This window comes from Carya illinoinensis, chromosome 9 (assembly GCF_018687715.1).
Source record: "Carya illinoinensis cultivar Pawnee chromosome 9, C.illinoinensisPawnee_v1, whole genome shotgun sequence".
In the NCBI taxonomy this organism is placed as follows: domain Eukaryota; kingdom Viridiplantae; phylum Streptophyta; class Magnoliopsida; order Fagales; family Juglandaceae; genus Carya; species Carya illinoinensis.
This window is the reverse complement of record NC_056760.1, coordinates 25,834,350-25,906,438: the sequence shown is the minus strand read 5'-3', so window position 1 is coordinate 25,906,438 and position 72,089 is coordinate 25,834,350. Positions and strand designations below refer to the sequence as shown.

At 35.1% G+C, this 72,089-nt stretch overlaps 3 protein-coding genes across 7 annotated transcripts in view; all 3 read left to right on the top strand.

Annotated features, from left to right (window-relative positions):
* Window positions 1–14,727: 14,727 nt before the first annotated feature.
* On the top strand, window positions 14,728–22,658 carry LOC122276963. The gene is made up of 7 exons (XM_043086848.1): window positions 14,728–14,808; window positions 15,961–16,121; window positions 16,544–16,702; window positions 16,804–16,870; window positions 17,041–17,121; window positions 21,300–21,371; window positions 22,596–22,658. Exons 1-6 carry the CDS (start codon window positions 14,728–14,730, stop codon window positions 21,357–21,359), a joined length of 609 nt encoding a protein of 202 aa, XP_042942782.1. The 3' UTR covers window positions 21,360–21,371; window positions 22,596–22,658.
* A 22,418-nt stretch (window positions 22,659–45,076) lies between these two features.
* Window positions 45,077–52,426, top strand: LOC122277245 (L-2-hydroxyglutarate dehydrogenase, mitochondrial). The gene is made up of 5 exons (XM_043087182.1): window positions 45,077–45,450; window positions 46,708–46,989; window positions 47,164–47,600; window positions 49,894–50,053; window positions 52,027–52,426. Exons 1-5 carry the CDS (start codon window positions 45,133–45,135, stop codon window positions 52,138–52,140), a joined length of 1,311 nt encoding a protein of 436 aa, XP_042943116.1. The 5' UTR covers window positions 45,077–45,132; the 3' UTR covers window positions 52,141–52,426.
* An 18,358-nt stretch (window positions 52,427–70,784) lies between these two features.
* The window catches only part of LOC122276592 (myb family transcription factor PHL7-like), a 6,222-nt gene continuing 4,917 nt past the window's right edge, over window positions 70,785–72,089 (top strand). For 4 of the 5 annotated variants that reach the window (XM_043086432.1, XM_043086431.1, XM_043086430.1 and 1 more), the window contains exons 1-2: window positions 70,786–71,325; window positions 71,470–71,727. In XM_043086432.1, coding sequence (XP_042942366.1) covers window positions 71,484–71,727 — 244 coding nt within the window. In that variant the 5' untranslated portion in view covers window positions 70,786–71,325; window positions 71,470–71,483. Of the gene's footprint in view, window positions 71,326–71,464; window positions 71,728–72,089 lie in introns of all 5 variants that reach the window. The other variant, XM_043086429.1, reaches the window with a different exon arrangement.

Here is a 72,089-nt window from a genome sequence, read left to right as displayed (position 1 = left end):
GACACCAAAGCATTTTCCATGTTCAAAACAGAAGGGCTTCCCCTCTGGCCTAGTTTGGATATACAAACGGTTTCAACTCAACTCATCTTATTTTATCTCATCATTATAAACTTTTCAAATTTTCATACAAAATATAATATATAATTCAACTTTTTCAAATTTCAAAATAATAATAATATTAAAAAATAATATTCTAACAATATTTTATTCAATTTTTAATTTTCATTTTAAATCATTTTATCTCATCTCATCTCATTATCTAAACCACACCTAATGCCCTTGGGTTTTTGGTATAGGTACCAAGGTTGTTTGAACTTTTCGCAGGAGTATGTCGTGGGTTACTTCAACTAAGCAGCTTCTTGACTCATTCGTCGAACAATGTTTATTGTAAATATTGTGCTCTTGATTCAAAATATTCATTTTTAGTATAATATATTTTAAAGATAAATATTTTATCCTCAAATAAATTATAGAAAAGTAAATTTATATAGTGACGTGATTTGATGTACGTGATGCATTATATTATATAGTTTCTTTTATCATAAAATAAGTCTAACGGATTATATAAAATCACGTCAATTTATAAATTTATTTTTATATAATATCTTTTATAAAAATCAAAGTGAGAAACCATTTGAAAATAGGTCATAATCACCAACAACGATCAATCGTAAATCAGTTGCTAAGCATAGACTCATGAAACTTTCATCAGCATAATTTCATAGATGAAGTGGGTGAAGCAGCAAAGGAAGAAGAGGGAGAAGACCTATGAAATAATTTTTTGTATTACTTCATCTTGATAGATTATTAAATACTATCTTTTATTTTGTATATATTTTATTAACACTAAATGAATAAAGATTTCTACTTCATTAATGTAATCTCAAGTTCTAATAGATCGTAATATCTCCTATATATTTACTAAGCCTTTTTTTTTTTAAGTATTTACTAAGTTTTTTTTCTACACAGTTACAGCCTTGTGTCCTTGTCCTTGAGTATTTAATCTATGTTTAATTTATCTTCTACCCTAGTTTCTCTTTTCTCTCTACCTTCTCCTGAAAAAGGTTTCTAAACCTTAGTGTTGCCGATCTAGGGGGGAGGAGCTTTGGCTCCTCCCTTCTATTTCCTTTCCCTCTTCCCCTCTATTCCTCTTCATCCTTTTCTCTTTGTTTTCTGGAGTTTTTTCTTCCGTTTTCTTTTCGTTTTGATTCTGGCATTTTTTGGTGGAGATGTTTCGATCTGTTGGCCTCCGGTGTTCGACAGCTTCCACGCACACCACAGCGGACTTTCAAATGTGCCGATCTCTCGGAAGGAAGAGGAAGTTCACCGAACGCAACAGCAAGTGGATAGCACGCGCGGTCCGTAGCGGGGTGATTGAAGTTCAAACGCCACTGCCTAGGATACTTTTCTGTCGCCACGCACGGTTTATCTAGGAAAGGGGCATTTGTTTTCTCCGGAGCTGACTGTCGTCTCGTGCTCCGATGGTGGCGCGTGGATCGCACGCTCCTATTACAGCCCCTGCCGGTGCTTTTGTTCCCATTTTTTGGTTTTGTTTATTTTAATCTCTGTTTGGTTAATATTTTTTAGTATAATAAAATTACGAGTCTCTTAGACATTAGGTCTGAAGAGTTGTTTTCCTTGGACTATTAGTCTGTAGGGTGTTTGTTCTACTTGGATTGTTGGACAGGTAGAGGTTGCTTACACTCTGTCCAAAATAGAGTGTTGTTCGTCTCACAAACAATAGTATTGTTTGGTGAGGATGCAGCAAGGGTTAAGCCATGTCAGTTACATGTGTAGTGGGGATCTTTCAGAGGTTTAAGTTGGCTTGTAATGAGAATTATAAACATTACAGTATATTTATTTCTAGACCTCATAACCCATATAAAGACTTAAAAAGAGTAAGAACAGTTAGGAGGGAAATCATGGTAGAGTTATTTTTGGTCGGTTTATTAGAATATATAATTATATTATGATTTTCCTCTCTGTATCGTAAGTCCAATTAAAAATCTCAACTTTTTGTTTGTTTGTTGTTTGGCTAGTAGTTAGTAGAGTTATATTTTAGTGAGAAAGAGCCAAATCTGATTAATGTGAGGAAACTCTTTCACTTTTGTTAGAACAATCTGGTTTAACATTCTCCTACGAATTTAGAACTCAATTACAGCGCGTTGTTTTTGTCCTTAAGCGTCAAATCATTATAAATTTTTTAAATTTTTACACAAAATATAATATATAATTCAACTTTTTTAAATTTCTAAATAATAATAATATTAAAAAATAATACTCTAAACAATATTTTATTTAATTTTTAATTTTCATTTAAAATCGTCTCATCTCATTTCATCTCATTATCTAAACCACACCTAGTGCCCTTGGGTTTTTGGTATAGGTACCAAGGTCGTTCAAACTTTTCCCTAGAGTATGTCGTGGGTTACTTCAACTGAGCAGCTTCTTGACTCATTCATCGAACAATGTTTGTCGTAAATATTGCGATCTTGATTCAAAATATTCATTTTTAAAATAATATTTTATAAAAATAAATATTTTATCTACAAAGAAATTATATAAAAATAAATTTATAAAATGACGTGATTTGATGTATGTGATGCATTATATTGTATAGTTTCTTTTATCATAAAATAAGTCTAACGGATCATATAACATTACGTCAATTTATAAATTTACTTTTGTATAATATCTTTTATAAAAATCAAAGTGAGAAACCGTTTGAAAATAGCTCATAATCACCTACAGCGATCGATAGTAAATCACTTGCTAAGCATAGACTAATGAAAACTTTCCTCAGCATAATCTCATACATGAAGTGGGCGAAGCAGCAAATGTGACACCCCCAAATCCCACATATGCATACGGGGAAATCGAGATATCGGAATAATGACAACACAGGTCACCACCCTATCACCAAGTGCCAAGTGTGTGTACAGGCAATAAGTGTACAAAAGAAATCACGCAGCGGATAAATAAAGCCATATAACTAAGTACCAGAATTTTTTCTTAGTTTAATACAAAGCCGTTCAAAACATACATAATAAATATTACAAACTACAAATATTGTTTCAAAACCAGCTATAAGACATAAACTCCAACTCAATACTCCGGCGAAGCCGCCTCCTCAGGCTCAGCCTCCTCCTCCTCAATCTTTGCATCAAAATCTACGATACCAAAAATAGTGCCGCAGGTAAGTAAGATCCAAACACCACTAGATAAAAGCATATTAAAACTCAAACAATATGCATAAAAGAATACAAATGCACATGACCCGTAAACCACATTTTTCCACGCACGCCAAAAATCTCATTTGGCCCAAAAAACGTATTACTTTCCAACTCACGCCAAAAGTCTCATTTGGCCCAAAACATATCCTTTAAACAGAACCTCGCCATTATCCCTGATAATGGCCTAAAAACCAAACCATCAGAGCACTGTAGGCGGGACTCTACCACCATCCATGCTCACCACCGTCCTTATGCGTGCACCGTAGGCAGGAATCACAAGCGAGATTCTACCACCATCCCTGCTTACCACCATTCCTATGCGCGCACCGTAGGCGCGAATCACAGGCAGGATTCTACCACCGTCCCTGTTTACCACCATCCCTACACGTGCCTCTGACTCAAACCAGTCAATCCAACTGTTCACATATACGATAAATCATTTCCCGCTTACAAGCCCAATTTTCATTTTACAAACACATGTACATGCATGCAACTACACGAAAACCCAGTTTTTCCTTTTTAAACATGAACATGCGTGCACTATACAATGCAAACATCAATGCATAAATATCTCAAACAAATATTAACATCAACCAAACAACTCCGTCCTCAATCTATCCGACTCCCGAACTCCTCGGACTCAGTCCGAAATCAACCAACCAGTCCAATAATTTATTGTAAGAGTAAAAAATATATTTAAATCTAAAATAGAGTTTGGAAAATACTTACAGTGCTATAAAGTATTTTTTGAAAGCTCACGACGTTGCAAACGGCGGAGAAAAAGTAACGTAACAGTGTATTTTACACTGTGGCCGTGGGTTATAAATTACCCACTTTCGAACGGGGACAAACCAAGACACGAAATTGATAGGGAAAGGTCTAGAGATGTTTATGAAGCTAATGGAAGTGAGCTTTGGCTGTGGGTGGCGGTGGAAATGGCGGTGGAAGTGCAAAAAGGGGCAGATCGGAGTTGAGCTCATGGGAGCTGCTCCGGCAACGGATCAGGGCCGGAAATGGGTGGTTTAGGACGACAAGGGGTAGATGATGAAGTGGTAAAGAGATGGTGGCCGGAGGTGGAACGACGGAGGCGGAAAAGCACAAAAATCGTGTAGCTTGGAGGAGCTCGTGGCGGCTAACGGTGACTCGGATGGAGATGAAACTTGGTGGGGATGTTCACCGGTCGAAGGGGAAGAAAACTGGGTGGGTGGTGTCGGCCACGTCGCCGGCGAGCAGTGGTTCTAGGCTGAGGAAGCAACTGACGACAGAGAGAGAAGGGAGAGCTGGTGCCGTGACTTTCAGCCGTGCGTGGCGGCTAACGGCTGCACGGGTTGGCCTGAAAATTGAGGAAGGTGATCACCGGCCGGAGGGAAGTCGACCGGTGGGGGCGGTGGAAGAAATGGCCGGAAAAAGGGGGGCTGGGTCGCGCGCACGGGGGTAAGAAGAGGAAAAAGAAGAAGAAAGAAAAGAAAGAAAAAAGAAAAGAAGAAAAAGAGAAAGAAAAAAGGAAAAGGGAAAAAGAAAAAGAGAAAAGAAAAGCTGGAGAAAAGAAAATGAGGTCCAGTCCTCACCTTCGGAATCCGAAAGCTATTCCGAAGAAAACGATTTTAAAACCATAAAACGACTAAAATAAATTAAACACCACATCAAATAAAATAAAACCAATTTAAAATACAATAATTTAAAATAAACGAACCAATATATTACTTAAATTAAAAAACTCCTTCAGTGAAAATACACGTAAAAACGGGGTATCACATCCTCCCCCCTTAAAAACAAATTTCGTCCTCGAAATTTGTGAGGTCAAACATCAGCGCCAAAAGATACAGGATACAACTCTGAACATAATTGAGAGATACATATTATCGACAACTCCCAACAAATCCAATGGTTATTATCTTCACACCATAAATTGCTAATATCAACGACGCCTCTACTTTACCTTCCGAATTTTTATCCTATTCTAACTTTGGTAACCTAATAGCCACTTCCAAAGTTAATCATCAATAAACGAAATTTGCATGACCAAAAAATTAATCTCCCATTAAAATTTCGGATCGCTACTAATTCCTCAAAATCAAATTTGAATTTCTAAATATATCCAAAAATCATGTTTTTGCAAGCACTTGTGGGTTATGGGCCCACCACGCTTCCACTACGCACTCTGATAACTCACCGAAATACATAAAAGTTATATCCTCAAATATTAACATCATGAAGTACCAGCTCAATCCACACCTAATCACAAGAAAACCTTTATCACATTTTCATAGAAAACAATATACCTCCAAAACCACAATTCTCCACTCATTCCTCAGTTGGCCATCGCTGCCCTAATAAAAAAAAAATCAACATTCTGCAAAAATACATCCATTGATTGATGACAGATATCATTGCTAACCAACCTTCAGGCCCCAAATTGAAAACACTAACATCATCCCAAAATACACCTGTCTCTCCTAAAGATAAAGAACATCTCTAAAAGGCCCAAGTCCTTCCCGACCAACCAATGAAAGCGCCTATAACCTCTATCCAATATCCCACACTTCAAGTTCATTACCTATATTTTGAATAACATCTAATCTTGCAATAACTTACTCACTATAAACTACCATTGACTTCAAGTCGCAATTAATTCTCAAGATCAACACAACAGTTGTTACAAACCATCATCCCAATGGGTAACCCGCTTCGACTACACATTTCGTTCAACTTACCAAACAACTCAAAGCCAAAATCTCTTGAATTTAATATTATCACACAGATTCCTCTTCAACTCCTACCAAGCCAAAAATAAATGAGACTAGGACCAGCACTCCCCGAAATCCATACACACTTACTATTACTACTCATCGATCTCATATACTCTTAGCCAACACCATAAATCATTCAAACGTACAAGTGATCCATTACCACATTTCTATCACCTGGACTTATATCCTCAACTCAACAAGATTCATTCCTAAATCTACTCAACTTATATCATTAAATCAGCAACTAGCCATTGCTTAAAGTTTGGTACCGAATATGACCTTAAACCTGCTAAGAATCCATTCCCAAAAGTCTACAGATCACATAGCCTCAAATTCAATCGTATTCAATACCAACACAAAATCTACTATTTCCAACACCCTGAAGGACCTATATCTTTTGAATTGATAAAAATTATTTCCTAAAATCTGCTACTACAATCTTGAGTTAACAACAATTATTTTCTAAACTAACTCGATTTCTTCAATCCTCAAAGAAATACGCGAACTAGATCATTACCTCCAATCCTCAAAGAAAAATTTTCATATCAATAACTCACTGTAATCAACCCTATTTTAATGGTTACAACTAATCAATCACTAGAGTAGATCAAGCTACAGCACTAAGTCTGTAAAACTAAGAACTCAATTCTTATTATAAATCAATCCTTCAACTCTGCAATTCTAAAACCTTAAATCAAATAAGAATCATCTTCCGGAACTTCTAAGATCAATGAACTTACATCCCATAATAGAAAAATCGATTCCCAAATCTTTCAAATTCTGAAACATTAATAGATAATAAATTATTTTCTGAAATTCTCAAGATTGGTGGCTTTAATCCAAAACATTCACCTTAAAAGTTTGTAAAATCTAAAGCCCCAATTGCCACCAAATTACTCTTCCGAATCACGAATTCTAAACCTCGAAATTTAATTATTTCTCCCCAAAGCTTGTCGAACCTAACACCTTAATTACCATAAATTTATATTCCTAAAATTTATAAGGCCCCAAACTTTAAAACTTTGCTGAAACTTCTTAAAATCTATCCTTGAAATTTGTTGAACTTACAACCTACTACGTTATAGACTATTTCATAAACTCCACGGGACCAAAGAACTCAATTATTCTACATCCCTAAAAGATCACCCAGATCATGCCATTCTCTCCAAGCCTCGATAATATATAAAAAAAAAAAACAAACCACACAAGGCATTCATCACGAAGGGTTAGATTAGACCCATACCTGCCATGACTCCAGCATTCTGAGTCTCTGTAACCTCGCCTCCAACGGTACCAAGAGTCACTGCGTACATTTGAGCCCGAGCTAATTGCCTCTGGTTAGTTCTACCACTGCGACGAGCTCTACGACTTTCTTGAACTCGACTAGGGCACTCACGAGCAAAATGTCCCGTCTGATCGCATTCAAAACATTGGTTACTATACAGACGACACTCGCCTCCGTGAGCTCTATTACATCTTCCACAAACTGGCACTCGTCCTCTCATACGCACTCCCGAGGCTGCTTGTGGTCGAGTCTTGGTCCACTGAATAAACTTTTGAGGCGAACCCGAACTACTTCATTCACCAATAAAACTCTGCCTCTTTTGTCCTGGATGGGAGCCCATACTCAAATTAACCTCTCGCTCTGCAAGAGTGGCTAAGTCAACCAATTCCTGAAAAGTGGCAATCTGGTGGTAGACTACCATTCTGCGTATATCAGGACGCAGACCCTCCTGGAAACGCTTGGCCTGCATCTCCTCCGTGGCGATGAGGTGGGGAGCAAATCGCCCAAGCTCTATAAATCTCCGGGCGTACTGTTCCACGGTCATACTCCCTTAGACCAAGCTTGAGAACTCTCTTGCTTTTTGCCGCCTCACTGAAGCGGAAAAAAATCGATCATTAAATTCTTTCTTAAAGCGCTGCCAGGACACAGCGGCGAAAGACCTCAATTCCAACTCCAGCATTACTCTTTTCGTATCCCACCACTCAAAAGCAGTGCCTTACAACAGATAGCTGGCATAAAGTACTTGTTGCGCCTCAGTGCAACCACATACTTCAAACGTTCTTTCTAAATCTTTGACCCATTTTCCAGCCCGAAGTGGATCATCTTCTCCCGTGAATGGTGAAGTTCTATGCGCTAGAAAGCGCTCATAGGTGCATCCAGCTTGCACCACTCCACATGGCCCTCCTTGTGGCAAAGGCCCTCCTTGTTGTGGCCTAAAATTCTGCTGCATGAACTCAATCATTTGCCTTAGTGCTTGGGCTATGGCATCATCTCTCGACATATCGTCTCGAGGCCCTTGAGTAGACTTTCTTGGGCTCACCATTTTCCTACCACAACACAACTTTTGACCCCCTTTAAGAAAAACAAATAAAACCAACAACATAAAACCAAAACCAAAACCACATAACAAGAAAATAAAAAGAAACCAGTATGCAATAACATAACTAAATAAATAAATACAAGCAAACTAGATCAAATAAATTCAAACATATAAAACATGTCAAAAAGCAACTTAAAATAAATTTCAAAACACAACTTTTAAAACTTTTTAGTACTACACCTACAGGACTTGTGGTTTTACCCAAAGCCAAACCGCTCTGATACCACCTGTGATGCCCCCAAATCCCACGTATGCACACGGGAAAATCGAGACGTCAGGATCATGATAACACAGGTCACCACCCTATCGCCAAGTGCCAAGTGTGTGTATAGGCAACAAGTGTACAAAAGAAATCACGCAGCGGATAAACAAAGCCATATAACTAAGTACTAGAATTTTTTTTAATTTAATACAAAGCCGTTCAAAACATACATAATAAATATCACAAGATACAAATATTGTTTCAAAACCAGCTATAAGACATAAACTCCAACTCAATACTCCGGTGGAGCCGCCTCCTCGGGCTCAGCCTCCTCCTCCTCTTCGATCTTTGCATCAAAATCTACGGTACTAAAAATGGTGCCGCAGGTAAGTAAGATCCAAATGCCACTAGATAAAAGCATATTAAAACTCAAACAATATGCATAAAAGAATACAAATGCACATGACCCGTAAACCATATTTTCCACGCACGCCAAAAATCCTATTTGGCCCCAAAAATGTATTACTTTCCAACTCATGCCAAAAGTCTCATTTGGCCCAAAACATATCCTTTAAACACAACCTCGCCATTATTCCAGATAATGGCCCAAAAATCAAACCATCAGAGCACTGTAGGCGGGAATCGCAGGCGGGACTCTACCACCATCCCTGCTCACCACTGTCCTTACGCGTGCACCATAGGCAGAAATCACAGGCTGGATTCTACCACCGTCCCTACTTACCACCATCCTTACGCGCGCACCGTAGGCTGGAATCACAGGTGGGATTCTACCACCGTCTCTATTTACCACCGTCTCTACACGTGCCTCTGATTCAAACCAGTCAATCCAACCGTTCACATATACCGTAAATCATTTCCCCCTTACAAGCCCAGTTTTCATTTTACAAACACATGTGCATGCATGCAACTACACGAAAATCCAGTTTTCCCTTTTTAAACATGAACATGCGTGCACTATACAATGCAAACATCAAGGCACAAATATCTCAAACAAATATCAATATCAACCAAACAACTCCATCCTCAATCCATCCGACCCCCGAACTCCTCGGACTCAGTCCGGAATCAACCAACCAGTCCAATAATTTATTGTAAGAGCAAAAATATATTTAAATCTAAAATAAAGTTTGGAAAATACTTACAGTGCTATAAGGTATTTTTTGAAATCTCACGACATTGCAAACAGTGGAGAAAAAGCAACGTAAGAGTGTATTTTACACTGTGGCCGTGGGTTATAAATTACCCACTTTCGAACGGGGACAAACCAAGACACGAAATTGATAAGGAAAGGTCTAGAGATATTTATGAAACTAATGGAATTGAGCTTTGGCCGTGCGTAGCGGTGGAAATGGCGGTGTAAGTGCAAAAAGGGGCAGATCAGAGTTAAGCTCGTGGGAGCTGCTCCGGCAACGGATCGGGGCCGGAAATGGGTGGTTTAGGACGGCAAGAGGTAGGTGATGAAGTGATAAAAAGATGGTGGCCGGAGGTGGAACAACGGCGGCTGAAAAGCACAAAAACCGTGCGGCTTGGAGGAGCTCGTGGCGGCTAACGGTGGCTCGGATGGAGGTGAAACTTGGTGGGATGTTCAACGGTCGGAGGGGAAGAAAACTGGGTGGGTGGTGTCGGCCATGTCGCCAGCGAGCGGCGGTTCTAGGTTGAGGAAGGAACCGGCGACAGAGAGAGAAGGGAGAGCTGGTGCCGTGACTTCCAGCCGTACGTGGCGGCTAATGGCTGCACGGGTTGGCCTGAAAATTGAGGGAGGTGATCACCGGCCGGAGTGGAGTCGACCGGTGGGGGTGGTGCACTGTACGGCGGCGGGACGGTGGCGAACTGGGCGGTGGAAGAAACGGATGGAAAAAGGGGGGCTGGGTCGCGCACACAGGGGGAAGAAGAGGAAAAAGAAGAAGAAAGAGAAGAAAGAAAAAAGAAAAGAAGAAAAAGAGAAAGAAAAAATGAAAAGGGAAAAAGAAAAAGAGAAAAGAAAAGGTGGAGAAAAGAAAATGAGGTCAAGTCCTCACTTCCAGAATCCAAAAGCTGATCCGACGAAAACGATTTTAAAACTATAAAACGACTAAAATAAATTAAACACCACATCAAATAAAATAAAACCAATTTAAAATACAATTATATAAAATAAACGAACCAATATATTAATTAAATTAAAAAACTACTTCAGTAAAAATACACGTAAAAACGGAGTATCACAGCAAAGGAAGAAGAGGGAGAAGACCTATGAAATAATTTTTTGTAGTATTTTATCTTGATAGATTATTAAATACTATCTTTTATTTTGTGTATATTTTATTAACACTAAATGAATAAAGATTTCTACTTCATTAATGTAATCTCAAGTTCTAATATATTTTTTATATTCATGCTTTGATATATGACATCAAAAGAATCAGAAAATTTCTGATCTGTTTTGCTAACCCAATTAAAATTTCAGTTCTCATTTTGTTTGGTTGCCCTTGTTTATTTGTTTCTTTGCATGAGTTTTGGGCAGATCGTAATATCTCCTATATATTCACTAAGACTTAAAAAAAAAAAAAAAGTATTTACCAAGTTCTTTTCTACACAATTACACCCTTATGTCCTTGTCCTTGAGTATTTAATCTATGTTTAATTTGCATGTGGCTGCGATGATGCTTCGTTGCTTTGTTAGCCTCATATTTAAATTTCTTACCAAACCACGTTTGAATTTAGAGTTCTATTTCCAAAAAGAGCATATGTCTAAATACATTGTACGGATTTTATTCTAGTCGTTATCTCAATGCTTAACCCAAGTCATTCCAATTGCTGGCTATCTAAAGCGCTAAAAAGAATCTCGCATCTAGCTAAACATAAACTACATAAAATGTGGACTATCCATGCACAGTCTTAACAAATAACAAAGATCTCATTTTAGCCTAGCTAAGGTAACATATATATTTATGTCAACCTTCTCCATATGTAGTAAGCATCAAGAGACACAATGTCTTATCTCCACTCGCTAATTAAGTGCCAATTTCGATCACTCGTGTGAGTGAGTCGATTTAAACTTGTCGACATACCTTTTTCACTATAACCTCAAAAAATTCATGATAAATATGTGTGCTCACTAAATGCTTCTAGCCATGCCACATGATCATAGAATACATCATTATCATGTCCATGATAAGCAATATCATGAGGGAGAGAAATTCTGTGGCCAACTACAAATGATTAAACCACAAGTCTCAAATGGTATTTAATAACCATTTCTCTTCATGCATAATCTCATGTTTAGTATCTTTATAAAAGCTTGCGCCTATCAAGAGACTCTACTTTTATAGATAAAAAACTTTTGCACAACCACAAAGTCAACGACTCATCATGAATCTCATTTAGGATCAAACTTACAATATAAACCTTAAATTTTAGTTAGCAAGTCCTACTGCAACTTTTAAGTATTTACAAGGTGACCATAAATATCATTCAGTAAATTTAATTTGCGATTTCAAGGTTTCAAAGTGAATCTCTTGTGTTTCAACAACATGTGAGGTAACCAACCTTTATTTCTATTAAGTGTAACACATGTTCTTGTGGTGGGACTTTAGGAAATAGTTTTAGAAAAAAAAAAGATGGGAAATAGTGAACTTTAACTTTTTCCTTTATGTTCCAAGATATAAAAGATTCTATTATTAAAAATTAAAAGAGAGAGTTTGCAATGGTATTCATTAAAAAAAAAAAAAATACAAAGTCCTTTTAGAGAATATTCTTTCATACATTACATAAAAATGTGTGTAGGCTTCTATCACATTTTCCTTGGGCGATGTCTATCCTGATGCTTCATCCTTATTTTATTCCTAAGAGAGGGAGGGGTATACATAAAAATAAAATGAGTCGACTATTCAACAAGCATCATTTCATACTAGAAAACATACTAACATAGATTTTCATTCATGCATTTATAATTCATCTACATACTTTACATAAATCATTTATTTCCTTTGAAGACATTACAAGATAAAGTTTTTCTTTAAAAAGGTTTTCATTTCTCATAAAACATGATCTCTCACACCTTATAAATTCCTTCATAAAGAGCTAAACTATTTCACAACATTCAATTTAACTATTATCACTTCCCATTGGCCAATACACACAATTACATTACGTGTGTTGGGGTTAGTAGTCTTTTAGACTCGAATTCCACCCGTGGTCATAGGTTGAGAATCCCTTTCAATTAAGAGGCAGCACTAGGTGCACTACTAATACTAATTACCTGGCATTGCAATTTGCCCAATCCATTGGTACCGTCATTTATTCACTCATGGATGTTACATAGTTTCATACATTAAAAAATTCATTTCCTTTCAATTTTTTTTTTTCTTTTCATTCACCAATCTATTTGATTTCATAAACATCATTTAGCATGAGCATAAAATTCACCGATAAATATCATTTCATAGTCTCGATCATAAATTTCATCATTCATTCAGTGGCGGAACCAACAATTGTGTCAATGGGGGACCAATTTATGTAAAGAGTAATACCAGATACTGTCTTAGGGTGTAAAACCTCTATATATTTCCTTTTCTACTGTATGATATATTTATGTAAAGAATAATACTACATATAGTCTTAGGAGGTGTACAAGTTTTATGCACTCCATTTGAAAGAAAAAAAAGTGGGACCCTCACCATTACAAAATGATTTTTTTTTTCGCGTGGGTCCTGAACTTACCTACTTTTTTCAAAGGGAGTAGGTCTTCTGTTAATAGGTCTCGGTGGTGCAAGGAAATGGCACTCCATTAACAGAAAACCCACCATTAACATATAACATCCATTTCACATTCATACAACTATTTTTGAGATGCATAAAAAGGGGCTGTCAAAGAAGACAATTACATACATATACTTTAAAACATTAATACTTTAATATACTTTCATAAACCATCATTTTATTTCTAAGAAAACATTTCATTTTCCATCATTCAATAAAAAGAAACATTTTTTTCATAAAAAGAAAAGTATTTTATTTTTATTTTCATATCATTTAGAAAACTCTAGAAGTGTAAGAATATAATATATACTTATTTGGACTCCATGTTTTCATTTCATATAGTCCAGTCATGTGCGTTTCCAATGGCAACTTACATGCACTCATAATTTAATGTCATTTCATTTTCAAGTGCATATACAATTTAAACTTAGAAAATGTATAAAACTACCATTGACTTGGACTTTCTTCACTTAAACATAAATGGAGGTTTAAACCCAATATATAACAACCAATATGAACACATTGTTTCACAAGCTTTCAAACCCATACAATCATCACGCTTCACAATTTTCCAACCTCCACAATCCCAACACTTCACAAACTATACAATCATCCCATCACTTCATACAGTACAACCACATCTTAAACTTCACATTCACAATTCACAACACAGAGCATATTTCACAACATTCCATTTCCAACTCAATCACATGCTTACAAACACTACACACTTACTTCTTAATCCAAAACACATGTATGTGAATAATAAATATGACTTAGCCCATAAGCCACTAATAACCTAAATTGGAGAGAGTTATACTGTTAAATCAAGGGGTGGTGCCGCTGGGTGGCTCATGGTTGTACAACCACATAGGCTTGTTGTTGTTATTGGTGGTTCTTCACGGTAGGTCTTCTATTAATGGCTCTTGGTGGTGCAAGGAAGAGAGGTAGTGGCTGGCTTGGGATTGAGGGAGGTGGAGCTTGGACATGGGCTTTTGATGGGTGGAGGAAAATATGTGGTTTGCATGGTGGGTGGAGAGAGAGAGAGAGAGAGAGAGAGAGAGAGAGAGAGAGAGAGAGAGAGAGAGAGAGAGAGAGAGAGAGAGAGAGAGAGAGAGAGAGAGAGAGTGTGTGTGTGTGTGTGTGTGTGTATTTTGCTATTGTTTTAGATTACACAAGACAGGGCTTTGGTGGCTTTCGGTGGTGGTTTGAGGATGGAGGAGATGGTTGGGCTGCACGATTGGCATGACAAATGGCAGCAATAGAGAGAGAAATGGAGAAATGAAGATGGGGAAGAGAAGCCAAGCTAGGGGAAAGAGAGTTTTTGCTAATGGACGAGCAATATTGGTGGAGGTGATGGAAAGGGGCTGAGCTTTGGTGGAAAGAGAAGCAGAGAGATGGGAGAGAGACTGACCGAGAGAGCATTGGGAGGGAAAAGGAGAAATCCTAAGAGATTGGGGGCTAAGAGAGAGGAGCAGGTAGTTGGCCGGCAATGGCGTCCTTGTAGTGGCTAGGGTGACTGTTCACAGTGGCGCCTGCCGGCTTGGCATAGGAAAGGGAGAGAGAGAAATGATGTTGGAGGAGAAAGTGAAAGAAAAGAAAAGAGGAGAGAGAGAGTGGAAGGGAACCAGGATTTTGGGCAATATATACTAGCCCAACATTTGGGATTCTTAACTTTAATCCAGGTGTAAAGATTAAACATAGAGAAAATGAAAATAAACTAAACAAAAGAAGTTGAGAAATGAAAATGACATGGAATGAGACTATACTTAAAATTCAACTTTGATATATTGATCCAAAAATAATACTTTTCATCATAAAATAAAATGACGAGTTTTAATAAATATTTCTTAGAAAAATAAAATCATCTAAATAAATGGATTTTTCTAACATGAATTAAAATGATGAATCATGATAAATATTTCTAAGGAAATAAAGTCATATAAATAAATGAACTACCAAAAATATATTTTATTTTCGAGGTTCCAAAATTTAAGAGGCTTACTTTAAAAATTAGGTTTGTTTCAATCACTAAAAATACCCCATACAAAATAAAATACTTGGCTTGATTTAAAAATCATCTCCTAGATTTAACAACAAAGATTAGAAATTAAAGACTTTTAGGCGAGGCTCATTACCAAACCAAGAGAAAAATGAGTGGTTGTTGACATTATAAGGGTAAAGTGATTAGGGTCTTTACCTCAAAGAATAATCACAATAGTCTAGCCATTATTTTTAATAATTTTTCCAAATTGCATCACAAACTCACTTATTCAAATAAACCATATTCAACCCTTTAATGAAATCTGAACATGTAACTAGCTCCGCCATGAGCATTGAGCAAACCATAGTGGAAACTCTAATACCCTAAAAGCAAGTTAGATCAAAATTTTTTCTTTAATAATTGGATGTATTGATCTAACATAAACAAATAGGATAAATCTATGGATTAAACTAGTTAGGATTTCGGTTTAAAGGCAAAGTCAATTTATGTTCCTTAAAGAGAACATGTAACTTCTTGGATTTTTTTGAGATACTTAGGATCACTATTAGATAAAAATAATTGCACCGTTGGTTTCATTAGAATTTTTATAAATTTATGATGTAATAAAAATTTTTGTGATTTCCAGATAACCAGTGGACCAATAGGAGAGTGCCACGTGTCACCCATTTTAGCCACACCGTCAGCCGGTTGCACCAAGTTTTTAAACGTCCCAAAGATAGCTGGAAAGATTTCAGCAAATCACTTGTGGTCCCATATCCACCCTTCACTTGATCTTCACTTACACATGTCAGTAAAGTACAACCTTGTAAGATGTGTGAGACAAGGAAACTCCATGCCAAGACCCACAAGCCCCCACACTACAAGAAAAAGGATCTTTTGCAGCGATTTTAAGATTGTTGGAAATAAAATCGCCGCAACAGGTTATCAATTGCAGTGATTTTAATGTTGCCGCTGCATTTTAGCATCAAGTTTTGAAACTAGTTTTTTGCAGCGACTTTTTTTATTTTTTGTAATGAAAAAATTTGCCACATTATCTAGGCTAGACTTTTGCATCAATTTTAAACTTTTTACAACGTAAAAAATGGCTGCAAGTGGTATATATTTAATTACAGCAAAACTTAAATCGTTGGGAATATCTTTTAAAAGCGGCAGGTGCCAATTTTAATTTCTCTCCACCTCTCCCCTTCGATTTTCCCTCGTACACTCAGATATCCCGATTCCCCTTTCTTCATTTTCGTTCTTACTGCAACTGACCATTTTGATTTTTCCTCCGATTTTCATTCTTACATTTTTTTTTCTTATTTCTCATTGTCGTGCGATAAACCCTCAGGTGGACGTGGACTCTCGCCGTCGACCACCTCCTCTCGGTGAGCCATTCTCTCTTTCACTCTCTCTTCCTCTCTCTACTGTTTTTGTGATCAAATTGAACCCTATTTCTGATTTTGTGATTGTGCGATTTGAACCCTAGAACCATTTTGTTCATCTTGGTTGATCGAATCTCTGTAGTGTCGTCTCCAGTAGTTCTCTTCACACTGGTAAGCTTTTTCTCAACCTTCTCACTCTCTGATCTCACCCTCCCTGTTCTGGTTTACTCAAGCGCACACAGACTCTACCCTCTCTGTTTTTACCGTTCCGCACACATCTTTTAATCACCTTTTAATCTGTTGTTGGTGTTGAATGCTAAATAATTCTATTTTATTTTCAGCAAGATATGTTCGAGCTTGTAGGGGGTCTTGTTGAAAATTTTTTGGCTGGATTCAATAGTTTTGTATTTGTCTATGGACAGGTATTTTTCAGTTTTAGTTGTTTCTTTTCTGATTTTATTAATATTTTTCAAGTATAATGATCCTATTAATGTTCTCCTGTATCTGAAAATTTGCTTATTTCTACATGTTCTGAATGAACTTGTTCTGCATTGTATCGTGTTTGGATGCATTTTATCTTATGGCCTCCTTCTAATAGCCCCATGTTATACCCAAAGCCAATAATAGCTAATTATCTTGGTATTTGATTCCATTTGAATGGTATTTACCTATACTTTATGCTTTTTTTTTTTTTTTGGCTTGCTTGTGCATGCAAAAATCTGTTCTCAAAGTTAACATCCATTGTGGTGGATGTAAGCAGAAAGTCATGAAGAAAATCTTGCAAAAAATTGATGGTACAAAATTCTGAATATAGTGGTACCAAAATTGGCAGGAATTTAATAGAACTTATTGCCTTTTTCTGATTTTTATTTATTTAATAGCCCCAAGATTAATGAATCTGTGTTGATAATAACAGATTCAAAACAGAGTCAGTTTTGAGAGAAACTTCAATCTACAACATGAAGATTGATTCTAAGTGTTCTGGCTCTTCATTTCTCAATAATCTGATATATATACTTACATTGAGACTCACAACATCTTTAAATCAGAAAGACAACTTCCAGGATTAGCTAATAATAGTAAAGACTAAATATAGTAAACTTAGACATAATATGAATTGATTTCTGAAAAATAACATCACATTAAACTAACTTCAATAATATTCAAATACTTCTATTTATTTAGTTTCTCTCTGTTGGGTGGGTGCAGTGACCATGAAAGTAGCAAACCTGGGATGTCACTTTTGTGCAAATGAAAAAACTGTTTGGGGCAAATATGTTGGTGGGATACCAGATATAGAAGTCAATTCAACAATTTTTTTTTTTTATATAAAACTGATATAATGGCTAAGGAAGATGATGTTGTCTTTGAATTTAAATTGTTGTGATTTCAAATGTCTCCTTTTCCACTACCCTAATTTTCAAAGAGCAATTAACTCATTAATTCATGTAATCACAGGTTTGAAACATTCTATTTATATGTCTTTTCTGTTGATGTCTGTTAGGAGGGAGCAATTTTTAATGTTTTTAGTCAAACCTTGTGCTACATACATGATCTAGCTAGCTAGCATTCGATCCTATAAATAATTTTGTTGTAGAAATATTTATATGTTCCTTGGAGTACTTGGATTATAAAATTAATGTTAAAACCAATGACCTTCTTTTTGGTTATATATGTTGAGCACATGATAAAGATGAAGACAAGAAACCTTTTCATCAAATCTTCCCATACAAGGTACCGAACAAACAAGAAAGGAATTATAATTAAAAAAGATGTCACATCCCAATTAGTTGTTTATTGCTTAAGATGGATCATCTTATTATAGTATCTTTTTAAAACATAAAATTGATGCCTTACAAGTTATATACATACAAAGTACCTTCAATAACTTCAGGATCACCAGGAATTTGTTTATTCATGCCCATTGAAATGCTTATTTGTTAATTCATGCCCATTGAAATGCTTAACCAAATGACACAAAGATTTATTTCAATAGTGTAGTGTTGAAATCTCAGAAATATCTGTTATAATCCAGGTTTTGCTGTTTCCTCTTATGGCATGCCACGTTTTCAAATATTAAAGTAATTAATTACATCTATTTCAGCTGTTGTGTGTGTAAGTGATGTTGGGTGACTTTATTTTCTTACTTGAGGTAAAATCTGAATGAATTTCAAAAGTTTGAGATGGAGAGCAAGGTATTTTTGAGATGCTTGTGTTGGGTTAGCATGTTTAGCTTAAGTGGGGTCATTGTATTGGCAAGTGGAGTATAAAATAAGACTAAGCCAACTTCTATAATATATTTGCTCAAATATGTTCATGTACTTATTTAGTTCCTGATGTGTGTTCCAGATTTTTTTTGTTTTTTGGGTGTACTTGTAATGCCTGACTAAATTTATTTGTTGATCATATATGGTTCTATAAATCCCAACAAAATCTCCTCATAGCTTCCAAAGTTCCAATTTTGACCCATATTATTCTCCAAATACAAGCAAGCAAATTAGCGCAAGAAACACCAACAGCCCTTGTTGTCTATAGTTAACAAATTATGAAAAGAGCAAAAGATTCACACCCCAAACCCCCCCCCCCCCCCCCCAAAAAGAAGAAGAAGAAGAAGAAGAAGAAGAAGAAGATAGAATCACACCTTAAATAAATGGAAACCAAGTTCAATATGAAACTCAAGGCTTGTTAATCTGATGTTATATGATTTAAAGAACAAAAGAGAGTTGTTTGTAAGTTTTGAGCTTCTTGTTGACCTTGAATCTTTGGTTGCTGCTTTATCTTGTTTGTGTGTATTTAAGACATTTTCTCTCATGCACCTTACAACACTAAATTTTTACATGTGCATCACATAATTAATTTATTCTTTTTAAACAAAGATAACATTCATCCATAACTCTGTAAAATCTGCCATGTTAACTCCCACTTCTGCAGCTTACTACTTGCAATTGCCCAAATATTGATGTGATCTATACATGTCCATAGTACATGTATTACTGTCTCTTCTTCTCAACTAGAGATTGGACAGTAGGGGTTTTTACTAACATTTTTCTTCAAATGTTACTTTAGTTGATCCTGGAAGATTATTTGCCCTCCATAGGAAATGTTTTATGACATTTGGGTTACTTTAATCTCCTTATCTTCCCCCACCTCTCTTCATTCTTTCCTTTGATTTTCTAGCATTTTTCCTTTGCTTCCTTTTCCTCTCTTTAGCCAATTAATAAGCACTCCCAATTCAGATCTATATGAACTATAATTTCAAAAACTTTTGCTCTCATTATCTTTAATGGCTCCTTTTATGATGGATTTATACACAAAATTATATATAAAGGACACCTAGCTTTTATAACTCGAGTGATATTTCTTGTATGTTATGTATTTGAAAGTAGATGTTGGGTAATATATTGTTAGTCATTTACTTCATATTATGCTAGCTTAATATTAAAGTTTTATATATGAGTTGTGCCATAATTGTTTTTGTTAATGTTCTCACTACAAAAAAAACCATATATTGCAGAGATTTTTATTTTCATTTTGCTTATTCTATGAGTCTAATAACAGAAAGAATGTTGTGTTAATTTTGCTTAAATTAACAAGAATAAACTAAGTTTTTAGTCCCTAAATACATAGTACGTTCTAATAGATCTTGCCTTTATAAATTTTGAGCAACATAGTCCATTCATCCAAAAACTTGATAGTACTGAAAAAAATGATGCCCATATCAATATTGCTCATTTAGATGAGAATGGTTTTTTTTTTTTGTTTTGTTTACCAAGGGTAATATTTGATTGATATTAGGTTGAAAAAGTCCTTACAAATTTTATATTAGATAATAACATGGATGGTGTAATTGGTGTGCCGGACCATTTCTCTGCTTCATGATGTCTTTTTTGGGCTTATTTTTAATTGGAGAGATGACAATGTGACTCTACCTAGAGACCTTTTCCCCCACATTTATGTTCTATATTTCCTTAGATTTTGCTTTCATATTTTTCTTTCATGCCAAGTTGATGATTGTGCCTTTATTGTTGGGTTAGGTTCACTTAGTTTCTGCTCCTGTCATTGATTGAGTTCATGTGTTTTATTAATTTCTTTTATCTCCCATAGGATATAAATTTGAAACCATTTATATAATTTATTGGCTTGGAAACTCAAATCAATACTTCAATACAAAGCCTTTACAGTATACACTACTAATGCTTTTGCATGGGCTTGAATTTCTTTTAGTTATAATTGGTTATAAGGTCTAACTTGCGAGATTACAAAGTGATTAGTGTTTGCTAATTCACTGGAAGAGAAATGCACATATGTAGTGTTAAGTTCATGTGAAGCAACCTTATCAATTTACAAAAAAAATTCTCTGCTTCTAATTAGTTATGCTGCTTGTGAAGAAGGTTTGTATATGTAAAGTTTAATAATGAGGATCATCCAAGAATTATATCAACTTAGAGCATGCATGAATCCCCCCTTTTTAATTTGTTTTGGGTCAATCCATCCAAAAAAAAAGATAAGGTTGCCAAGGTGGGTTTGTCTCTTTACAATTTATTGAAATATCCTTTCATATAACTCCAAGAAAAAGAACTTACAAATTGTATTTGTGCAGATCATATGCATCAACTGGTTGAGGTTTTCTCATAATCATCTTGGCCTGCCTGAATATTAATGCCCATACCAGGTTTAGCTCTCTTCTTCACTAATCACATCCTTAATTAACACTAAAGCATCACCTTCAACTACATTATGCTACAACCCAAGTCTAAGCAAGCATGTTTGGTGCACCTTTCTTACAGCTAAAACTTCAGACATAACAGCTTTAGTTCAGCAGGTTCTTTAAACTATAAGAAATGAACGAACCTCTCAAGAAAATAGGCAAAATGGAACAGAAATAGTAGCAACAACACTCTGTATTTAAGTAATATAAAATTGGGGATGTCATTCCATGATTGAAGGAAGCTAGTGTGATAATGTACAAAAAATATAACCCATCTGGGCAATTGACATGTTAGAAGGTGTGGCATGAATTTCCTGTAAATGCTCACAAGGGAAGCACCAAAAGTGTTGGTGCCACACTTCTGTGTTTGACAAGGCTTTTAGCTTATTCGCCAAGATGGTGCCTCCAAATTGTCTTTATCAATATTTCATTTTATGGTCCTTAGTGAGTATAGAAGTTGGCCTAGCCTGCCAACTTCTAGTTTTGTTCCATATATATTTTTCAACTTTGTACCATTCCCACAACTATTCTCCATAAATTCTTCCTTCATACCCAATTCTGTTATAGGATCTTATTACTATTGGGCTTGGTTGGTTACTATTTGGAGGGCATTAATTTTTGCATGGTTTAATTGTAGATTAAGTATATGAAACATAGTAACATTTGAGAAATGTTTTGATAAGATGTTGTGATAGACATTCTATAGCATATTTATTGGCTATGGAATAACTATAAGACTAGTATTATGAGGTAATAATCAGTACACTTACCTCATCTATGGTGAGCCCATTTAAGTACTTTTCTATGTGCTCCTTGGTTATTGTACTAGTTTGATCACCATATATTTTAGTATCCAACTTGCTTGATGGAGGGAATTCTTGCATCTAAATTAGAATATCTTTATTGAAATACCTAGCTAGCTAGGAGCTAGGGAATATCAAAGCTAGTTATTAACAAAAACTCTCAAAAGAAAAATAGGAGCTAGGAGCTAGGGAAAGGAACAAATTAAACATTTGAACCTTTTATCGAACTTTCCAATTAATTAGAAACCACATTTTATATTATATACCCATAAATACTAGTGAGAATGTTCTCTTTTAGTTACACAGTAAAAGGAAAATAATTTCCTCTCACTTTATCTTTATCTTTATATATAATTAGTTGATCTTAACTTTTCTTTGGTATAAGTGACTAATGGGAGAGTTGCTGCTGCATGGGGCCATTGCCTAGAAAATCCTAAAGAGCCTTGCTGGAATTGAGGTGCGTTTGTTTTTGAGTTGCAGGTTCAAACTCTGTCTGTTGTCCATTTCTTTGTGATTATGAGGGTCTCAATTAGTAGTGCATAATGACTTGTATTCAATGCTCACGATTTCATTATCCTCTTGCTTGGTCTATTTATGTTTTTCAAATTTCGTGCTTTTATAGGCTAAAGAGAACACCCCAGGTTCTAGCATCTAGACATATAGGAACATTAAAAGTTACTACTTTTGAAGTATTTGACATTTGACACTAGAAATATCTGTTTAATTTTCAAACTTGATAGTACTGATCTCCTTAATTGATACAACATTCTTAGAGCTCCAAAAACTGGAAGCCTTGGTGTCTTCACCAACAATTTAACAGACACAATTGTTATTTACTTAGCTTCTTATTTTGCTGTATTAACAGTCATTTCTCGATTTTTATATTGTTCAGCAGGTCAAATGTTCATTTGCATCTGTCCTTACTATATATATATATATATATAGTAGCACAAGATTGTAGCATTATAAGCCTGGAAAGATCATGCCAATTGGGACTTGTTTAATGTTATTGTAAATTTAGGTTTATATGCAATCTCATAGTTAAGGTTTTTTGTTGTTTTTAAGCCTGCCTTTGCAATAGAATATCAGAGTGTATTCTTTTTGGATAAAGTTTAGATAAAAAATTTTGCAAAACAAGATTGCAGCTCTCTGTATAAAATCAGCCTCTCTTTTTGACGTTCTTCTTGTGGGTCTTTATGATAATTTGCTTAGCCACTGGATCGGAACAAGAATTTCTGGATTTGGGGGGCCTGAATGTGGGTGATGATTACAAATAAGCATGTTTGTATGGTTATTTGTTCTCATATGTATTTATGCATTTTGTTGTTAATAGTTAAAAATATATACTATAACTGTAATTTCTTTCCATATTCATTCAATTGTGTGTATGAGTGCAGATTATTTATCAAACTTGACAAATAAGTTAGAACTCTATAGACTCATACCAAATTATTCATATTTTAGAGACAACATTATCCTTCTCTTACTTAAACTGATATGTATTTCAGATTTATTAATACGTTTATGGGCTCTTTTTTACAGTTCTCTATTTTTTAAGTGTATATTTTCTGGTTTAAACTCACACAGGCAAAAGCAACAACACAATGCTGAGAAATGGAGAATTTTGTGAACAGCATTTTGTTGGAGACCTTTAGATGAAATAACCTGTTTCTTTTCATCTTTTTTATTAAGCTTAAGAGCTAGTTAAAGTTTTTGAGGATAGAAATTATGGTGTGTAATATGGACTTAAGATTGCTGTGCTGAAAATTTTTTTCTGGGTGAAGAACCTGATTATGATCAAGTTAGTATTGCCATACAGCCATCTTAGAACTTTTATACCATACTTTCTGTGGTTGCTCTATGCTAATTAAATTTCATTAGCATGTTGATCATTTACACAATTGTGCAGGTAGACTGGTTAAACAAAATTATCTCTGATATGTGGCCTTGCCTTCATAAGGTAATATTCATTCTCATAACCTTTTTGGCTTTCTGTTAGAGTCTGCAACCAAGTGATTTTCGATGTCTAGGCGCTTTTGCAGTATGATTAGAACCACAGCACAACCTATATTTGCAGAGTACATGCGTTGCTTTATGATCTAAGCTTGATGTATTTACTACACTGTTTTGGGTTCAACAGTGTAGAAGATACACTGATTTGAAATGAAATCAAGTTATCAGTCATCAACATAGCTAATTTTAATATAAATATGTACAACCATATCTAGTTGAATGTGAGTACTGCATGTAATTGCTTGTACATCAATTAGTTTCAGATGCATATATATATATACTGTTTGTAAATCACAACTAAAATATATAGAACGGTTGTGAAGTTTCTTACACAAATCTTTACAGTCTATTTATTTACAAGCAGCTTTGCTAAAATTGCTATGGGTATTGTGAAGAGTGTTTTGCTTAAATGACTGTAAGATATGACTATTTTTAGCATACTTTAGGTTTATTTTGGCATTTGGCGATGATGAAGGAACATTAAAGTTAGTTTTCAAATTTGAGTATGACATTATGTTTAAATAGAATGTTAAGCAAGAAATGGCAGTGGGATTTGTTTAGTAGTTTGTAAGTTGTAGGAAGAAATTGGTCCACCCCAATGTATATAGCCAATAACTACATTAATGTGAATTTCCCACTGGATTTAGATGAATGAATGTGTTTGATTTATTATATTCAATGAAAAATATTAGATTTATAATGAAAGTACCTAGAATTTATATTTATGTTTCCTATTTCTAAATTGGGTGTTGGATGTTCTATAAGTGTTATATATAGCAACTTAGAATAGAATTGGTCATAAGTGTATGTGTGATCGTTTCATGTAGGATCATTAAACTTGTGGTGATGCCAATGAATGATGAATTAACAACAATTATAGGATCTAAATTAAGTGAAGTTTAAGGTATTAAAAAAAAGTTAATTGATTATTTCAGGCTAGGTAATAAATTGATTAAATAATTATTTAGTGACTGACATGAACAGGATAAATAAAAATTATATTTTGGATCAAGTTCGAAAATGATGGTTATATCTATAACCAACGTAACTGGCGAGATCGGAAAAAAAAAACACACCAAAACGTCAATTGCAGCGATTTTTATAGAAGTTCCAGCGATTATAAATATTGCAATTACACTTTAACAACGATTTTTCAAACCAACAATTTTTTCATATTTGCAGCGCTTTTGGTTCTATTTTCAGCATTTATATTTCGCTGCAAAAAATTATTTGCAACAATTCTTAAATAAATCGCTGGAAATAGAAGAGTAATTGCAACGCTTTGTATAGTAATTGCAGCGATTTTAAATGCTGCAATTACACTTTAACAACGATTTTGTAGACATGGATGACCACAATTGCAACAATTTTTTTCATATTTGCAGCGCTTTTGGTTCTATTTTCAGCATTTACATTACACTGCAAAACATTATTTGCAACAATTCTTAAATAAATCGCAAGTAATAGAAGAGTAATTGCAGCGCTTTATATATTAATTGTAGCGATTTTAAATGTTGCAATTACACTTTAACAACGATTTTGCAGACATGGATGACCACAATTGCAACAATTTTTGCTATTTGCAGCGCTTTTGGTCATATTTCTAGCGTTCAAATTATGCTGGAAAACATTATTTCCAACAATTTCTAATATTTCGCTGGAAGTAACGGATATCAATTGCAGCGATTTAGAGAGTATTTGCAAGGATTTTAGATGCTGCAATTGAGATTTCTCAGCGATATGTATTAATGGGCATGAGGGCAGTTACAGCGATGTTCGGAGAGGTAGCAAGGAAAAATAATCGCTGCTAAAATTAGTTTAAGCAGCGAAATTTTTTGTATCACTGGTTTGGGCAAAAAAGACGCGATTATAGCGGCGAATGTGCAAAGAATTTAAAAGCGCTGGAAATGGGTATATGTAGCATTTTAGATGGTTTTTTGCAACGATTTTAAGCGCTGCAAATGACCTGATTTCTTGTAGTGCCACCGCATGTCCCTGCCCTGTACAGAAAGTACTCCCCCCCTCCTCTAGTCCTTCCCATGTCCCACACACACAAAGCAAGTCACACTACACAGCCAACCCAATTTGTTGGTAGTAGACCTTTAGCCGAGCACCTCAACTTTTGGTAATCTAGTTTTCTCTCTATATTTTTATATACGTTAGATGATTAAGTTAGTAAGTTTTGGAAGATTTTCCTTGAAAAAGATAGAACATTTGAAGTAAATGTTGGTTTATAGCTTGGGGATGCATTGTTGAATTTAGTAATGATAGTTTGAGTTTAATATTTATAAGTCAGGTTTTCTAATGACTAAATGGCAAGTTCAAGTTTTAGATGAGCTTGAAAATAAAGTATATTTGTTTGGATATATGACTTTTATTTAAGATTCAAGTATTAGAGTTAATACCAGTTTCGGTTAGCATATTGTTGGAGGTTGAAGATGATTCAAGTGTTTGGTTGATAATTTTGAGCTTAAATTGGAGTTTTGTGATGATTTTAGTTGTGGTTTAAGCTTCTAACCTAAGCAGAATGTGCTGCTATGTGATTTTTGTTTGAGTTACAAGTTAATAGACAACTAGTTTTGAGCAATATTTTGGTTAGCATCTCTATGGGTGATTTGAACTTGGAAATGATTTAATTTATAGAATTGATTTTTTTAAATTTTTTTTATTTTATTATTATTATTATTATTATTATTATTATTATTATTATTATTATTATTATTAGGGTTGTTTGAAGTGTTTATAACCGGATTAAGTGAGGAAAGGGATCACCTTACATGTTTTATGATTTTTACTTAAGATCCATAATGATATTAGAGCTTAGAATACAACCTAGAATTATAAATGTCCGGGTTTAGCCTTTGTGTATATGGTTTTCCCCTTAAGATATGTTTCAGTTTATGTGTTTTTCTGAGCTTAATATTTTCAAAAGGTGATTTTGATTGTGTTTATGTTTAGAAATTTTAGCTTTTTTGATGATCTAGGCAATAAAAGCACAAAAAAAGCAAAACACACTTGTTTAATTCTTGGTTTTTGATGTATAATATTAGATGATTTTTATCTTACGTATGGACCTAGATATCATGAACAAAAAAGGATGAACAAATTTTTTAGTTATGCTCTAGAGATAAACCAACTATATATTTCTCATGCAAATATAAGATTCTAAGAATGAAGATGTTTTATGAAAGCAAGCATATCATGAAAGTATGAAGCTCTGATATTTTTTTAAGTCACTCATGCATTCTATAAATATGTAATTATGAGTAGTATGACTGGTTATAAGTAATGTATTTCACCCTACCTTGTATTTTGACATTCGACAACATAATAAAATCATTTACAACTTTGTGGACATAAGTATATTGCCGAACCATGTACATTTTTGTGTTGTGTGATTGATTTATTGTTTTACTTTACTTTTCTTGCATCATTTTTACAACACTCTACAAGTTGCAGAGCTTACAATTGTGGGCTTTGTCATGGTGTGCGGTGCTCTTTGCACAACAGAGAGCCGCCCCTCCACATCAAAGGCACTACCTAGTAGTTTTAACCAACTGCATTAGAACACGCTGCTTTGTACGGCATATATTGTGGCTAAGGCTTGGTGCACTGCTTTGCACATAACAGAAGTTTCCACATCGACTAGCAGAGCACGCCCCACTAGCTAGGTGTGTAGCTCTAGCGCTCTACGTGCAGAAGAGGTGACCACATTGTACCTAAGTGCCCCCTGCATCTTTAGGTGTTGCGTAACGTGGCAGTGGGGCACACACTAACTAATTTTGGGTCACCTGTGATGTTGCTTGCTGCCTTGTGCAGTGTCATGGTGTGGAAGACATGACCAAATTTGGCTGTGATACTAGCTGCTACAACACCACAGGTGCAAAGGTGCAACACCAATGTGAGGGCAACACGGTCCACTTGTGTACACTAGGCACCACCGGTTGGCACTGTGCCACAACAGCCGAACACCCAACGGGTGCATGTAATGCCCTTGTAAGCTCTACATCGACGTAGGTAGAATCATGGGCAGCACAACACCGATGAGCATCACAACATAAGTGACGCATCAACGACACACCCAAATGGTGCTCACTATTCCACTTAGATCATATGGCACTTTAGGTGTGGTCAACATAATCTGGCATGAGCAACACCATGATGCTCGATTGCACTGCCCCTAGAGTGATGGTCCACGATGCTGCCTCGTGCGGCCCAACACCGATATGTATAACCACCTCTTGCTTCTCAGGCAGCCATGGTTACCAAAAAATACAACATGCAAAAAAATAAATACTGTAAATCATGCAAAATTAAGCCAAGAGCAATTGACTCAAGCTCTGGTAAAAATGTTAGAAATATTAGATTAGAGTACAGTGGAAGCATTTACCTCGAGTGGTAAATCATAAATCTAAAGGTTTTGTTCAACAGAATTACACGGTCGATGGTGAAGTGTGCTACATGGGAATGCCAGAGTAAAACTCACAAATCCTACAACATAAATGCAAGGACTAGAGAGATACACATTTTGAGAGAGAGATTTACGTTCCTGTAGGAGTGAGAACCCACCTAAAAGTTAAAGGGGAATGGGCTATATATATAGCCTCTCTAATTGTAATCTCCAATTGGCTTTTAAGGCCAGTCATCAAGGTCTTATGGGAATTTCAATTACTAGGCATAACGTCTGGCTTTAAGTTGGGTGTTACTTGCCTTGCAACAAAGGGGGCATGCCATATGGGCGGCCCCACTTTATTACACCCTCAAAAGATAAGATTAAAAAAAATACTAACTTAGACATAAAAAAAAAAATAATAAATAAAGAGTTGAGAAATTAATAAAAATAATGGAATTAAAAAAAAAAAGAAAAGAGAATGAGTGGATATATTTAAAGTGACAAAAAAATTTTAAATTATACAAATTACACAAGAAAAGTGCACTTAAAGGTGTACATAGCAACAAAACTCAAGAAAATGTGCTCATTCTCTTTTTTGTCATTTGGACCAAGTAATTATATAATTTAAATTTTGTCGATGACAAAATTTTCACGAGGGTGGAGATTTGTTGCTATGTACACCTTTAAGTGTACATTTAGTTGAGTGATTTTGATATTTTGTAGAGTAGTTTTTCATCTATGTTAAAATGTTTTTTTCAAATATACAAAACTCATGATCTCAACCTATTTGACTTTTTCATTAAAAGTATATTATTTTATATTTTAATATAACAACTGCAATAATTATTATAGTATGAGAAGTGATATAAACACAAAGGAGTTATATAAAAAAAGTTTACAAACTAATGTGATTTCATGTGATTTGTTGGATCTACTTTATAATAAAAGTAATTTTGTAATTTGAGGCTTTTGTATTTTCCTTCTATAATTAAAATATTTCTCTTATAGTACTATTGAATTTAGATTTCTTATCTGTTAAGAAGTGTAAAAGATCAACTTTAAGACAAGAGAATAACTTCCTGCAGGCATAACCTTTCTCTCTTAAAAAAAGGCGCGAATGTGCCACGTAGAGAATCCATTTTCCAACCTTGTGGCAGCATTGCAGAGGAATACTCCATTTTCAATCTCCCTCCCTCCCTCTCTCTCTCTCTTCTCTCTCTCAGGAACCACTCCCTCCCTCGACTTCGAGCCTAAGCCCCACCACTCCTGAAAGTCCCATCAAGCTTGAGCCCCACCCCTCCATTCCTCCTTCCCTCCTGTTGAGCCCTAGCCCCACCCCTCCCTCCTTCTCATCTCTCTCTATTCTCTTTCTCTCCCAGGAAAATCCATTCCAGAATTGTGAGGAACATGACCAGACCCTCTCTGCCACTCTATTCGCCCCTATCTCCATCGTTGCTCCTAGCCCTCTCTTCCATTGCTCTTGACCAGCAGGGAAATCCCCCTCTCCAGAAACCTCTTCACTAACAGCCCCTAATTGTACCAACACCCACGTCTTACTCAACCAGAGCTAGAGAGGGTCATGACCGATATTCATACCCAGTGTCATCAATGACGTCTTTCTGGCATCAACTCAGTGCTCCTGATGACGGATAGAGACTTTGGTATGCCCTTTTAAGCTAATATGATTTTGGGTTTGATTATGGGTTTGATCGTGGTTTGATGCCATTGGATTGTTTGTGGGTTGATTGCTAGCATTGAGGCGTGTACAACTTGTGGGTTGATTGTTGGCATTGCGGCTTCTTTGTGTTAGGACTCTAGTTTCTTTAGGTAAAAATTGTGAGTTCATGCTACTTGTATCTAAATGAAAACTATCGGAATTGCAGATTGAAAGTGTAATACCCAGGATTTAGTGTAAGATGGTTGTGAGTGGGATCCAATAATAGGCTTTCGGGATCCACTATGGGATTTAGTGTAACATGGTTTGCTAGATATGTTTTATGTTTTATCGCAAGACTTTTATTGTGTATATATTTTTATGCCTTTTTATGTATTTATTTATTTATTAGATTCTAAAATCAGATAGAACTCCTTAGAAAAGTTATCTTCTTAATGGATGCTTTTTTTTTTTTTTAAGTTTGATTATTAAGTCGTTCAAACTTTGTTGAAGTTGGAGAAAAAATTCACGGGTTTTTAGGGGCTGCTATAATGCAGTATTCTCTTGGAGGAATAACATCAGGAGGGGGAAAAAAGTACAAGAAGTGGGTTATTTACATGAATGTACTTTTCTTGAATTTTGCCTAATTAGGGTGTAGAAATTCGTGTTTTTCTTAACCGTGGAGGTCCCAATTTTTTTTTCATAAGCTGTTGAGCAATCGAAGGTTCTTGTGCACTCCTTGGGCTTTGATATGACGGCTATGTTGGCAATTTTGTGAAATGATTACCTTAATGGATGGATGAATTGGCTTTCAAACTGCTACATGCATGTGCATGCCAAAAATATAAGTATTTATGCATATCATTCATGTTTGAACCATGCCCTCCTCTTCACCCCCCCCACCCCCCCCCCCCCCCCCCCCCCCCCAAACCAAAAAAAAATTCCCATGATATGTTTTGAGCCAGTGTGATCCTTAGGGCTTTGAGATGATGGTTGTGTTTGGTGACGTCGTTCAATGAATAACTCCTTAGGCAAGGATGCACTGTTAATTAGATCATTGCATGCAAGTGCATGCCAAACTGGAGAAGAGAGTTTCTCATTGATTTTTGGAGACTTCATGAGAATGAAACTATTATAACATGGACTAGCTTGTTTCTGAAGTACCAAAGTAATCTGAGCATATGCTTTTGCTGCTATCAATAAGCAATTGATTGTGGGAGACTTGATATATATTGGTGGGAATTGAGAGGATAAGTACATTACTAGTAGTCTGTTTCTTTGTCTTTGTACTTGATAGTTCTTACTTTATTCTCCATTTTCCAGCAAATGACAAGTTCAGGATCTCATTCCGAGCAAAGTTCTTGGACTGCAAGAGGGGAATATAAAGGTACTTTGGAGAGACCATTGTGCTATTGTGGCATGCAATCTTTTTTAATGGATTGATTTTCAAAGTGAACAAAACAACTTTTATAAAATGACGTTGGAGTTAGCTCAACAAAGAAACGAGAGGGTACTTCATGAACATATAGGCATCAATCAATTCAAATTCAAAGCAATGGAGAAGAAGTACATGGGAATCTTGAAAGTGTTAATCTTGTCATAGTTATTTTTTTACGATAATATGTACTGAATATGTGGTGAATGTAATGGATATCTGGTGAGTGTAAGGGGAATTTGTGACATGTTTGTGAAGTATTGAATATGTGTTGAATGTATTTGAAATTTTAGACATGTGCTAGCATTCTTTTTGGACAGCCTTTTTGTACATGTGGGTTGGCTGATGATGATTTTATGTCGTGAATACATTCTGGACAGCAAACAAAATAAAAGCCAATAGAATATGTATCTAAAAATACAACTCCATGACATTAATATGTTCTAGAATATGAAAACACAACTCCATAACATTTCCATTAAATCATTTCCAATAAATATCCATAACATTAACGTGTTCTAGAAATTAAAAATAGAATTTATAAATATGTCAATCACCGTAATCCTTCAACTTCATATTCTATTTAAGGCAATCAAGACAGTTCTTCGAAAAAACATTTACACCTAGGATGAATGTTTTAAAAAATAGCACCATCAAGTTCGATGCTCAGATCATTTAAAACATAAACTTAAACACCAACCTTATGTTTGAACCGATGGATTCAAACTTTGAGATATGTTCCCAGTTGTATTTCCAAGATTCATACATAAAAGATAATAGACCATAAAAAATTCTTTTATTATATTAAAACACAAGAAATGAAAAACATAAATTTCCAAACTTTAAACCTCACTGAAGGACAATTGTTCTTATCATGACCCTCAATCTTACAAATACTACCATACATTTTCTTCGTGGCTTGAGTCTCTTTCGGGTTTTTAGCTCTCAATGATTTTGGTTGGCCTTTTGTTGGCACCCATGGAGGATCCTATAAAATTTGTGAAAATTTTGATATAACTTGTGATTTTAACATTTGTGAATCATTCTTTGACATGTCTCCACCTTCTACCTTTTTTTCTCCTTCAATATCTTCCATCAAGAGCAACTCCTTGTGCACCTTGTCTAAGCCAAGAGAGAGGTGGTTCAATTTCTGTATTGATTGTGAGCCAAATTCTATAATATTGTAGAATTGTATCATCAATTTACTTTTTCTCATCATTGGATCATCCTGTATCATTACATGCCCATCAGAATTTGGTATGTTAAGAATAGGCCAGCTCTTAGCATTAATGCTCCATCTCTCCAAAATATAATGATGTGGCAACATATCTAATTTCAATTTCTTTTCAAGGACACATAGGATATGCCTATAAATAATCTCACAAATTCAAATATATGACATGTACTTATTATCTTTGCTTCTCCTCTCTCTAAGGTCACATAATAAATATGTTTTTCTTTGCCATTCGGTACGACTCTGTATATCTTACTTTCACCTTCTTTATCAACTTTGGTTAATTTGTACTGTTGGCTATTAAATAACTCATTTTGGAAGATCATAAAAAACTTCCTTGTATAGACTGAGGCTGCATCTTCTTTAATTTTTCATAACGTTTTCATAATCGCTCATGTTGATTTTGTTCGCAAAGTCATTCTCTTTCTCTTTGAAATAACATTTATCTAAGACTTTCTCGTATTGATGCACAAAACCACTCACCATCATGCTCGAATGAACATTATTCTTAGAAAATTTGTTCATGCTTTCGCTCCTTTGAATTGTTGACATACTGGCACAAAACATGGTTTGCAAGTAAGCCAAAACCTACTTATCCTATCGGTTGTAAAGATTTTGCAACCAGTCATTATTTACTAGACCATACTTTGCTAGTATTGAACTCCATTCCTGCTTGAACTCATCAGTCGTTATTGTCTCGTGAATACAATGACATAACTCTTTTTGAAAATCCGAAAACTTGTTATATACATGTACCAAATTTTCTGGAAATGTTTGTAAAATATGTCACAGGCACAACCTATGAGTTGTAGTTGTATTTGGGAGTACCTCACCAATGGCCTTTGCCATCTCCTTGTCATCATCAGTAATTATGGTTGAAGGGGTACGTCCAAGCATTGCCTCTTATCATATTCTCAATAACCACATATAGGATTCAGTTATTTCATTAACTAACAATGCACAACTGAACATTATAGTTTGATGATGATGATTAACTCATGAAAATGACACAAATGACATCTCATAAATATTTATTAAGTATGTTGCATCAAAGGTGACAATATTCAAAAATATTGATATGCAGCCCTTGATCTTGCATCAGCCCAAAAACAACTTCCCACAGACCCATTCTCATCAACTTGCATGGAAGACACAAACCCAGGTTCTTTATACTGTTGATCAAGAGAGTATGCATACAACCTTTGTGCATTTCTTCCTTCAAACAATTTCATTCTTTTATTTTTCGAATAATACTCGACGTCCTTACCAATACATCTAATGTTAAAATCATCATCTGATTCTTTATTCAACATCGACATTATCTTCCTTTTCGGCACATTGAACTCATTCAAAGTGAGAATGAGTATTTTTTTACATGTGTACTCCTTTATGTCCATGAAGCAAACTAGTACTTCTCGATATAAGTAGCTCATGGTTGTGTTCAAACATACTGTCCACTTTTCACCATCTTTTTTTATACAATTGTTGCTTTATATCGTTCATGAATTTTTAGTTCTTTTTGTTTTCGACTTTCACGCCGAAATCCTTCCCTTGAACAAACATACTCTACTAGGATTAGTTTTCTGTTCTCTTTTGATAGTCGAGTAGGGTTGGTCCTCATTACAAAACATTTTCATCTTGCATACGTCTTGTAAAATGCTTAGACGTCTTCTACCTCATCAAACTCCTTCCCAACGAATGGCTCAAAAAGACCAGTACTCGAACTGGAAATCGTATTGAGTCTATTGACTCCATCTCCATCTCCTACATTAATTTCATCTTCCACGTTCACTCAATCTTTCACTACTCGATCTTGATCTTCCACGTTAACTCTGTCTCCCACATTCACACAATCTCCCACATTCACATAATCTTCCACATTCATATCATATTTTTGTACTCTAATTTTAGCCTCGATACTATTGTCTTAAACTTCTGAACAGTTTCTACTCATCATTATCTCAACTTCATCACTATTCGAACTCGACAGAATATCCTTCATTACAACATAAAACAATGCCAAATCAATTATGGGATTTTTGTTATTGTTATAAATTCTTTTTTATTTATTTATAATCTATAGGTAAAAATAGGATAAAAACATAGCAATTCTTTGAAATAAATTTATGCCTACTGCTTTTTTTGTTTTGCAAATGACAATCATGAAAAAAATGGCTTTGCCAAGACATCATCATACTATACGAAGTAAAACCCAGAACTTAACAACCATTAGTCAAAGCCCTATCAGTACCATTTGACCTCTACTTAATTAATAATCCCACAATGTTAATTATTCAAAAATACCATGCTATCTAAAGTAAAACTTAAAACTCAAAATACTTAGTGAACAATATGCAAACCAAGTGCGACGGGTTGAAGGGCTGTGATTAGATGAAGGGCTGCAATGGGCTAGGGAGGTTAGCCGGGTTGCGACGGTGTGGAGTGCAAGTGACGTGAGGCGGTGGAGTGCAAGGGAGTGGTTTTGCTGAAGTGTATTTAGTAACTTAGGTATTTGATTTTGTTATCTTGTAATGTGGTTTATGGGATTTAGATGTGGACGATTGACGTTTCCATTTGTTATTTGTTACTATTGACATGTCCAGAAGAGGGACTGTTAAGACAAAGTAGATCTCACGATAGCACATAACCAAATTTGGAGTTCTTGTCAATTTAGTGAATTTAATTTCTTTTCAATTTAAGTTGTGAGAGATATCTCACGATATTTATTGAAGATTTATTGTAGTTCAAAATATTCACTTCGTTAAAAATAATTATCACAAATCTTAATTTATTTACAAGTAGGAAAGTGTGTGCAAGAAACATGCCTGGCTCCCTATGAAAATTATTTGAAATTTGAAGAAAAATAAAATAAGAAGTAATGTTTTCAAAACATTATGGGATTGCTTGGACCCCAGTACGAGCAAAACTACTCAAACCAAAGCGAACAAGTAGAACTCACTTGGTGACTTGGGATATTCAACCCCTGATCAATCTCATGTCTAGGGGCGAGCACTATGCTTGCATCCCAGAAGAGTGCTTGCACCCCGTTTTAGAACCAAGACAACAATAGTGCCACAACCAGGAATCTCCATCTCAAAACCCATCTCGAAACCATCAAGCCGATGGTAGAAATGCTTACTAGAAATCTCCATCTCATACCCATAGCAATAGCAACAACGTGAGTCTCTAGTGCAAAAGTGAAAATATTTCTAGTTGCTCTATATTTCCATCTCTGCCATGGTCACAAGTCGCATTGTGGTTAGAACTGGTCATGTCAACACGGTTGTCCATCTTTATTGTGGGTAGCGTCATTGTCAATGAACAAACATGGCTCTATTATTTTTCTAGAGAATAAGAAGTTTGAAGTAGAAGAAGAAGAGAAAGAACATAAAAATGAATAACAAGTTGTAGTCAGAATTGGTCACGTCAACACGATTGTCCATCTCTACTGTGGGTAGCGTCATTGTCAATGAACAAACATGGCTCTACTATTTTTCTAGAGAATAAGAAGTTTGAAGTAGAAGAAGAAGAGAAAGAACATAAAAATGAAAAAAGATGATAGATGGAGAGTGGAGATTGCAAGAGAAGATGAAGTTGTAGTTGGTTTTGGAAATGGGTTCTCATGCCTATTGTTTAGCTTTAAGAGATGTCAAAAGTCGGCTGGTTTAATTCAGATTAAGGTTGTTTCTATCTAATTTTAGTTGTTGTAAATATGTATATCAGTCAATTTGGATACGTGACAAGGGCATTTTAGTATAACCTGGGTCCCTTTTAGGATCACTTTGATCGAATCACTATATGTAATAAGGCATTTAGTCTAATATGGACTCTAAGAGGGATATTTTGGCCCAACTCATCTTGTTCCTACTGTCGTAGACTCTACACTCTCTATTTTGTAGTTGGAGTCCGACTACTGGTACAGATAGAAGGTATCGATGACTTAGATCGATAATTGTAATTTGTTTAATATTTTTTACATATATTTTAAATAGCTGTAAGTCTTTTTGAAAAATTTAAAAATATATAAATTCATCAATATTACTTTCTTAATCATTAAAAAAAATCCAACAAAAAAAAAATCAGCTCAACTTATCGACAAACCATCGGTTAATTTAGTATTTCTCTTTGCAATAAATAAATTTTTTCTCTTGTTATGGGAAAGAGCTCATGGGAAAGAGTTTTCTTACTCGTCATCCTTACACACTACACATTAGGGTTGTGCATAAAAGGCATTGCGCTCGATCCATCAAATACCCGACATGGTCAACCCGAATAAAATCGGTTTCATCGGGTCAAACTCCAATACTGGTATAAACACCACATTATCGGTCGAAACCGATCCACCGAAAACACCCCATTAACTCTCCAGTTCTTCTCCTCAAACCCTATCCACCCACTCCATTCCTCCTTCTCGTTAGCTATCGTCGTTGACGTTCATTGTTGTTGTTCATCGTTGTCATTCGCCGTCAACCTTCCGTTGCTGCTGCCCTCTGTTGCTGCTCCACCTTGTATCCAGATCTTCCCCTGCGACAACTTCGTCCTTTACGACCCACATGGCGAGCTTATGTTCTGGAAATTTCCTACAGCTTCGATTCCAGACCCAAAGTGATTTCAGATTTTAGATTCTTAAGCCTCAGGATTTCAGATTCTTTGTTGGTTATGTCTACGACCCACATGGTGAGCTTATGTTTCGGAAATTTCCTACAGCCTCGATTCCAGACCCAAAGCAATTTCAGATTTCAGATTCTTAAGCCTCAAGATTTCAGATTCTTTGTTGGTTATGCTTTTTAGAACAATGAAATGGTAGAATTAAAACACAAATTTTTTTTTATTAAAACACAGGTTTGTCCCTCTATTTCGATTTTCATTTCTTTGTTTTTTTTTTCTCATGAATATATCATTACATTATTATCCATTTCTGAGATTGATTAAGATAAAAACTACCAACAGGAAGATAAAAACCCATTTATGAGATTGATTGAAAATAGAAACCCTCTATTTCAATTTCCCTTTATCTATTCTTTTGTTTTTTTCCCTCAGGAATATATTATTGCATTATTAGCTATTTCTAAGATTGATTACGATACAAATCCATCTTCTTCTTCCTCTTGCTAAAGCTACAGCATGAGATGCAAAAAAGATCTTTTTGCCCTCCAATGTTACAGAACAAACGAGGAGAAAGTGAACAGGTTTGACTTGGTATGAATTTTACGGATAGGATCGAATCAATAGTGTTTTGTTTTTGTAACGCCCGTCCTTATGGTGGGTCTTTTTCATAACGATTTTGATAAAAATCGACGGGAATTACGATTCATTTCAATTTCTTTTCCATTCATGCCAGGATACAAAAAACTCCATGTCATAGATAAAATTCATTTTTCTTAATTAAAGATTACAGTGGAAAACATTACATTTCATAATTAAATTTTTAATTATAAAACATCTTGCCTAGGCCTTCGTGCTCTTCCCCTTGGGCTGTGTCTATCCTGACCTGTCATGTTCATCTTGTGCCTAGGAGGGCACACATAAAACTAAAATAAGTTGATGACTTGTAAATATTACTTCATACAGTCAAAATATAATAACATAGCTTTTTAGTCATGCAGTTATCATTCCATACATACATATCATACTTAGCATGCATACGTCTTTCTTTTTATTTTAAAACGTTGCGAGGTGGGGTTTTTCTTTATAAACATGCTTTCTTCTTTAAAACAGTTCCCACGCATCGATGCCTTTATTTCTTAAAGAATCTTTTCATGCATTTATCTTGTTACGTACATTCATGCATACATACATACGTTCATGCATTCATCTTTTCTTACTTACGTATATTCATGCATTATGTTCATCCATACACACATGCATTCTTTCTTAACATACATCCATTCATTCTTATCACTTTCGTTGGCCATTGCACACTGTTACGCCCCGTGTGCTGGGGTTAGCGGTCTTTTGGACCTGATTCAGCCCGTGACCACGGGTTGTGAATCCATTCCATCAGGATGCAGCACTGGGTGCACTACCAGTACTACTTACCTGGCATTGCAATCTGCCCCGTCCAGTCCATTCATTTGGTACTATTTCCATTTCAGTCCATGTGGCCCGTATGTATTTTCATACATCATGCATTCAGTCTGTTCATTCTTTTTCAATCATTTTCTTTCCTTTACAGTTCTTACAGTTCTTTCTTATAGTTCTTACGGTTCTTCAGTTCATCAGTTTATAAAGTCCTTTTAGAAAAAAGTCATCTTTCATGGCATCATTTTAAAACATTATCTTTCATAGGGACATTTTAAACATAGGGCCAGAGCCTCACTTTCAAAGGGACATTTTAAAACACTTTATTCACATCGTTTAAAGCATGGTTTTCTTTCTTTTTCAGTCCTTATAGTCCTTAACAGTTCTTATGTCTTTTAAAGCTTCATTTCATTTCCTTTCATGAACATACATACAATAGTACTACTTATAATATCCATTCACATGCATACACGTACATACTTTGGGTGCGTAAAAAGGGGCTGCCAAGGAGGGTTGCTACGTACTTATACTTGAGAACTTATGTTTCATTCTTTTCTTTCGTAAAACGTGTCTTCGTGGAGAAAATGTTTGTTTTCCTTTGAAAGAAAAGCTTTCGTCCTCTTCTTCTTCATTTATATAAAGAAAACTCTAGAAGAGTATGAACGTAATACTTACTTAGACTTCATGCCATACTCAATCCATGCAGTCCATTCATGTGCGTGTCAGATGGCAACCTACATGCATACACATAACCTTACGTCATCATCTATCTAATGCATAAGGAACTATTCTAAAAATAGAACTATGCCTCACTTAGAACACTCTCCATCCATCCCTGGGCTCTTACGTACGATTTACTATACCAAAACCTTCAGGCCTTATTCTTTAAAGTGAACCTTCGTGATTCACCTTAGGGTTAAGATACTAAGACCTCCATCTCATTCTTCTATTTCCACAATCTGACACATGATTTCGACCGACAGAGTCATGTGTCCCAACCTTAGACTATTTACTCCTTTACTACCTTTACATTTCCTGGCTCAAACTATATCCTCATTCCCATCCAGATAGGCAATATGAATTCAATCCAACTCACGGGCTAAAACACCATGTAATCATTCTGAGGATAGATTACCCATTATATATGGTGTAAAGGTAAAAATTGGCTAGGATTAGATGACTAAATGATAAGGTTTATCTTATCATTATTTGATTAAATTTGGATGAATGATAAGATTCATCTTATCATTATGATTAAATTTGGATGAATGTAAAATAAGTATTGATTTGTATTTAAATAATATTGAGTCTATTTAGAAGTCTTAGATGTTGTTTAGATAAGTCTTTGAGGTTAAAATCGAGTTCTGGAAGATTGGTATTTATCAAGAAGACAGCTGAACAGAGTTTAGTCAATAACAGAAGATATTATCGCGAAATGTTAGCAGTCCGTCGGAACACGTCTTCGTGTCTGTTGCTAACCGTCAGCAGAGTCCTACTACGACTAGAACTCTTTTGAACAGAGTTTAGTCAATAACAGAAGATATTATCGCGGAATGTTAGCAGTTCGTCGGAACACGTTTTCGCGTCTGTTGCTAACCGTCAGCAGAGTCCTACTACGACTAGAACTCTTTCCAGACTTTCTATTTAAAGGGATTCAGTTTTGTATCTTTTCAATGACTTCAAGCCATGAATTTTACAGAGAAGATTCTGAGTGTTCATGAGAGAAAATTCACTTGAGAATTTTCATGGGGTTTTTCATATCTTCTTGAGTGTGATCATGCTTTGAGTGTGAAGGAATATCGATTGGATTTCAGCCTCTGGAGTTCCAGAAGGGAAGTCAACATTTGAAGATCGCCAAAGGTTTTGGCTGCTACTGCGGTAGAAGACAAACGGGTCGTTTGTCTAGGTAAGTAAGAGAGTCGAATTGCAAAGGTTTTGTAATTGATTATTGCTTGTAATTGTTCTTCAAATAATAAGATTGACTTTCCTGGGTTTGGCTGCCCCGTAGGGTTTTACCTTTAAAGAGTTCTTTAAAGGGTTTCTCTTTGTAACTAATCGTTGTGTCTTGCAAGTTTGATTATTTATTTTAAAGTATTTGATTTGTTTCATAATCTTGATAATTGAGATCTAACTTATTTGTTCAAGGAAATTGGTAGACAATTTCGTGGTTTTACAGGGGTACGTTGGGAATTTCATATAGTAAACCTATCTGGCACACGTGTCTCGCCAGAGACACCTGTATCTCATCCCCTTTTATCACCTAACAATAACTTATAATTCCAATGAACGCCCGCTTGTATAAACAAACTCCATACTCCAATACCAACTTTGTCAAATCTGGTCGATAGGACTCTTCCTACTTTCCGGCCTTGTATAAATTCACCCCAACACTTGATAGGAGAGGATTGCATACACAAATGCACCTCTATCACCTCACGTAGTTCGAGACTAATTCCGAGTCACGTCACGATGCCCATCATGCTTTCGCTACATGCTCTGATACTTTTCCACCACTTCCTTATACTTTTAGCCATAGTCAACCACAAGGTTATACCAGTCACCTCGGAATACAGACCATAACACCATTTCTTCGGGGCACTGTTACACAGTTCCTGCCACTTAACAAGAGGACTGCATCTAGAAATGCTCGTTTGTCACATTATGTAACTCGAGACAAATTCCTGAATAACAGGATGATGCCCATCATGCTTCCTTTGCACTCTTTGAAACCTTTTTACCACTTCACACTTACTTTCAGCCACAAGTCAGTCTCAAGGCAACACTCGTTACCTTGGACTACAGCCACATCACCATTGCTTCGGGACACTATTAAACAGTTTCCCGACGCTGCACTATACACTCCACACTTCTCTGCTACGCCATCCAACCCTTCGTGACACGCCATCCAACCTAGTATAGAGTACACTCATGTGAACTCTCTTCCATCTACACTACAACACACATTGCTACGATACACGCATCACTACGAATCATGGAGTACGCGCCACGCGTACTCCCTTCGCTACAACACTTATTAACACGATGCACACCACACGGTGCATCGCCATACAACACGGAGTACGCTCCACGCGCACCCCTACATTCTATGCCACAGGTCACTACAGCACACGTCACACGGCTCGTCATTGCACTACACATAGTACGTTCCACGCATCCTCTCTTCATACTTCACCCCGTATCACAGCTACGACATCCATCTCGCGCTCATACTTCACAGCACAATCCACAATACTACACAATCAAGTCCAACACTTCACAACCACATTTCACTTCACAACCACATTTCACTTCACAACTATGCAGCTAACTCCACAAATACTAACTACACAGTCTACAGTCCAACAATCAACTACTTTAAATGTAAATAACTAGAGATAGAGGGTTATACCATTGACAAGATAACCCGTGCGTCGCTCGCTGCTCGTCACGATCAAGTATCGGAGGAGCGTACATGGCGGTAACATCGCATACGGTGGCTGTCCACCACGTAAAGTGATGATTTGGGCTTGAGGATAGATAAGCGTGGCCTTGGAAAGGTTCAAGGTGGCCTTGTGATGGTCAAAGGTGGCGGAGCACAATGGCATCACGCCATGAATAGTACATCCGAAATGGTGGGAGTTTGCTTGAGATGGAGGAAGGCCATAGAACTTCATGGGAAGTTAGGAAAAGGTAGAGGAAGATGTGGTGGAGCTATGGTGGCGAGGTGGTGGCCATACGGTGGCTCACGATGGCGGATCAGCACTTGAAGTGGATTTCATGCCGTGAAGAGTGAGGGAGAGTGAGAGCTGTGTATACCTCCTTTGGACATGAAATTTGTTGGAGAAGGTCGCGGTGATGAGAGGAACAAGGTGGTGGTGGTGAAACACTGTGGGTATCCGTGCATGGCGATGCACGGTGGTGCAACCGAAACTAAGGCTACAGAGACCCATCGGAGAAAGACAGGGAGTTAGGGAGAAAGGAGGACATGAGGAGGAAGCCCATGACGTGGTGAATCCATTGGTGGTGCTTGGTGGCCGTTTTGGCCATGTATAGTGGCTCAAGGAGGAGAAAATGAGTGTAAAACCCATTTTAAGGGTGGTGCCATGGAGGGAGAATGAGGGCACGTGGGGGCTCGCCGGTGGGAGGGAATGATGACTGGAGGGTGGTGGTCATTTGCTGACCAGAGATGAGACCATAGTTGCCGTGTACGGGGGCGTGGAGGTGGACAATGGGTTGTTACCCATTTCGGCTAGTGAAGCCGTGGGAGGAGAAAGAGAGAGCGTATGGCTTGGTCAACAGGAGGAAGTGTTGGCCGGCATGTGGGGAGTGATCGGTGGCTAGAGGTGAGACCAACGGTTGCTGGTGGTGGCTGGCTGGAGGTGCAACCCGTACGGTGAAGGAGAAGAACATGTGTACGTCGGGCATGTGAAGAGAGAGAGGAAAGAGAAGAGAGAAAAGGAGAAAGGAAAAAGTGAAGGAAAAAGGGTAAGGGCCTGGATATTTAATCTCAGTCTTATGCTTCGGGATCCTCAAAACGATCTAATGATGTGTTTAAACACTAATTTGAAAACGCGTAATTGTTTTATTTAAAAATAAAACACTTAAATGAATTAAGATAGAATATTATTTTATAAACTAAAGTTTATAAAATAATATTTCTTCATCATTATTTAAAATGATAAAGTATCGTTAATTACTCAAAAAGAATAAAATCATTTAAATTAAATTAGAGTTTTCAACGTAAAATTAAACCTCTTAATATTTTAAAACAACTAAAATATTTAATATAAGTAATTATCCACAATTATAATATTTTTAGAGCTCATTAAAATATTATAATTGTGTTACTTTAAAACAAGCTTATCTAATAATACTGAAAATATCTTATATATTTCCATAATATTTAAAATATCCGTAAACTTTAAAATATTTATCTTACTTTGAAATCTGCTGGATAACTTTCAGAACACGCCATCAAGTTACAGCATAAAGGATGAGGCTCGGCACGTAGATCGAAACTCGGCACGTAGAACAAGGCTCAACACGTAGACTGAAGTTCGACAGGTAGATCGAGGCTCATACTTAAAGAAGAAGAAAGAAGGAGCGGATATCATAGTTTTCCCTGCAGGTCGAGCCGGGTCAGACCAAACTCTTAACCAGGTGGTTTGGTGTGCAGCTCTACTACACATTATACTTATTTTTATTTTTATTTTTTAATTTTTCTTGTTTTGTTCTTTCTAAATTAATTGACTTATTCTAGTCATTTATGTAATACACGTTTAGTAAGAAAAAAATTATATATAATGTGTGGTGTGAGGATGATAAGTAGAATTTTTATTAGGAAAACAACAACTTTATGTGTAGTTATTTTTTTGTTCTTCTTGTACGTTTGTTTCACTAATATGATTGACTGCGTTAATTTTTAAAATATAAATTAATTATTTTGATCAATCACATTAATAAAATGTATAAAAAAATAAGTAATGTTATATACCACTCTCGTCTTATTTTCATTCTATTAAATAAGATGTGACTCATTTATCACTATTAAATGAAAAAGAAATATGTAATAAATAATTATTTAATAGTAATAAATATGTCATATCATATTTAGTAGGATGAAAATAAGACAATAGTATAGTATATAGAATTTTTTATAAAAAAATGTAAAAAGTGATTAGACTTGTTTGCCCATTAAGATTTTTCATTTCAAATATAAAATTCTCATCTCATTATTATAACTTTTCTAAATCTTCATATAAAATATAATTAATAATTTAACTTTTTTTTTAATTTTTTAAATTTTAAAATACTAATAATATTAAAATATAATATTTTAATATTTAACCTTAAAAGTCAATAAGTGGAAAAGCAGAATGTTAGAAAAAATCTACGAAAACAAAGCCGCCTTTTCATGATGGAAAAATATAGTTGTAAGTATAATTGTGTATTAATCTGTACATTAATGTGATGTGATTGGTTAAAAAGTAAATTTTATTGAAAATAATGTTAATTTAAATTTTAAGTATGAATAAATCAATATTAATACACAAATTAATGCGCGACTGTAATTATATGTAGCAAAACTTTTATACCCCCATGGAGCGTAAATGCGAATTGCTGACGATGCTATCCAAGAAGCGAGACCCTCGCTCCAGAAGAAAGCAAGAAAATGTTGAAGCACGCGCTTGAGCGCCTTCTGAGAAACTCGGAGAGAAATTTACGATCTTCGTTCTCGCTATCATCATCAAGAATTATGAGACGGAGGAGTTTGTGCACGAAAGCTGCCCGAGCAGAGATTGGAAGGGAGAGAGCAGAGTGCGTGGTGATTGGGGCCGGTGTGGTCGGACTAGCAGTGGCCAGAGAGCTCGCTCTCAGAGGCAAGGAAGTACTGGTTCTCGATTCCGCCCCCACTTTCGGCACCGGCACCAGCTCTCGCAACAGCGAAGTCATCCACGCCGGCATTTACTACCCTCCCCATTCTCTCAAGGTCTTTCTTCTTCTATCTTTTTCTGTTCTTTCGATTACAATCCAAGTTCGAAGTTTAACGCTTGGAATTGCACTTTCGCCTTGCTTCTATAAAATCCGGCCACGCTATGATTCAAAATCGATTTGTTTCGATCATATAATGATAATTACCTTCTGGGTCAAGACGAGCCGGTTGCACAGCTTAGCCATTGGAAAGGAAAGGCGGCAAGTCGGAGATATAGTAAATATTAAAGGAAAATATTCCTGTGTTGCTTTCCAATAAACCCTGATGCTGTCTAATGTATTATCGTGGACTTGTTATTTAGCTAGTACATACAAGCTAGATAAAGGGTTGGTTTAGATGATCTCAATTTGAGAAAGCTCGATAATGGTTTGCCTCCAGATTACTTAAAGAATAACCGAAATAAGCTTCAGAAGCCTGATACTTGGATCATTTGCAGTCCATTTGTTTTTTGAAAACTTCTAAAGCATAACACCTTCATGTGCCAAACAGTCAATGGTGCTAAATGGGTGTTACGGTAGTGGCATTACAAGTAGCAGGACTCTTTTCGATGACTGAGCTACTGAAAGACAATAATCAAATGCTAAACCAACCAATCAGACAGTATTCCGTTCATTTACAGTAGCAAAAACTGCAAAGGACTGTTATTCAACTACTTATCATGTTGTAACTAGATACGAAGGCTGACTGAAGGATTGCCTAACTTTCACACAGCAGCATGTCGGCAATGTCATCATCTGTATAAGCAATGACATAGGAATGTAACATATGTGCGGAGCTGAATCCTTATTCAGTAGACATGCAAAACTGGTAGTTATAGAATGTATAATCATATCATATGATTCACTGGCCATTTCTTTGACTAACTATTCCTCAGGTGGATAAATTCAGACTAATCATAATTGTTCCTCTCAGAATCCAGTTTGTTTTTTTGATCTTCAAAGACCCAACCTTCTAAGTTGACATCATTTATTACTTTCAACTTACAATAAGGAAAACGGCTTCATGTAACCGTGTAATTGATTTGATCAATCTGTTGTCATGGCTACTTGGATGCCATTTAGTCATTTTTGATGCTCCCCACTGAATGAAAGGGAGAAAAGAAGGGACTTTGTGGATCAGTAGTATGGTCACTCTGTCTCTCACTTGTAAGATTTGAGGCTTTCGATTTTACAACGTTCATTCCTAGTATTTAAACCAAACATGATATAAACATTTTTTATTTAGTCTAGAATGTAACTTCAACCATTTTCTCAGGCAATTCTCTGTGTAAGAGGAAGAGAAATGCTGTACAAGCTCTGCTCTGAGCATGACATTCCTCATAAACAAATTGGTAAGCTCATAGTTGCCACTGGAGCCTCAGAGATTCCAAAGTTGAATAATTTAATGAATCTTGGAATTCAGAATGGGGTTGATGGCTTGAGGATGATAGAGAGTTCTGAAGCCAAGATAATGGAACCTGAACTGCAATGTGTCAAAGCCTTACTATCACCTGTTTCTGGGATTGTTGATACTCATTCCCTAATGCAATCTCTAGTGGTATGAACTTCTATTTTTATTGTTTCTTAGATTGAATATATATGAACTAATTACATGCTTCTATATATTTCCAATACATCTCTGTTGGAGATCTGTTCTTCATTCTATGAAAAAATTATCTATATTTAGAATTATCTCTATATTGACAGGGATATTACCCACATGTGGGTCCAGGGGGAAGCTGAAAGTCATCGAACAACCTTCTCCTTTAATACTACCGTCATTGGTGCCCATCTCGAAAGAAACAACTTGTGCCTCCATGTTTCTGATACAAAACGCCTTGAGAACTTGAATGGAAGATTTCTACTGCACCCCGACCTAGTACTCATTCCAGAGCTTGTAGTGAACTGCACAGGCTTGAGTGCACCTGCCCTTGCAAAGAGATTTGATGGCCTGCATAGTGGAGTTATCCCCCCTGCATATTATGCCCGGGGCTGCTATTTCACACTATCTAGTACCAGGAATCCTCCTTTCAGTCATTTGATATACCCAATACCAGAAGATGGTGGCCTTGGAGTGCATGTTACTGTGGATCTGGATGGGCAAGTAAAGTTTGGTCCAGATGTTGAATGGATCAAAGGTATAGATGATATTTCAAGCTTCCTGAACAGGTATCTTTCCTCTTTGTTCTGTGCCTATTTTATTTGATACTTCCTTTACTTATAAAATAAAATAAAATAATTGATACTTATTGTATTTTTTCAATTGAGTGCTAAGTTCTACCCAGAAAAAGGAAAACAGAGGAGTGCTTCAGTTATACATTTAAATTGATCAGTCACTACCCTGATTGAAGTTTTGAACAAAATGCGTTACAAAGTGTACTGGAGGAGAAACTCCTTTCACTCATTTAATATTTTATCTCTTAATGACTGAAACAAGTTTCTCGGGTCTGGGATTTTACTGGGTAAAAGACATGTTACGTTTGCAGGGTATCTGGGATTCCTCTTTAAAAAAAAAATATTGTTAAAGTTGAGATGAAAGTTAAAGTTGAATAAAATATTGTTAAATATTATTTTTTAATATTATTTTTGTTTTGAGATTTGAAAAAGTTGAATTGTTTATTATATTTTGTTTGGAAATTTGGAAAAGTTGTGATGATTAGATGAGTTGAGATGTTTTTGATATCCAAACAATGCCTTAATCTACCACCCTTTGACAAATAAATTCTTTTCCATCATGACAACCTTCTATCAATCTTTTCTAACACACCATCCTAGATAGAGTTCCTCTTGAAAGCGGTCCCCAATGGAAGACCAAGATATTTCATGGGTAGCGATGATACCTTACAGCCCAAGATGTTTACCAATCTCTAAACATTAATGTAATGCCCCAATGGAAGACCCAAACCACATGGCTTATACTCCAAAAAAATTACTCAATGATATAATTGGAGCCCCATTGGAACCTTATAAAGAGCAAGAACTTCTCATTCCTAAGCCATGTGGGATCCCATACACCACCTAACCTTATTTTTATCATATGGGGTATATCACAATTAAACACTGTACCCATAGGAACCATTTCAGACTTTGAAAGATTCACCTTCAAACCAAAAACAACTTCAAAACAAAGCAAAAGAGCCCTCAAATATTGAATATGACCACGGTCCGGCTCACAAAAAGTAAAGTATCATCAGCAAAGAGAAGATGGGAAATATTAACACCTCCCACGGAATAACCAGCAAGAAGACCTCCATCAACAGCAACACCCAACATGTGACTAAGTGCATCCATCACAATGACAACCAGAAAAGGGGAAAGAGGATCCCCTTGTCTTAATCCCCTAGAGCTGTAAAAAAACCCCTCCGATGCACCATTTACCAAAACAGAAAAACAAATAGTAGAGATACAATGCCTAATCCATGAAATCCATCTTTCTCCAAAACCACACTTCCCAAGTAAGTAACACACAAAGTCCCCAGTTGACATGATCATATGCCTTCTTCAAGTCTAACTTGCAAAGGATCCCTGGTCTAACCGCCTTGATTCTACTATCCAAACATTTGTTGGCAATTAGAATTGAATCCAAGATTTGTATTCCCTTCACACAAGCATTATGAGGTTTTGATATAATGCTACTCATAATGGTAGTCATTCTAAAGTGCATTATATCCCTCTAAATATTAAAATATTGCAACACACTGACACTTGTTACATCCAACAATTACAGACATTGCTGGAATATGATTGGCATAATGAACTTAAATAAAAAGCTAATTATAAACTAAATTAACATACTATAAAATCACCAATTGTCTTGAAAATTTAAGATGGTGAGAAATGATGAGTTTAATCATTCATTTAATACTTAAATAATTCCTCTTCCTTGTTGACCCAAAAATGTGAGGCCAAACTCATTACATACTTAAGTACATGTGGGGAGAGTAAAGAGTGGGTTCCATCACAAATCCACTTGTCTATAATCATTTGTCCTTAACACTTTAGCTGGTGGATAAGGATGAATTTAGTCATTTAGTGAAGGCTTTAACAGATACTAGTGAAGAAAATATCACGGACAGTTATTACAAACCCAAAACAAATGCCCCATCATTTAGCCCTTGGCTTCTTGATGGATTTTTTTTTTTTCAATTATTCCTCCATCTTAATATGTGGTGCGCCATCATATGGTAATATGTGCTTCAAGTGCTGTTTTTAACAGATGTAAAAATAAAATGATTTACTTAGAAGTGCTATGTAAGAGGCAAGGAATTCATTCATATGTGCTTTCCAATTGCATCCACTGGCATTCAAATTTTGCCCAGCATGTCTGAGACATTGAAGAAACTCATAATAGTGGTTCCAATTGCTTTCTGACATGTTGGATTTTTTTGGCATTGCTTTCACTTCATTGTGGTATCTTTGCATAAATAAATTGTATTTGATACCAAGGAAACCTTGATCCCAGGTTTGAGTATTCTGTATGCCCTGATCGTGCCAAGCGATTTTACCCAGAGATAAGAAAGTACTACCCGAATCTGACAGATGGATCTCTAGAACCGGGATATGCTGGGATTCGACCTAAACTGGCAGGACCTCAGCAGTCTCCTGTTGATTTTGTAATACAGGTTGTTTCTTTCACCCTCATTTTTTATGTGAACTTATACCGTTGGTAGACAACCAAGTATTCCTGAGCCTTATTATTGGCTAGAAAATGCATGCATGCCAAAAGTAGCTTTAGATAATAACTTCCACTCTTTTAATGATATCCCTTTTGTCGAGTAATTAATTTTGGAAAAGTTTAAATGGCTCTGATCAGCACTTTCAGTTTCAAAGAGACCCAATGGCTTTGATTGGCATCTTAAAAAGTTAAAATTGATAGTTGAGTCAAGAGCTATTGGATATCGTGCACACTGAAACCAGAGACAGAAGCATTTACATATTTATGAAATTTCATAATTTTTTTTTCATGCAGACGAATGTTTGCAATGTTTATGGCTTAGGTTTTTTAATTTTCCATACTCTTTTATCCCATCATAGTTTTCCCAAAAATTAAAATGCAAACAATGAGGCCAAAGGCTTCTGCTAAGGCTAACAATTCATGCAATTAGAGATGTTAAATCAGTCCCAGCCTGCTCTGATATAAGGATGTTGGTACTTTTAAGTTGGTGTCAATTTCGAGATGTGGTACTGGCATCTTCCCATGTCTTCATTGCGGACCTCCCTTTGGTTTCTTCTGTCATGGTTACAGCTATGTGGGTTATTATTTTCAAGAGATGCGGAATGACACTAGTGTTGGATGTTATCACACAAGGGATGTGAGATGAGATTATCTTTCTAAATCCAGGGAATTTACGCTTAAAATTGCCATATGGTTAGCATACTTATATTACGTCCTCTTACCTATCCCTGCTTCTCAACAGTTGACAGGTTAGAGGAACTTCAGTGAGAATCTTTTTTAAGCTGGTATTAGAGAAGAGTTCAATTATCATCTTTTTGAATCAGGGGAGTTTGAAATTATAATGTTACCATGGAAATGGCTGAGGAGATATGCAGTGACGAATTATTCTCCTTGAAGGTAGGTGATGGATTTAGAAGATTGGAAAGGGAGGGGTGATTTGGCTAATTTGGCGAGGGAGGGAAAATATTATCAAATTATTACTTGTCCTAAAAATTTAAACTCATAGAAAATGATAAATTTATCACTTAACCTTTATTTTAACAGATAAAACTTTCTTCAAATGTAAAGTTCTAATGGGAGTACTATTTTAAAGAAAACCCATAGTTGATGGGCTATTTTTGGGATCTTCCTTGAAGGTGGATGAGAGGAGTGTGCTTTCCTGTTGGCATGATGGTATTTGAAGACGTTTTGCTGAAGTTTGTTACCCTAGATGTATCAACCAAGTTGGAAATGTTTGTTATATAGTTTTCAGGGGATTGGGAAGTGAGTCAATGGAAGCTCCTTTTTCGCATCTTTTTCACTGGGAAAAGACTTTGGCATCAACTAATTACAAAAATCTTGAAGGAAATTCCTATTTTAAGGTGACAAGGAATGAATTCGAGGAATAATGCTTTTGTGATGCTTTGTACGGCTATTCTTTATGTGGATTTTGGAGCATCTGGAATGATCCTAATAATAAAGCATTGAAGAGTGAGGAGATTCCACTTCGTTATTTTTTATAAATTTTCTTGACCACTGTACATTTGGCTTTTGGCACATCTCTGGAATTGACTATTATCTTTTCTTGAAGTTTTTATGTTTAAGCTTGCTTTTTGATCTTACATTTGTATGCTGTCTTTTTATCCTTCTCTTTGGTGTACTAAGGCTGCAATGTCTTTTCAAAAAACCTTTACTTGTCAGAAAATCCCGCTCCAATTTATCCATCCCCAAATGATATTGGGTTGTTTTTCCATGACATTTAGACTTTTAAAAACGCAGTGAAGTGGCTCCCATAATTGAGATGGAACTCTAGTTTAAATACCTGTGTATTCATAATCTGTAAAGTCTAGTTTTGTTCTGTTCTTTTTATGGGTGCTGCAGAGGTATTTGAGGATGGTATAGTGTTGGGTTAAGTGGCTAATTGTAATTTCATTGATGCAGGGTGAAGACGCTCATGGGATACCTGGTCTTATTAACCTTTTTGGGATTGAGTCACCTGGTTTGACTTCATGCTTGGCAATTGCGGAACATATTGCTGCTAGATTCTCGAGATAAATTACTTGATAAGATGGGATGTCCATTCTGTAATTTATATATATATTTGAACGAAAAGATCTGTTGATCATGCTTCTATATGTCGTATGCTGATCAAGCCTACGGCTTGGTGATCGTAAGGTATTTTTTCCATTTCAGTGAGCATTCTGATTTAGGTATTGGAACAAAATATATCGATTAAGAGTTCCCATTATATTAAGTGTAAAAAATTCATGTTCCAAGAATTGTTAAACTTCACCTTTTGTTTTTGTACAAGAAGTTGGCAACTTATCCTTTGTTATGCCAAGTTTGAGCTAGCATATAAGTTTATATAATTCGGGTCAACCTCATATTTCTAAATTAATGATGATTAGGTTCGACTACAATTACCTGGCATGTGGTTGTTGTAGATGATTGTTGCTTGCTCATTTGCTAGTTAAATAGCACCTGAGAGACAGCATCCCTCCCCCGCCCTCGTGGGGGGTGGGGTTTCCTCTCCTCCTCCCTTCTCCCTGGCACGGATTTGGCCCCACACCCGTTGGGTACAAATGTGCCTAGAACTTCTTTTTGGGCTATATTAGACCCATATTTAAAAAAAAAAAAAAAAGTCTTAAAAAAGAAAAATTATATTTTACAATTTACATATAACATAAAATTAAACGAAGCTTGTTTAAAACATAAAATATGAAAAATCCAAGTATTCTAAACTATTACAATAATACAACTAAATTTAAAAATATTACAAATTATCGAATAATTGAAATGATTAATATTACAATATTAGAAATTGAGTCTTGAGATAGAAATTTGGGGGTGGTGGTTTAGTAAGACTGTGAGAATATAAATAGAAAAAAAAAATTTAATTACAAACAATATAATCATATATATATATATATATAAAAGTTAAAAACATAAATCTACATGTACAAACCAAGTGAGACTCAAGGATTGCATATTAGATTATTGGGAATTTGGGATTAGGGTTGAAACTTGGGTAAGTGAGGCGAGACAATAAAACCTGAAAAACAAAATAAGAAAAAAATTATAAATATAAACATTGTATTATATATGTGATGAAGTTATAAAATTAAAATTACAAACCAAGATGAGATTGAGGTTGAAGATGAGATCATTGAGATTAGGCATATGACAATGAGACTATAAAAGTTAGACAAAAATACATGAAAACCAATTAGAATTACAAACAATAAATATTATATATATACTACCAACAAATAGGTGAATCATTATATAAACCAATAGTAATGGTAGATTGAACACAGAAATCATATTGTGATCGATGTAAACATAGGGGCATTTATCAAAATTGTCCATACAACAATTAAATTTGAATATAATTAAAAACACAATATATTATAAGTAAAAGCCATATTATAACAATATCAAAGGTAAGAGTGATTACCAGATATAGGCTGTGAACCACCTGTCTCCTCCTCAATCTCGACAAAGTCTACCACATCCAGAATATGAATTGGCTTTCATTTGATCCAATTTTGAGTGTAGATCAATGCCTCCACAGTGGTAGGAGACAGTGAATTCTGGAATAGATCAAATATGTGCCACTAGGTACTAAAGGCCAACTTTGAGGCTACTATGGTAATAGGGATGACCAAAATATTCTGGGCCATGTCTCAAAGGATAAGATATTTGATGATATTAACCTTCCACCAAGACAATATATCAAACCCCTATGTGAATGAGTGCGTCTCATTTGCCAACTACTTATCCAACTCTATCTATGTGCCTTAAGGTTGACGAAGCTCCGCAACTTGCCCAATTCTCTCACCCCACCCTAACCTAAGCTTTTTCCTCATCCCAATTTTGGGAGGAGGCAATGTTGTAGGTGTTGGAATATTACCAGCCCTAAGTGCGTCAAACTCACCAAACAATCTTTTAAGGGTTTCCCTAACCCTTACCGCAATATAAATCACCCATGCCTTTCGTTCACCAATGCATTTTCATACACCATGCCATCAATTTGTACTGGGTGTCAAGAACAATAGCTGTATATAGGAAAATATTTAACCTACTCAAATACCCCCAATACTTATCATACTTAACCTACATGCTCTGTGTCATTTCCTGTAGTCATGTTTGGTCACTCCTGCACATTTCATACAATTATTCTTTTACCTAACATACTTTTTGACAAAACTCATTGGATGCAACGTATATAGAACAGAAAATGGTGGTTGTGATTTATCGATCCTGGCATATGATTTACCATTTCGAGGGGAATGGTAGTTAGGACTATAAGTAAGATTTGATTATAAATCCCAACAAGTTAAAAAATAACTTTAACTAGTAGTGTATAGATGCATGCATGATAGTAAAACATGAATGCTGATGTGAACATGAATAAACATTACTTGACTTGGCAAATACGTGACATGAACTGATATAAACTAGAATTGACGTGAAGTGAACCAGCATGACATGAACTTGGACTGTACGTGAAATAACATGACATGAAAATTGAACATGATGTGAACTGAAACTGAATTGATATTAAAACTGAACATGAATTTGGAATCTTGTTCCCATATTAACTGCTTGATTAAGTATGAACTGTGGATGCTGCACAGGTCTCCTTGAGTTGTGTGCCCCTATCGATATCGCATTACGTCACAGGTATCTATACTAGCTATAGGTGTGTTATGATCCTAAGGGTTAAATGTTAAACCAAATTAGTATCCAACAGTCTTAAGGTTTTTGGATCAATGGTTGGGCCTTTAAAAAATTAGTATCAGAGCAGGGATTATGTCACGGGTTCAAGTCACGATGAGGGTGACCTATACGCTGTATTAAAATGTCTTGGTACTTTGTATAGGCATAGTGTTTAGTCATTGAATACTAATAGATGATTGAAGTTTGAAAGAGCTACGATTGGGTCAGTGTCGATTGAGTGGGCCTCTGTGGACATCGGATTTGTAAGCGTGGTGGGATGTTATGATCTTGAAAAAGGTTTAACCAAAAAGTCGTAGGGCTTTTGGATCAATGATTGGATCTTTAATAGAGTGCGTTAACATACGCATCACACCACAAATATATGCACTTGCTGCAAGTACGTAACATATGCATCTCGTGACAGGTATCTGCACTCGGACAAGTGCGTATAACATGAACGTGAACTGTGATTGACACCATCAACGTTGGCACTTGACTTCGCTCCGGCGACTAGCTACTTAGGCCTCATTTGAAATCTGTTGGCAATACTTTGTCAACCTAGGAAATTTTATACTAGTTTAAATACTCCAGCATGAATAATGGTGTTCTATTAGGATATTTTCTCATCTTAGCACTTGAGGTCGTGATAAATGTAAAAGATTCAACTGACTTGAAAATATTTTTTTGTAATGAACTCTATACTCGTGACATGACGTTATGTGAAATGAAATGACAGATAAATGACGTGACGTGACATGTAAGTATGACTAACAACATTGCATAACATGACGTGCAACAGTTATACTTGGCATGGCATGAAATAACATGTAACATATAGTTTCATATTTGAAAATAAAGCATGACATAACGTAACATAACATATAACAGATAATTGTGTACTTGAAAATAAAACAAGACATAGCATACATATGTAAATAACATGAAACAACATGTATGTATGTGTGTATGTGTGTGTGTATAGATATAACCTAACCAGCGTGAATAATTGTTTCTTACCATCATACATACATAAATACTTGAGAGTAAGTTAAAGGCAAATTTACAATGATTGAAGCATGACAAAATTAAGCATGAATAACAAGAACTATAAGGAGACATTACAAAAAGTTAGAAACTTCTTATTTGTGAACTTAGAAAATATAAAAATACTGAATTAGAGTGAAATGACCATTTTACCTCCTACTTTTGAAAAAATGATCATTTTACCCTTACCTTAAGGATTTCACATCCTAATTCCAAAACTCACCAATTTATATTTTTCATGTAAATTTTGTCATAAATCTAAATATCTAATTAGAAAAATTTAAATCAAAACATAACTACAAGAACCAAGCATGGGCCGAAACACACTAAGGTTTAAGTCATTGATTTTTGTTGCAATTCTTTATGTTAAAACTGAATCATGTAACATATAAAATCATACCCCATGTTTTAATAACATGATGGAATGGATACAAAAAACTTATATCTTAAAATTCACAACTTCCTACATGTCAAAACTACAAGTTTTTGACCACAAAAAACAACCATTGATATTCTTGGTCTATCCACTTTTAGAAAAACTTAAAGAACACCAAAAGTATATAAACGTGCTGTAAATATGTTCATAAAACAATCCTAAGGACTGTCATGCTTTAAATAATTAAACCAAAACCACGAAAGTCAAAAAATGACATTCAACATAATCGGCTTGTACCTTTACTCTCAAAATCGAGTATTATATGTTTTGATTTTTTGATCAAACCACTAGATCCAAATTTTTCATGAAGTAAACCATCAAGAAAAAACATCATATACTTTACATTCAAATCCTAAAACAAATCTAAGCATCAAACCTAATATCACATGGCAAAAAGTGTATAGAAACAAAAATCCATTTGTGAGCCTCAAGTAGGGGTGAAAACTGACGTTGTAGGCGCGGTTTCAGTTCAAAACTGATACCGCACCAATGGATTTCTCACAGGTTTAGAACTAGCCAAACTAGCTGATTAAGGGGGAGCAAATTTGCAGTCTTGGTGTCCACATGATTTCGGTCAATTCTTCGATTTCTTGTCCGTGGTGCTGTGAAGGAGGAGGGCTGTGGGGGCTGCGTGTGAGTTTGTGAGAGAGGAGATATATTTTGAAGAAAGAAGAAGAATCAAGAAAAGAAGAATAGGGAGGGGAGGGGGTGAGCTTATTATTAAACCCTAGTTCGAAACGGCAACATTTTATATACGTATAATATATATATATATATATATATATAATCGCCTGGTTCGATAGCTTAAACCAGGTTCAAATCGAGACTGAACTGGACGACCTCGATTTTCATTTTTTTTTTTTTTTGCCGTTGATTGACTGATTCTCTATCAGTTTTAGCTAGCCCTGAATTTCAACGGTCGATTCGCATTAGTGACAGCCGATGTGGTTGGTTTTTGTACAGCTCTAGCCTCAAGTATAAGACCTAACCAAATCTTTGCATGCATAAAAATTTATATCCTCAATATCAACACCATAAATAGTCAAATAACATTCTAACACATAGATTAAAGTCCTAAGAGTGACATATGTGAATATCAAAGTCATAGGAACATGCTTTCATAACAAAAGATCTAAGCTTTTTCAAAATATAAATTGTTTTCATACTCTCAATTTAGAACTTTCTAGATCTATATAAAAATCTTATCAAAAGATTTTAATGTGCAACAAATCTTTATCAAACTTTCATATTAGCATGTTAATTACAAATCATAAACGGTCAGACTAAGATCTAGTCAAGAACATCATAAAAAAATAAAGAATCACACACTGTCTAGTCTATTGTTTAGTATGAATATTTCATGCTTACATAGAATTTTCATCAACCAAAACCTTATGAAAAATTATAAATAATATGCTATTGGAAACTAGACTCGAAGAGGAACAACTTAAATGAAGAGATTTTTATGAGAATCAACTTAAAAAGGCTTCAAAAAGTTTGAGCAAAAGAGACCAGAAAAGTTGTCTGAACCATCTCCTTAAGTTCTCTCCAAGAAAGTATTTCAAAAGTGACAAAAGATTAAGGGAATGACTATGGATGAACTTATACAACTGGAGGGGTTGAGAATGGATGTGAGGGTGACTTTTTAGTGATGAGTTGGCAGCCAAAACCATGCCCAAAACCAAGGGTCATGGCACATGGTTTTGTGTCGTGTGATAGGGAGGTGGTGATGTGGTTTTTTTCCTTCCCATCAGCCACTATTTGGGACTGACATGGGCAGTGAAAGTACGCTCATGGCAATAAGGAAACTTCTCTAAGAAGCCATGCATAGGTAGTGCAATATAGTGGGTCAAACTGATTGGATCTTATTTGGGGTTTCAATAGGGTTTGGTTTGGGTTTTTGGTTTCAATCAAGCTCAAATCTAATTTTTCTTGGTCCAATGAAAATACTATAGTATAAAAGAATAGATAAGAGTATAATGATATGAATTTGAATGGTTAATAGCATGTGGAAGTGATTTTAATCAAGTGGTTCATTTAGGGTTTTGGAAACCATTTAAGATTTCGGTTTCCACAAGGCATTTGTGGTTTCAAATGGATTCCAAGTATTTGGTGTTTCACTTATGGTTGAAACATTCTTTGCTTTGGTACAACAATGGATGGTTGGATGGAATAATGTTTGGCTTAGGTGGCATGATCACTAAGCTTGATTTTTTCTTCCATTCCTTCACATTTCCATCTCATGGTTCCTCTTAGTACCAAGTGTCTTATACTATTCATCAAGTGTGACTAAGATTTTTCCAAGTCTCCTAATGAAACTTCTCTAGACTAATTTGGACATTCCACACCGTGATCTGAAAACAATTGGACTGCATGCCACATGGTGCTAACACAGGAATTACTATTCATTCCTAAAATGGTGAAAATAACTTTGCACCTTTAAATCCTAAATACTACTATGAAACTAAGAGTATACTTTGTTTCAAGAATTTTCACTTCTAAGTGTCTTGAACAAATCAAAACACGTTTTTGAATAATTATCGTTCGAAAAATGAAAATTATTTTATTGTTCTGTAAAATCCTAAATACTGATCTGAGACTAATGGTGCAGACTACTTCTCATTCTCATATTCTAAGTACCTCAAATAAGTAAAACGTTTCTGACACCTAAGTTGCCAGAAACAAACTATGTTGACAGATTCAATCCTAATCGATTTCTCAATTCATGAGACCTTCCGGGATTTTCACAATGATCTTAAAGTTTAAAAAAATTCATTCATTGAATTTCTAATAGGTTGTTATAAAATGAGATTAAACAAAAGACTAGGGGTTATTAGCGAGGTGGACTCCACTAAGCTCTTAGTTGGAGTCTACCATCAGCCACTTGGCAGTCATGTTGGTTGCCACGTGGTAGATCCCAACATTTCTTTAAACTTTGTAAATAAAATTATAAGATATAATATGAAAAATCTATTTGATCAAACTAAGCATTTCACAAACAAACTTGAACTCACTTGTATAATAAATGAGTTGCTTGTGAACATAAATATTGTAACCCAATTATTAGCTTACATTCGACTCTTCAAATAAAACTAAACTAAAGAACACTTAAAAAGCCCCAACTTGCTTGAATTTGACTTCTTTATGCCCCTAGCTACCAATGGTCTTACCAACATCTTGTTCATGTGTGTTTAGATGAAGAATAAAAAAGTTTGTTCTACTCGAAGTCATTATTGGAGGATGGATGCAAGTGTTACGCTATCTTGAGTTCTAGAAGTATAGAGCATTAGTTGTGATTGGATTTAAAAACTAGATCATTTAATGCGATAAGTGACACAATGAGACCCAGATAAATCTGGACGCACCTAACATCCCAAGCATGGGCTGAATTGGTATAGAAAATGCATTCAATACAATAAGGCATAACAATAAATGGACTAAAAATAGTAAGATTATTTGAGCAGGTCACTAAGTGCTCAATATCCGGACCAAGAGTTAGAATAAACAAGGAAATGTAATCAAGGGAAGACACTTCCACCCAACACGTCCTCTCGATCCAGTGGAAAAGAATGTCAAATGATGGGAGAAAATACATGATATTAATAGATCTAGATTGTGAGATTAAAAAAAAATGGAAAATGAATGAGAGTCTCAATTACCTGCAAGCTAAATATGAGGATTGAGGAAGTAGCCAGGATAATAGGGACACCATTGTTGATGAACAATTTTATGTGTACCAACCTTCCATTTAACATAGAAGGTTTTGGTTGGGTCGACCATTACTTAATAAGTTTAAAATGTCCCAAAATGATAACTATGGCAGTTCAAAGGATCTAATAGAACACTAGAAAACATATATCGCCCTACATAGTGCCCCAGTGAAAATTGCCTATCAAGCTTTCCCCTTCACTTAGAAGTGTAACTTCATCCCAATTGAATTGTAACAATTCTTGTATTGCTCTCTTGATCTTTGTGGCCTTAATCTTGTAATTGATCTGTAAGACTTGGTCTACCTTGGGGCCCATCATTCCCCCTCTCCTCAAAAGGATTCGACCTTGAATCTCCACTTTGATCAAAGGGAAAAAGATCAGTAACATTAAAAATAGCAAATACATGATACTTACCTGGAAGATCCACTAGATATGAAGTATCATTAATTTTATCAAGAATTTGGAAATGTCCATCCAAGCTACTTCTGTCACCAACAGGTAAATGCATTAAATCAAAAGGAATATATAAATGGATTAAAACCATAAACAATTTCAGAAGGACAATATGAGGTAGTAGTATGCATGGTCCTATTATATACAAACTCTATAAGTGGCATATGATATTTTTGCAAGTGTTCATGTGACAAGTCATTGAATGGTATATGGTACTCCCACCAACATTCATGCAACACGTCAAAAATCTTTTCTATACCAAATTGATCGCTCCCATTATATGCAAACTTAATGAATGGAAATTAATATTCCCACAAATATTTATGAAACACATCTAAAATCCTTTTTACATCAACATGACCCAACAAACCACATTCATGCACAAGCAATTTACTCATAAGACTAGTAGGCTCACAAAATTTATTCTCTCCAAACAAATATCAATATAGTCTATAGCACTTACCAAATGATATTTTCTCATATACTCCAATGGCAAAGTTATCATCATTAGCATGCAATTTCTTGTCATATTCAAATCTCAATAACTTTGCATATAAAATAATGATATGATCATACCTTCTTGATAATGCACGAGCCACAAAAGTTTCCTTACCGTGTGTGTACTTGATTACAAGAGGAAAAATCTCAATATATTCCTCCCACTTGGCATGCATTCTAGTCAACTTACGTTGTCCTTTCAAGTATATCAAGGACTCATGTTCTTCAAAGAAAGGTCGGGTAGGGATTATCGCACCTGGCACAAAATCAATGTATTGCTCTATCTCTCTAATAGGTGACAATCCACTAAACACACTGCTAGGAATCACGACTTTATATCCCTGCAATAAAGAAACAACAATACTAGGCAAAGGTACATTAAGTTCGTTAGTATTAAAACTTGCCTTAGCATAAAAACTCACTTTTCTTTTTGTTTTCCTCTCATTTTCTACACTATCTCTTCTCTTTTCACTCTCTCTTTTCCTTTCACTCTCTCTTTTTTCTTCAGTCTCTTTATTCTTTTCACTCTCCTTTTTCTTTTCACTTTCTTTTTCCGTTTCACTTTCTATTTTCTTTTAACTCTTTGTTTTTCTTCACTCTCTCATTCTCTTGAAGTTTTGGCCTCACTATTTCTTCTTTTCTTAATCTCACTTTCACTTTTTCTTTTTTTATCAATTTCACTTTTTCTCTTTCTTTTTTGATCAACTTCACTTTCTTTATTTCTTTTTTGATCGACCTCACTTTTCAACTTGAGTTGTTCCTCATGGACCTGTGTTGGAGTTAAAGGAGCAAGTTTGATTCTTTTTCCATCCATTTCAAAGCTATACATGTTTCTAAACCCATCATAAATCACTCTCCTATCACACTGCCACGGCCTCTCCAATAAAATATGGCCAACATGTACTGGTACTACATCACAAAGTACCTCATCCTTGTACCTCCCAATTGAAAAAGAAACTAACACTTGCTTATTTACCCTAACCTCCTCACAATCATTCAACCACTGCAACTTGTATGGTTTAGGGTGTTTCAAATTAGGTAAATACAATTTCTCAACTAAAGTAGTGCTAGTAATATTAGTACAACTCCCTCCATCAATAATCATACTACATACCTTGTTGTTGATGTGGCATTTAGTACGAAAAATTTTCTCTCTTTGCTGCTCTATACCATCCATCTTAAATTCTGTATTGGGAGTACGTCTAACAACAAGAGACTTGCCATACTCTTTATTCTTATTATACTTATTCTCAATACTAGGCTCACGTCTCCTCCTATCTCTCCCACTTTGCAAATTTCTAATCAATGCACCTTGTTGTTCCATCTTATCCCTCACTTCCCCCAACTTCAAATTTAATCTTTCAAACTTTTGTTGCATGGACTGCAACAAAAAGAATGAATTGACTGACATCCCCTTTGGTTATGAGTCACTTTAATGAGATATTATATGTGCTACACAAAAAAGAATGTTAGTGGAAAAAGACCTCACACGCTCTCCCTCATGTGTTTACACTCAAATAATGGCACTCCACTCGTGTTTCACTCTTAATTGGTTTTTTCCTGATAATAATCTCACACTCTTTTGCTTTTTACCTCAAGATTTTTTCCACTCAAGTTCTTTCAGAACTAATTGAACTAAATCAAGGCAATACAACTTTGTTTTTATCCCAACTAGTAATTAGGTCCTAGAAACAAGAATAAGAGAAACACGGAAGGAATAAAACGACAAGGGAATTAATGAAATTATTAGAATGGAAGGGTAACTATAAGACAAGATACCAATTAGATAGATTTATTCAGGCACTTTAAAGATAACGCTCAATCAATGCCAAGTCACTCAATTTCATATGGCAAAGTATTTCAAACAACCTATACCTAAAATCCTTTTCTTTGTCTTTTTTTTTTTTTTGAATTTTTTTTCCTTTTTTTTTCGAATTTCTTTTCTTTTCTTTTCTTTTTTTTTTCCCTTCTCTCAACAATTCAACCACAAACAGGAATATTCAATTGTGATAATCAAACAATTGAATTCAAACACATATAAATTGACAAGGAAATAGAAGATAATCAATGAAACCTTAGAAATTTCAAACCCTAGATGGTGCAAATTTTGGCAGCCCTAGGAAAAACGAATTTTTGTTTTGTTTTTTTTTTTTTTGGCAATCCTAGAACATTGAAACCCTAGAATTAACGATACAATAAATAAAAAGATAGAATCAGACCTGATTGAAAATCTAGCTCTGAATACCAAATGATGTGAACCCCAATCGACTCGCTTTGAGACCCAACAACAATATTGGAAAAACAAACCCAAGAACGCCAAACTCAAGTCTATGGATGGAGAATTTAGACCCGTTGAGATCTCGTTTCAAGAACCTAGATTATATGAAAACCTAGACCTAATGAAATCCAGTCTCAAGAACCTAAATTACAAGGAGGAACGCCACAAAGATTGTGATTTACCTTTGATAAGCTCAAAAGTTCAATTAAAAACAAGAGGAGAAAACTCACTCACAATGAAAATTCAATAAAAAATGTCTTACCCCCTCAAATGAGGCTACAAGTGGTTTAAATAAACAATCCCCAAAACCCTAAAGGAATAGTGCCGCAGATACTGTAGCGTGAACAATGCCTCACTACAGTAACGTCTAAAACCCTAGTTCAAATAAAATAATAATTTTTCAAATATGCCCTTGGCCAAAATACAAGGCCTTCCCAAAAACCCTAATTCATTAAAAATAAAACATATGTGTGGGCTGACATCCTCAAGCCCACTTATTCTAAACTAACAAAATAAGCTCTTTTAATGAAATTAATAAGTCCAAGGCCTTCAATAACAATAGGCCCAAGTCGTGTCTTTCATAGCTTGGATCAAGTGGATCAAAACTGGTTCTCCTTCTTTTAAGCCCATCATGAGTGTCGGGCTCTTGCTAACTTTATCCCAATTGAATTGTAACAATTCTTGCATTGCTCCCTTGATTTTTGTGGCCTTAATCTTGTAATTGATCTGTAAGACTTGGTCTGCCTTGGGGCCCATCAAAAGCTCACCCACTCCAATCAGCCTTGTTGATTATGGGTCCTGAAAAAAAAAAAACAATTGGTAGAGGAAAAAGAAACAATGCGACAATGATTAGTGGTAAGTCGAGGGACAGAGGAGATTAGAATTAAATTGAGGGACATAGAAGACATTTTGCAATATAAAGGATTCGGTCAAGGTGCAGGTGCTGACACCTTCAATTTAAAGAGTGTGGTCAATGGGTAATCGGACAAGCTTCTCATGAGAGTGAGATGTAAGGCTCATGAAGAGGGTTCGGTCGTGGCACATATGGTCGCTAGTGCCACTGTCCACGACCCATTCACGACTGTTATCAAAGGAGGGAGAGAAAGAGACGTTACCCACGAAATTTGTAGAGAAGGATTTTGGGCTGAGTAGATCCAAAAGTTTCTAGTAGAGATCAGGGGAGAGACCAGGTACAGGTGACGAAATGGTGGTGCAGGAAACTTGATGAGTCGTCAGCGACAGACCAGTGGGTGGTTTGTCGAGAAGAAAAGACATGGGCTGGTTTCGAGGTTCAAGGCCTAGTGGATAGCCCACAATCTGCCATTAGCAGTTACGTAGGTGGCCTAGTTTGCTGCATTCCGTGCATCGGAGTGGTGGTTTTATGGAACCACTGGAATGGGAGGCAAAAATCTAGAACTCTGATGAAGAAGGTCGAATGTATAGAAGACGTTGCTGCTTCTCCTGAAAAAGAATAGAAAAATTTTTTGTGACAAGGGGAAGAGGTTCGATGGCTAGGATTTATGTTTAGAGTTGGGAAAAGGAATTGTTGAGTCCAAGCAAAAACTAGTAAACCCGTTCATCCTTTGCTTGCTGTTGTAATTCTTTGAGGTCATTACTATTTTGTAAATGACTGAGTTTATCCTAAATTTGTTTAATTTGGTTGTAATACTCATGGATGGAATGGGTATTTTGGTGCAGGGATGAGAGTTCACATTTGAGGTGATAAATACGGGAAAAAAGGGGATTGGAGGTCAAGCCAGACTTCACGAGAGTTGGTATGAAATTCAAGGGAATTGGCGATGGAGGGACTGATGGAGTTAAGAAGCCAGGTAAGGACCATGTCCTTTGTTTGATTCCATTGGATGTAGTCAGCTGAGTTGGTATTGGGTGGGGAAAGAGTGCCATTAACAAAGCTGAGTTTGTTTTTGGCATTGAGAGCATGGGTCATGGCTTTTTGCTATTTGTGAAAGTTATCCCCTGTAAGAAGGCCAGAAACTAGAATAAGGCTAGGAGAATATGAAGGGTGAAGAAGGTATGGGGAGGATGGGAGGTTTGAGGAAGAAGCCATGGAGGAGTGGAACAGAGGATCGGTTAGGTTGATACCATGTAAAAATTGTAATCTTAGTATTTCATAAACTTACTTTTTACAATGGAAGAATAATCAAATAAATAGATACAAAGTCTAGCTATCTATGGTAACTGATCAAGTATGGAAACAAGTTATAAATACAACTTTATGACTAATTTCTTAAAATCAAGATGATGCTAATTTGGTGGTGATTTTCCTGATTTTTTGTAATGAGGATTCTGTCAATAACAAGCGTGGAGTTGACTTGAAAATCTGTAGTCAAGGATCATGATCTTATCCTTTAACAACTTAGGGAGATAATTTTATCACCCAATTTGGGACGAGCAAAAGAAATTAAGTAGTCTATAGCTAGCAAGACTCAATCAAGAATGTCCAGTAACAAACGGACAAGATGAAAAGAAAATATTGGCTACGTTACTTGGAGTGTTTGGCCCCAAAGCTCCTTAATGGTAGTATTACAAAGGTAGACTCCTGGCCATCAACGTTAAAAGAGTTCATGAAATGGGTTGATGTATTCATGAACACAAAATAATAAGAAGTTGAAATAATAAAGGCAAGAAACATTATGAACGAATAGAGGGAAAGAATAGAAGAGGACGTGGGAATTAAGAAGAAGTCAGGGGAATGAATAGATAGGCGATAACGTTGAACTAAAATACCTGGGAGGAATAAAATTTTCGAAAGGATCTTGGTGGACAACAAGATTTCGACCAACATCCATAAAAAGTACATATTGACTTGGCCATGGAGGCAGGTGTGGCCCCGCAGACCAGCAATAGTTTCTTTGTGTGCGTAAATACTATGACAATACGATAGAAGTAAAGGATGAAAAGGCCCTCCTCCATCAAGGAAAGCTAGCAAAATAATTGGAATTAGTCTATGTTAATGGAGACAACCTGGCCTTGAGCGTTGGTGCATATGATGCTACTACTTCCCAAAGATCTCAAGGTCAAACCAATTGATGACCTCAACAAACATAAATAAGTGTTCACATGGAATCATGAAGATGTGCCCAAAAGTAACCTTAGGAAAACCATAGGCTGAGCTTGGACCCCAAGTTGAGGGAGTAGCATAAGAAAATGTTTCATACCGGAGGAAATGGAAAAATTGTTGCAAGCTAAAAGAAGCGTACTATCCAACTAGCTGTCAAATATGGGTCATAGTTAAGAAGGCCAATATTGAATGGAGAATGTGTGTGGATGTACATATTTGAATAAGGACTACTACTCAAACGATACGATTACTACGGATTGACCTAATTGTATATTCCATCACATATCACAAATTTATCACCTTCACAGATACTTTCTATGAATAGGGATGTGTAAATAAGTTGAGCTCGAGCTTTTTACCAAGCTATATTTTATGTTTACGATCAGTCTGTTTAATATTCGAGCAAGCTCAAGCTTGTTCGCAAGTTGTTTCATTTAAATAAAATGGATTATTTATTACACCTCTCTATAACTTTATTTACAAATCTTGAGAAACAAACATTGACATTTTGATAATAACTTTATAAATTTTATACATATATACGTCAATGATAATGTTTATAATGACTCAATTAGTAACATGTTTAGTATTAGGAACATGATTTTCACTAATCTCTATGAATACTTAAAATATTTTCATTGTAAATATAGAGATAATACTATAAAGAATAATAAATATGAAGTTATTCAAGGTTATTATGAGCTTATATGAGTCAAGTTAAATTTTATACGAGTTACATCATTTAATAATCGATCATAATTTCTTGTTTATGAACATCTCATTTAGTAAATGAAGCCAATCTCGATGGGCTTATCGAGTAGTCTTATTTATTTACAACTATATCTACCAATACAACTTAATAAAGATTAATGTTCTTGATAACCAAGGGAAAGCTTCCATTAATATCGACCGAAGGATATAATGCTTCAAAGTGATGCCTTTTAACTTAATAAAGTCACGGCAACCCATAAGTGGTTGGGGAGCAAAATATTGCAAATATATGGTGGGAGGAATGTAGATACTATCTCGCCTTTATAATGTTATTGTATTTTTAAAATTCGACATGAAACGTGAATTTTGACAAATCCAAATTGTTGAAAAAGATCAGTATATATAAAACAGTATTCACAGTCCCATACAAACATGCCGAATGGAATGTTATGTTATTTGTGTTAAAAAATACTTCTAGTGAATTTTAAAATATTATGAATGAAATATTTATTTATTTCACTCATTTTTTAATAGTTTATATAGATGTATTAATTTTTTCATCATCTATTAAATAGTATTGAAAACATTTACATTAATGATTTGCTGTGAAAAAGGATGGAAAGTATCCATTACACAGCAAACCTTGAGGAAGCATTAAGATTGCGAAATTATCAAATGAAGTTGAATTCCATAAATTGGACCTTCGGCGTATCGATCGTTGGACAAGTTCCTTGGACTGATAGTCTTAGAAAGAAAAATTGAGGCAAATTTGGAGAATATCGGTGCTACCTTGAACACCCTTTGGATTGTCTACAGACGAGTAAACGAGCTAAACTACTTTATATCTCGGATAATTGCAAAGTGTCTCTCGTTCTTTAGGATATCGAGAAAGAAAAATGATAATCATACGTTACCTTTTACGGCAAATTATATAATTATATTTTAAAATGAATGATATTTTTATAAAATAACTTATAAAAATAAATCACTTTACAAAAATATCTCCATTTTAAAATATATATTATAAAATATATTGTGTAGATATCATTACTCATCGAAAAATACCTAAGAATGTTACAAAGTTTGTTTGGTAGGTAGCTTTGAGTAATTGAAAAATAACCTAAAAAATTGTTTAAATAGTAAAATTAGATTAAATAGTTTTTCAATCAAAACCATTCCAAGTTGGCCACTATTGCTCGAGCTTTGTTTTACATAAATTTTATATATCACATATCACATAATTTTTTATTTATTTTATTTTTAAATTATTTTAAATTTTATTTTAAATTTTATTTTTTAAAAAATAATTGAATTTTTCTACTTATTATTTATATATTATATATTTAAAAAGAGAAAAATATTAAAAAAATTAATAAAAAATGATATATAATATATGAGAATTATGAATAAAATTTTTCCTGCTGTCCAGCCATCAAGATAAGCCGATATTGATGAGAGAAGTCAAAACTGGTTAAAAAACTATTGCAATCGGAATCTAGCTAGGAGCATAAATAGGATAGATACCCTAGGATTTGAACATCAGCCTTGCCCACGATATAACGGTACTGGAGCCACAATTAATGTAGTATTGTCACGTCCACTTGACTATACGTAGCCAAGATTTTTGTGTGCATGGTAAGGTCAAACTAAACAAAAACCATAATATAACTTAAAAAACTTAAAAAAAATGCGTGTAAAAATAATATACATTCCAAACTACAAGTTTAAATATACAATATTAAGAGTATAGTGGCTATATAATCTGATTTTTTAAAGAGAAAATTTAGATTCAAACCCCTACTCTTTATCTAAAAAATAATATAAAATAAAATAAAATACAGTAAAATAATATAAAATAGCGTTAATTATACTAACTAAACTTGATGTCTTTGCAGTGAATAAAAGTCATTGCTTATGAGTACCCCATACTAGATTTTCTGGCAATTTCAATCTCGAACAAGAAAATTTGAAAGAAAGTCAACCTCCATTTCTTGAGTTCTTATTTAACAATGATTATAGTTGAAAAAACTCACTAACTAATTATTCATGTCATTAAAATTGGAAGGTCAGTTGAGAATTTAGATTGATCAAATGCTGCAAGCTGCCATCAAATATTTTTGAGCAGCTGATTATAAACTTTTGACTTACTAATTGTTGCCAATACTCGACATTATAATTAGTTATAAATTGTGAAATAATGTTATAGATCTAAATAACTGAGGCCGTTTGGTTAGGTAGTTCAGATGAGATAAGATGTTTTGAATATTAATGAATAAAATATTGTTATAATATAATTTTTTAATATTAATTTTGTATTAGGATTTGAAAAAATTGAATTGTTTATTTTATTTTGTATGAGAATTTGAAAAAGTTGTAATAATTATATGAGATGAGATGTGATTGTTTAGATTTTGATAACCAATTCAGACCTTAAAGGTTTAATCGAATTTTAATGTAATTTTATATGTAAAGAATCTTAAAAATCCTTTTAAGAAAATCTTTATGATGAAGAAAGAATTTGAGCAATCTAAAGTTAGGTTTAAATAGTGAGTTGAGATGATATGAAAGTCAAATAAAATATTATTAGAATATTATTATTTTAATATTTAAAAAAGTTGAATTATTTATTATATATTATGTAAAAATTTGTAAAAATTATAATGATAAAATAAGATAAGATGAGATGAGTTAAGATTCCACTTCAATTCGAACCGAAAATCTGTGCTCCAATTAAGGTCATGCCTGACTTATTCAAATTTTTACAAGAGGTTTTTTTTTTAAAAAAAAAAATTCAACTTCAACTCAAATATTTTTCAATCTCAACTTTTCAACTTTTACCCAATAATTTTCCTGGATTTCTATGGTTAGTTAAAAAATACAATAACCATATCAACTTTTATAAGAAACACAAGACAAAAATATCTTAAAAAATTATATTTAAACAATTTCAATTCTACCCATATAATTTTACAAATATCGATACAAAACATATTTATTTATTTTTTTTAATTCAGACCGTCTTGTCTATTTTCACAAAATCTAAAAAATTATCTCTAAATTTTTAAAAAAGAATTTTTAAATTTCATTAATCAAACGCACCTTTTGAGTTTATGCAAGAACCCAACATTCGCATTTAATTTGGAAATCTATTCAATCAAATATTAAAGATGGTATAAACTATAAATTATGTTTTAAGTCTAAAGTCAAATAATAATTTATATTTTTCATCAAATGGTAAAATGGTTAATGTTTTTTCTCTTTTAAAATCTGACAATTTCAAAAAAACATAGAACGTGATATTTGTTTTCTAAGATAGCATTAACAATAAACAAGGGGAACATAAGTTTATAAAAAAGGAAAAATATAGTTATAAATATAATTATACATTAATTTATATATTAATATAATATGATTGGTTAAAAAATAAATTTTATTAAAAGTAGTATTAATTTTAAAATAAATTTTATTAAAAGTAGTGTTAATTTAAATTTTAAATATAAATAAATTAGTATTAATATATAAATTAATGTATTATTATATTTATATGTAGTAAAATTAAAAAAAAAAAACATAAACAGCCCAGAAAACATTTGTGAAAAAAGACAAAAAAAAAAAAATGGAGACAAAAAACGTGACACGTGGCAGAATGAAAGTGGGGAAGGGGGTTCATAGGAACAGAACCTAAACCAAGTAAATGTCAAGCGGAGAGTTAAGTGGGACCCACTTCCTCATGTACCTAAGTGATAAAGCTACCGTCCCTTTAAAAGCCGCCGTCCTTTCCACGCTATCTGTCTGTCACACCCCGCGGCGCAGCTGCCTCCCTCTCTCTCTCTCTCTCTGTCTCTCTGATCTCCCTCTCTCAGTGTGTTTCTCTCCTGAAAAAGAATACTGAAGTCTGATTAGTTTCAGGGACGACGATACGAATCCCACGTCGATTCCTGAATAAAAAATTTCCCAGTTTGAATTTTCTCTTTTTTCTCTGCTCTCTTTACAACTTTGCTTTGCTTTTCATCAGAAACAGTCTTCTTTTTCTCTCCCCCCGCAGCAGCAGCTCCTCTGCTGCTTTCCGTTTTCGTACAAATCCCATTCATTTCCCCAATTATAGCTTCCATTTGATTTGACCCAACATTTTCAACGGTCAAAACGGCACGCTTTTCCATTTCGGAGCACCTCTGCTGTTGCATATTGATTCACCCCATTTGCTTTTATGGACAAGCAAAGTAAGATGGGCTCTCGCTAAAGTCAGCCTCAAACACTACTACTGGACTTCTCTCATATGATTCCACGCTTTTAGCCTTCTGGACAGGTGAAACAAACAATCATACCGTTTGTCTTATCACAAAATTCATTTCCTATTTCTAAATTATTTGGTTTATTCGATGTTTAAGTTTTTTATTCGATCTGATGGGTGTTTCTTTTTGTTCTGGGAATAACTGTATGGAAAGTGTAGTTAAGTACTTTGTTATGCGGAGCATGTATCACGCAAAGAAATTCTCGATGACGAGTTTAGTGCCTCACAAAGGTCAAGGTGGAGGAGGTGAGCCGGCTTCAACGGGTGGTGGAGTCTCGGGGGGATCTGCTGCAGTCGTGACAAAAAACTCAACGCCTGCTGCTTCTGCTGGGGGAACTGGGAAGCAACGTTTGCGCTGGACTTCCGACCTTCACGACCGTTTTGTCGACGCCATCAGTCAACTTGGCGGACCAGATAGTGGGTATTTTCTTCTTTTTTTCTTTTAAAGTATTTTTCTCCTGCTGCTTACTTTTCATGTGAGTAGTTCTCTTAAATAATTTAAAAAAGAAGAAGAAGAAAAATAAAAAAAGTAGACTATTTTTTAAGGTAAGGGCTGATGCGACTTTTCCTTTGTTGCTTTCATTTTTCATTGGGAACTGGGAAGCTATGTGGTATTTGGTTGTTTTCATTTGGATGAGATAGAGTATTGGTGTCTTGAGTATTGACTCTTATGTTGTTTTCATCTTTTTAATTTACGTGGGCAGACTCCTTCTGTCTTGAATATCTGTTTGCGCTTTTCAAGGAACACTAATTAATTATGGAAAAATTTTCTTGTCATT

Bases quoted from the DNA above. Each gene is read 5' to 3' on its own strand.
- LOC122276963 (XM_043086848.1), top strand. From the start codon at position 14,728: ATGGGAGAGAGACTGACCGAGAGAGCATTGGGAGGGAAAAGGAGAAAT. The intron at 14,809-15,960 runs GTAGTTGGCCGG...TGTGATTTCCAG, and splicing joins GGGCTAAGAGAGAGGAGCAG to ATAACCAGTGGACCAATAGG. The intron at 16,122-16,543 runs GTCAGTAAAGTA...TCGTACACTCAG, and splicing joins CTTGATCTTCACTTACACAT to ATATCCCGATTCCCCTTTCT.
- LOC122277245 (XM_043087182.1), top strand. From the start codon at position 45,133: ATGTTGAAGCACGCGCTTGAGCGCCTTCTGAGAAACTCGGAGAGAAAT. The intron at 45,451-46,707 runs GTCTTTCTTCTT...CCATTTTCTCAG, and splicing joins ACCCTCCCCATTCTCTCAAG to GCAATTCTCTGTGTAAGAGG. The intron at 47,601-49,893 runs GTATCTTTCCTC...CCTTGATCCCAG, and splicing joins ATTTCAAGCTTCCTGAACAG to GTTTGAGTATTCTGTATGCC.